This window comes from Bidens hawaiensis, unplaced genomic scaffold (assembly GCF_021521415.1).
Source record: "Bidens hawaiensis isolate Kalapana, Puna unplaced genomic scaffold, B.hawaiensis_p1.1 tig00004414_1, whole genome shotgun sequence".
Lineage (NCBI taxonomy): Eukaryota > Viridiplantae > Streptophyta > Magnoliopsida > Asterales > Asteraceae > Bidens > Bidens hawaiensis.
Window position 1 is genome coordinate 1,804,010 of NW_027491266.1, and position 72,089 is coordinate 1,876,098.

Genomic DNA, 72,089 nt, shown 5'->3' on the forward strand with positions numbered 1-72,089 from the left:
GCATGCCCCAAAGATTGTTATCCGTTACCCGAAATTGATCTTAAGGTGGATTCGTTAGCACCATTTCGCCTTAAATGCTTCCTGGATGCGTATAAGGGGTACCATCAAATCCACATGGCCGTTGATGATCAGGACAAAACCGCTTTTCGGACGCCCGATGGCACATTTTGTTATCAAATGATGCCATTTGGACTTAAGAATGCCGGGTCCACATACCAACGCCTGATGGACAACCAGTTTCATGCCCAAATTGGGAGGAACTTGGAAGTCTACATGGATGACTTGGTCATCAAAAGCCCTGACGCAGAAGCGATGTTGAAAGACATCGAAGAAACTTTCAACACGCTCAGGAAGATAAACATGAAGCTCAACCCGAGCAAGTGTGCCTTTGGAATGGAAGAAGGGAAGTTCTTGGGGGTCATCGTCACTAAAGATGGCTTCAGAGCGAACCCTAAAAAGGTCGAAGCCATTATCAAAATGGAATCACCTACTACCATCAAACAGGCTCAGACACTGAATGGACGACTAGTCGCACTTAATCGCTTTTTGGCAAACCACGCGGATAAGTCGTTTCCTTTCGTGTCAACGTTGAGAAACTGTTTAAAGAAAACGCACTTCCGCTGGACACCAGAAGCGGAAGCAGCTTTTCAGGAGATTCGGTCACGCTTGATCGAACTCCCAACGCTCACAGCACCAAAAGCGGGGGAAGAGTTAATCCTATACCTTTCCGCAACAGATAAAGCAACCGGGGCGGTCCTGCTAGTTGAACGGAAAGGCATCCAGATGCCAATCTATTATGTCAGCCGTATCCTAACAGACGTAGAAACCCGGTACTCTACCCTCGAAAAATTAGTCTTAGCACTTATACACGCTTCACGCAGGTTAAGACGATATTTCCAGGGTCACCCAATCACCATTCTCTCAAACTTCAAACTTGCAAACGTTCTACGCAAACCAGAGTTATCGGGATGCCTAGCCAAATGGGCAATTGAGTTGGGGGAATACGCGATAAAGTATAAGCCAAGACCAGCCATAAAAGGCCAGGTTTTGGCCGACTTTATTGCGGAAGTGCCTGCATCGCGGGAAAAAGAGTGCCAGGAAGAGGCTCAACCCTCTCCAGCACAGGACATTAATGATGTCTGGCGACTCTACACTGATGGAGCAGCCAGTAACGAGGGTTCAGGCGCAGGGCTGAAACTAACTAACCCAGCAGGCCAAGAATACACTTACGCTATTCGACAGGATTTTCCAAGTACGAATAGCGAAGCCGAGTATGAAGCATTCTTGGCCGGGCTGAGAATTGCGCGTAAGATGGGAGTGAAACACTTGGAAGCCCACGTGGATTCCATGTTAGTAGCCAACCAAATCAACGGGACGTACACGGCCGTGAACGACACAATGGCCCTGTACCTCGCACAAGCAAAAACCCTTATGCGCGATTTTAACGATTGCAAAGTCATACACGTCAAGCGTAGTGAAAACAAATCTGCGGATGCGTTAAGCAAGCTTGCATCATTAGCCTTCACCCACTTGGGAAAGGACATCCGCATTGAACTCCTCGAGGCACCTTCAGTCCCGCACAAGGAAATTTGTGTCATCCAAACCGGCACAGAAACGTGGATGACACCAATAATAAAATACCTTGCGGCAGGTACACTACCAGAGTAAAAAACACAGGCAAGAAAACTACGCTGTAAAGCACTGAATTATCAACTCATCGATGACATCCTTTACAGACGTAACTTTCTTGGCCCACTCTTAAGATGTGTGGACAACCAAGATGCTGACTACCTCCTAAGGGAAGTACACGAAGGCATCTGTGGAGTACACGCAGGTCCACGCGCTGTTTTAGCTAAGCTAAACAACGCGGGATACTTTTGGCCGGGGATGCATACGGATGCGCTGGCATACATCAGAAAGTGCAGGTCTTGTCAGCTCTACGCACCCAACACGCATCGCCCGAAGAATGAACTTGTTCCAGTCACCTCTTCATGGCCATTTCAGAAGTGGGCCATCGATGTGACAGGCCCATTTCCTACAGCAGCAGGAAATGTTCAGTTCCTAGTGGTAGCCATCGACTACTTCACCAAGTGGATAGAAGCAAAACCCTTAGCCCAAACAACCGCGAAATATATCAAAAAATTTATTTGGGAATTTATTATTTGTCGTTTTGGACTTCCACAGAATTTGGTGAGCGATAACGGCACCAACTTTGCTGACAAGAAGCTACAAAAGTGGCTGGAAGAACTTCAAATCACCCACACTTTTACCTCAGTGGCGCACCCGCAGGGTAATGGTGAGGTAGAAAGAGCAAATAAGAGCATTGTCGAAGGCATAAAGAAAAGACTCTTGGAACACAGATCCGGCTGGGTGGACGAGCTTCCGCACGTCCTTTGGGCAAACAGAACGCTGAAAAAGGCCAGTACGGGAGAAACCCCGTTCAGTCTCACTTATGGCACTGAAGCCATGGTCCCGGTCGAAATTGGTTTACCCTCACCAAGGGTCTTGATTCAGCCAGAAGACAATGATGCGGAAAGACGGTTAGACCTTATGCTAACCGAGGAACGCAGAGACTTAGCCGCAGTGCGTGAAGAGAACTACAAGCGACAAATGCAAAAGTACTACAACACGCGGGTAAAACTCTGCAACTTCAATGTAGGAGACTACATACTGCGTAACAACGAGGCTTCGAACCAACAACGCCCAGGAAAACTGGCCCCGGTCTGGGAAGGGCCATACATTATCAAAGAAGTTCTGGGAAAGGGCGCATACCGGCTCGAAAGGCTCGATGGCACTCCCATCCCAAGAACATGGAATGGAGCTCAATTACGCAAATGTTATATGTAGATCAATTCCAAACTTGTAAAGAAAAGGCCTAGAGCCACTTCTAATGGAAATGATTCTCCTTTCACAATGTGTTGATAGCCTTACCTTTATACTTATGAACTTCCCAAACTGATGTGCCGGTATCCAACGCATAAATATGGGAAGAAGTAAGTCGTTACGTGTGGAAGGCGGCAAAACCCGCATAAACACAAAACAGTAAAAATTTCAAAAGGAAAACCTTCACGCAGGTCAGTCATAGGTAAACTTTGGTCATCCCACTAAATGAAAGTGACGGTCCTAACCGCACAAATCATGATAGAGGAAACTGAACTAACCTATTGACAACCGCGCGCCGAACGGTTAACTAATTCAAAATGCTTAGAAAATTTCTAACAAAAGAATGAGGAAAACCTCCACGCAGGTCAGATGTAGGCAAAGTTTAGCCATCCTACTAAGTGCAAGTGACGGTCTTACCCGCACAATCACGAATGAGGAAGCAAAACTTCAACCTATTATCTACCACGTTCAAAGGTTAACTTATTCTAAACACTTAGAAAATTTCAAAGGAAAAGATGAGGAAAACTTCCACGCAGGTCAGATATAAGTAAAGCCATCCTAAGTGTAAGTGACGGTCATACCCGCACAATCATGAAAGAGGAAGCATAAACTTATAATCTGCCACGTTAAAAAGTTAACTTATCTAAGTACTAAAGAAATTGCTAAGTTAAATCAAAACATGCGTAAAATAAACAAGGCAAGGAATTAACACATAATCTTTATTCCATCAAAATTCAAATATTACAGACTGCTGGGTGCATACCCGCATATAAAAGAAGCTATACAAAAATAAAAATCTACTTTAATGGTGGAAAGGGATCTTCAGGATCAAGCTTCAAGACCACTTCCACTTGGACCCGCACCATCAGTAGAGCGTGGCGGTTCAAGGAAAGCTTTAAGGATAGCTAGCCCATCATCAGCAGCAGCAACTTCGTTCACCTTCTCCACCACCGGATGCGGGAAGGCGGCATACTGGTTCACTGCTTGGTCATAAACAGCTTCAGTATCCACATCATACAAAGGGAAGTTGGAAGGCGGGATGCCTTTCTCAATGAACCCTAGACCAAGCAGGAAGCCGGCCTTTTCCCCATCCTCATGAGAAGCGTTGAGGGTTGCGCTCATGGCATCGTCGTATGATGTGTCCGTGAAGACTCGATGCACAACCTACAAAGTGTAAAGATATGAAATTACGCATACCTGAGACAACGCTTCTCGAAGAAGCCATTCCTTGGTAACCAGAGCTTCCTGGAGGGCATCTTGAGCTTGGTTACGGGCGCGTTCGGCTTCACTTTTGTTGAGGTTGGCAAGCAACACTTCTTTAGCCGCAGCCTCTTCAACGCCCTTTAGCTTCCGCTCAGTGTGGTCAAGCACCCCCCTCTGGTCCAGGATCTATTGGAGCTTCTTGGCGTCTTCCATCGCCAAGGCATCATGAGCCTGTTGGAGCGCCTCTAGTTTGGCTTTAAGTTCCTCATTCTCGAGGCGTAGAGGCTCAGCAACAGCTTCAGCCTTGGTGGCCCTTTCAGTTGCGTTTCGAGCAGTTTCCTTAGCCAGCCGAAGCTGTTCGTTAACAGCTTGGGCAGCCTTGGAACGGGCCTCGAGACGGGCCTAAACTTCAACTTCAAGGGCCTTGAAGGCCTTCTCCTTCTCCGCAGCAACGGCGGAGAGCCTCCTATTCTCCTCCCGGACAGCTCGCGCCTGAGCTACTTCTTGGATACGAGCTGCTTTTAACTTGTCGTTTTCACAACAAAGCAGCTCGACGCGCGGCTGCATCCGGGCCAGGAGAACCCGAAGCTCATTGGTTAGCCTACCCTCCTGGTAGCTAGCCATGGCTTCCCCCAACGCACCACTGGGAGCTGCGTGACGAGCCCACTCCACGCACTCCACAGGCGTGCGAAGGGTTGTTCCTCGGCGGATGTTCCATCGTGGAACATACACTTCATTGGAATCCGACACTGCAAAAAACAAAAAGCAGTTAGGAAAAGATGATAAAAAAAAGGCCAAAAGAACCCTACGCACCTGTAGGGTCGACAACAGGCTGATAGCCGCCAAACCCATCACCTGAACCCAAGGGAAATCCGTCCAAGAGGTCAGGCAGATGGGAAGGAGGCAGAGGTTGGCGAGAAGCCCCAAGCATACCTGAAGGATCGGCCGTCGTTGCCGATGACGGAGGAGGCATGGTGAAGGCCGCCGCGGTAGTAGAAACCAACGGAGGTGAACTCACCGTAGGTGAACTCACAACCGTGGTCGCCGCTGCGGAGGAGTCCGCAGAAAAAGTCACCGCCGGCTCAGTGAAAGATTCAGTAAATATGGCACTGACAGCCGGCGGTGATGTCATCACAGTTGGAACAGTTGGCTCAACTGGGTGAGCAACTGAACCAACTGAAGCAGGCGCAGCCGTCTGGGTCGTTGCCTCAGGTAGGCTGACCAAGCCTACCGTCATGGGTCCGGAGGTACTCCTCCCCGCTCCACCCTGGAATGCGGTAGCATCCACGCCTGCACAAAGAAGATAAGTATTAATGATGGAAAGCTATGAAGTTAAAAATAAAGGAAGTTTGTACTTACAGGTTTTCTTGAGCCTAAAAGTGCGAACAGGCGGGGACGAACCCGATGGAGCCGGCCTCTTTACGCCGCTCACCGTCGTCATCCTGGGCTCTCCGGAGGTGACAGTCGTCGCAGCCTCCGGAGCGGTGGTCTTATCACCACCAGGGTTCCCCGCCACCTCCTCGCTCTCGATCTCTGAATCAGACCGAGGCACCGGATCGGCAGTGGAGGCCACCTTCGCCTTCCCCTTCCCGCCGGCAGCCTTCTTTTTCCGCACCAACGGAGGACCATCTGCGGATTCCTCATCAGAACACAAGATTAGAGGAATTCCAGCAGAGGTTTCAGCATTGAGGGGTCGAGGGTTGAATAACTCCTTACCTGGCCGCCTGGCGCTCAGGATCTCGAGGCCTGGCGGGTAGACCTCCACGAACTGATCGGCCGTCTGTTCAAGGATGGGCAACTCGTTCTCATCTAGAGCACGAGTACCCATCCGAGCGGGACTATCAGCCTCCCGCGGATGCAGGAGCGACTGCAAGTCGTTCCCCTCTGAAATAAAAGAAACAAACAATTAGAAGACAAACCTATATAAACAAAGAAGAAAGAGCATACCGTAAGGAACATAGTTCAAACCGTATTCGAGGACGATGGAACTTGTGACGCCTCCTTCCACACCCGGCTCATCCCAAGCATCACCATCCCAGACTCCGCAAAGCGGTATACCGGAGTCTGGACCCGGGAGATCTTAGCGAACCACTCCGCCTCCTGGTAGTTGACGGCGTGAAGGGCGGGGAGTGCTCTCCCATTCTTAAAGGTCATCGCAAGGGGGATGACGCGAGCGGAGATATAAAAAAACTCACGCTTCCACGACCGAAGACTGCGCTCGGTAGCGCAGATCTTCAACCCCTTGATCCGATTGACCAAGGTGTACCACCCCTGGATGCACCTCCAAGAGTAGAAGGTCATCAACCGGTCAGCATGGGGCTCCACGCCCAGAATGAGGCACACCCACTCAAAGTGGCGGATCTTGGCGATCGCCATCGGGTATACCTCCGTCAGATGCACGCCGTGCCTCTCCAAGACACGGTATACAAACTTCGTCAATGGGAACCTGAGATTCCCATAAACGAAGAATGCAGCGTACACCCCTATCTTGCCCTGGGGGGCATCGTACACCGTCTGGTGTGGCTCCGGAAACTCAGGCTCGAACGACTCGAGCATGAACTTCCGGACGACGTACCGATACAGGTCGGCCGGAAGAGCACACTGGCACTCGCCAGCTGTACTCTTATCGTCCTTATCAGAAGTGGACGAAGGATTCTCGACGAACACGTCAGACTCCTCGGCAAAAGAAGACATGTTTGGATGTACAGAAAAACGATTTCAGAAGAATGCTCGAAGGAATAGTGAGTATTCGCCGGAAATCGTTTAGAAGATGAAGAGAAGTGAAAGTGTGGATTGCAAATGACCTTCTCCCCCTTTATATACTAATCGCAATTAATGCGATGAATTTAATGCGGAAGAGAGAGAAATCGCAGGTGCAATGAAACTATGACACGTGGCAATAAGCAAGCTGGCAACAGCTGTTGAAAGGACGCGTGCCATTAATTTCGCGGCCACGCGCCCGAAAATTCGCGCCCACGCGCCTGAAAAAGCGCCTGGAATGACCATATACTGTCACGTCGCCATAACTTCCTGCACGTCCTGACACTGTCAGAAGAAACCGTCGGACGACGTTTCAACAGTTTGGACTGTTCTTATTCTTTCACCAACTCTTCGAATTCCAAAATTTCAAAAAGATTCAAAAGTAAGCGGGAAAATACCCCTTACTTTGGCAACCAAGTAACTATAAGACAGGTGCGAGTACAGTGTTAAGGCAAAACCCTTCACATACTTAGCACCCGCAGGGAATTGACGCCAGGAATACCTTGGAAGTAAAGTAATCGTAAGACGAGTGCGGGTACAGTGTCAAGGCAAAACCCTTCACATACTTAGCGCCCCGCAGGGAATTCAAACCAAGAAGGATCTTCTGGGCCATGCTTGCGGAAACGGGAATAACATCCCCGCATAGCGGGAACGTCGAGAACTATATTGTTTGAAACTCCAAGATGGAATTGGTGGTTTTAACATAATTGATCACTATGTTCAAAACTACCAAAACCCCATGGAGAATCCACACAAGTGGGACTCAACGCTCCTGACTTGCGAGGAGGTTACAGACCTACCCGCTTCATACCCAAAGATCAAGCAGAAAAGTCGGGAATTTCTGCGTGACATTAGGAAAACCGCGGGAAGAATCCCCACGGAAAACCTTAAAACTAAAAACCCTTTTCAAAACCCCTTGCTGTCCAAAAGTTCACCTCACTTATTAATAATTCATGAGAAGAACATTGGACTGGGGGGACTTGAAGAGGTAGGTCCCAGCAGAGCCCAGTTGGACCCGCAAGACTCACCTTGAAGAGGGACGTCTGCGCAACGACCAACTGCTTCCGCAGGACCCACCATGCTCAGAGATGAAGACCTTAAGCGCAGTACGCCAGTTGTTCCTGCAGGGAAAGCCTCCCAATGGTGAAGTACCCCGCTTGTTCCCGCAGTTGCGGATACAAGCCATCAGGGAAGGCTACCCGCACTGATAGCAAGGCTACACGCACAAGGCACTAACTCTTGATACTTCAGTAATGTCACATGAAGGAATGAGCAAGGCGGGAATACTCCCGCCCAAATGAGCCAGTCCGTATGCTTCTGGAAGATCTTTTGTACTATACCTGCCAAGGTATGGGCAAAACAGACGATCTGACCAAAACAGCCCATGAACCAATCACAGGGTGACAGCTCACCGACAACAGTACGAGGAGGAGCACCCTCTAGTACTGTTTGTCACTATTAGCCGCTGCCTACTCACCAACCCTTACTATGGGACGTGCGTAGCCTACAGTTGGTGGAACAGTGCATAGCCGGCAGTAAAGGAACAGTATACAGCCGGCCTTGTCACTATCGGCCGCAGCCTATCCACCAACCAGCATGGCTTGTGCGTAGCCCACTGTTGGTAGAACAGGAATACTATTCAGCCGGCTGTACCTTCTTGGAAACCTACCTTCGGCTATAAATACTCCAACACCTTGGAATGGTAAGGACATCATCTGATATCTCATTATCTTATCTTCTCTAGCAATCTCTTAATATACACTTATATTCAGAGCAATCTAGTCTGATTCTCACGCCGGAGGGTGGTCACAAGGAGGAACCCCCCTTCTCAGTGACGAGCTTACGGTGTCTGTTTTGTAGGTCACCTGAAGAACAACTTTCTTTGCTGGACCTCATCCTCGTGGGAAACATCTATATAACCCCCAGATTATCCGTAATCTGCCCGGGGTCACTTTGTGTTTCTTCACAAAAACAAACAAGGTTATTTCTATACAGATCTGAACAATGCTATTAGGTCGGGTGATCTCACCACGCGGTATCCAAATAACAAAACAAGTTTAAAAATGTAAGGAGCGCCGAGAGAGTGACAAGTGGCACAGTAAAAGTAGATATGCCACACATTTTGTTTTGGCTCGGCACGGGTCTAGTTCACGACGTTATTTGGGCCGGAACAGGTTTCATGTTTAATCGGGTTTGGGGCCGACCCGAAACATGTTGGTATGCTAACGATGTAACTCTTTTTTTCTTTTATGGATGCTTCCATTTCATTTCCAATTCATTCAAATTTGGAAACCTGAAATCGTGTTCTCAACGAAAGAAAGAAAGCAGTCTCTGGATCTTTGTAAGCTTTCTTTCATACCTCAATTTACTTTACTTTTAATTATTAAAATAATAATAATAATGTTTATAATATATTATATCATCATTGTTCGATTCTAAAACCTCCTTGCTTGGATGAACTAATTAATCATAATTGAGTCGACATTGATTTGCTTTGCTGTTGTTGGTTACTTCCTTGAAGAAAAAACCCTAATTAATTAATATCCAATTTGGAATTAATATATCATCGTTTAAATTCTATTTGTATAATAAATATATAAACATAAAGGGGCTCATTTAAATTCTAAATATTTATATATTTACTTGCTTATTTTTTTATTGACAAAATATACATCATCCACTAAAATTTGTATTTAAGTTTGTTTCTTTACGTTCGTGAACTGTTTGTTTAGGTTTTAAACGAACATGCCCAATGAACGAACATCAATAAAACAATTTGTTCGATTATAAGTTTGTGTTTGGTAAAATGGTTAAGTGAACGAACACAAACTAACCCGCTTTCGTTTTAGTTCGGTCTGTTTACAGGAGCCATGGATGGGAGCAATTTAGCTTCTGATCTAGTGATTGCGGAACTGATAAGCATGGGATTCGAGATCTCAGAGGCGACGAAAGCCATACTAGAAGTGGGTCCATCGTTAAACAATGCAATCGATTTCATTTTGAACAGAAACAACAAAGTTTCAAAAAAACGAGCCTTACTCAATCACGCTGTAAAACAGCCGGTTAAAGCAATGAGACAATCAAGCATCATGGATCATCTGCACTCTAGCAAGAAGACGACTCCCTCGGTCTCAATATCATACTCTAACGAAGACTGGGAAGTAAAAGCTGATATGCTGCTGCAAAAGCGTTTCGGTTATCAGTCGTTAAAAAGATTCCAAAAGGAAGCTTTGGGAGCTTGGGTAGCACAAAAAGACTGTCTTGTCCTTGCTGCAACGGGATCGGGAAAATCTTTATGTTTTCAAATTCCAGCATTGTTAACCGGGAAAGTTGTGGTGGTGATTTCGCCTTTGATTAGTTTGATGCATGATCAATGTTTGAAACTAGCAAAACATGGTGTGTCTGCGTGTTTTCTTGGATCGGGACAGATTGATCAGAGTGTTCAGCAGAAAGCTATGAGAGGGATGTATGACGTCATCTATGTGTGCCCCGAGACAATCTTGAGGTTTAATCATTTGTTTTTTTTTCTGTTTCTTAAGTTTGTAACTTTTATATGAGGTAATGTAGTATAATAGTATACTAACCAAGTTTTCCTACTGTCTTAATAAAGTCACTCAACTTTCATTTTTAGTTTAGAAATGTGCGCATCATGAGCGCATAATGCGTGCTGCGCTGATAAGATCGCATCAGGTGGAGCGATGCAATGCGATTTTATGATGTGCTCTAAATCGCATAATGCGTAATGCATTCTGATGTTCACTTTTTTGAGTTAAAGTGAGTTTTTGCACTTGTACCTTATGCACAGACTAGCTGTACAGATAGAGTTAAAAGACTTATTTTGGTTATACATAAAACTTCTTGGTGGTATTATGTTTATTTTTATTTTTTATTTTTAATTAATTTATTTTAATCTTTTATCATAGTGTTTAAAAATTATCAAGTTAATCTATAAATATTTTTTAGTGTTTTTTGAATAACTGATTCATCACATACGTGATGTGTGCACATCACGCATCAGTTTTTTAGATCAAGGCCCATCAGAGCACATGTGCTTAAAACCAAACTTTCATTAGGTGTTCTAGTTTTATGTAATTTCTTTATAAATGTTAAAGAAGGTCCAAAAATCTACAATTAACTGAGGCAAATGAAATATACATGAATATTAATTACTGTTTAGTGATTATTCTTTCTCTTTTGACTTGAATTTAACAATTATGAAACTTGGTTATATTTAACTAAATTTTTTTTCTTTCACTATTGCCTCCTACTTCAAGTTAACTGGAAAACAATTATCACTTAGATTCACATATGTTTCATTTCCCTCACTTGATTTTTAAAAGTTCAAATATTTATAAAATTTACATATGATTGGTGTATCAGTTTTTTGTTTTCAAAATTTTATTGTCTTTGCAGATTGATAAAACCACTTGAAAGCCTTGCTGAAAATCGTGGAATTGCTTTATTTGCAGTTGATGAAGTTCACTGTGTCTCCAAGTGGGGTCATGATTTTCGACCCGATTACAGGTTTGGATTTCTAAATGTTTTTTTAGATGAATCTTTTGTGTTGATACTAATGATATTATGGCTTTCAGGCGATTGTCTGCACTGAGAGACAACTTCAATGCAAAAAAGTTGCCATTTTTGAAGTTTGATATACCCATAATGGCATTGACCGCTACTGCCACAACACGTGTTCGTGAAGATATTCTTAAATCATTGCGTATGTCAGAGGATCCAATCATTGTTCTCACCTCGTTTTTCCGTCCAAATCTTCGGTTTTCAGTTACTTCATTTCATTTTAGGCCTTACATATTATGTTTATTATTTTTTGTTTTTAAGCATTGTTTGTTTATTATCCGACCACCAACTGTACACTTTGTAACCTGCAAGTGAATTTACTTTGACTAAAACTAGTGGTGTAAACGGGCCAAGTTGCTCTTGAGCTACTCAAGATCGGCTCAAGAGCAACTTACCGAGCTTGAGCTGGCTCGCGAGCCCCTATATTTTATAAAATTTTTATTTAATGTATCAAGTATACATTTTTATAATTATTATTATTGTATAAAAAGTTTATAATGAAAACAACTAAATAATAATCAATATGTGTATAACAAATAATTATAACATAATTAATAAAATAATAATCATATAGAGACTGAACCAAAAACCAAAAGTTTGGTTTTTGAAAACCGTTCAGTTTCTGTGCTTTTGGTATTTGGTTTTCACATTGGGTTTGATTCAGTTTTAGTCTTTTCGGTTTTACCATCTGGGCTTGAAAATTATGTGCTGGAAAAAAAACGCTTAACATAATGAATTTGGTCCTGAAGCTTTGGATCAAATTTTTTTGTTTATTAATGTTTAATTGATTATTGCACATTTGGACTTGAAATGTTTTTCTGATTTGATTTCTGTTATTTGTAGGTGAAGCATAGTAGAACACGTTCATCCTCATATGAGAAGGACTTTTCTGAGCTGATTGAAGCATACAACAAAACTAGACTCCTAAAGTACAGTAAAAAGACTAACATGCCGCTGGAAAACATTTCAGTTAGTACATCGAGTCGAGATGAAATATGCAACTTGGAGGAAAGGGCTTCTGAAAGTGACGAAGACGACGACAATGATGATGATGATGTAACTTCACTGAAGAGAAAAAAATTGTCGGTTGAATATCTTGAAGATGATAATGATTTGTTGTTAGATGTTGATGACTTTGATGGTAACTTTTGTTTCTAACATGTCAAAACCTATATGTTGTTTGTGATTACAATCTTACATAAACGTCATTAATGCAGTTACGTGTGGAGAATTTGATGGGCGATTATTCACAAAGGATTTGGATGTTTGTGAAGAGAATACAGAAGAAGGGGTAACAATCATTTATATTCCAACAAGGAAAGAAACGTTAAGCATTGCAAAGTATCTTTGTAGATGTGGTGTAAAAGCTGCTGCTTACCATGCAAAGGTATGTATCTACTACAGAGAAAGTCAACGTGGTCAAATGTACTGCCATGTCATCATTCTTATGAAAGCTCATATGTGTTGTTTTCTACTTATTAGCTGCCCAAATCACAACTTAGGCAGGTGCACAAGGAATTTCATGAGAATGCATTACAGGTATGGATCATGTATATAACTTAATGAACAAAAGTTATTAGAGTTTCTAGTTTGGTTAATGGTTATATTATGATCATTATTATTAGTTTTTAAAAAAACATTCGACCTCTTTATGTTACATCATACAGTTTAAAATAGATTATGTAGATCAGGATCACTTCAGAGCTAGTTGGGCGGTGGGGTACCGACTAGGGATTAATCGGACTGGAATTTTCGTATGTAATTTTTCAAATTTTTTTATGTGTGTGTGTGTATATATGATGATAATTATATATTTATATATATAATGATGAAAAATTACATATAAAATATCACATAAATACTTCAAAGTTCAAGCAATTGCCTTTCAAAATATAAATAAAAAAACATTAAAAATAATAAAAAAAAGTCCAATTAGAGCTGAATTTTTGACTCAGTTTGACCAACTATTGATTAATGGGTCCAAATAGGTGAAAATCATGTCGGTAGAGTACCGATTAATCCCGATTTTTACGACACTTACTAGATGACCAAAATATTATATAAACTTAATATCAGTTACTTTGTTATCATTTTTTCTTTTGAGCACACTTCATGTAGTGTATTCTTACTTAGTAATAAACCAAAAGTATCGATCCTTAGTTCAATTTCATGATGGATTTAGTACGCATTTAACAAATGACAAAAATGTATGTATATCATGTCCGTCAGGTGGTTGTTGCAACAATTGCTTTTGGTATGGGTATTGACAAGTTAAATGTTAGAAGGATCATTCACTATGGTTGGCCACAGGTATAATATGTTCATGAAACCGGTTTGCTCCAATTTACTTATTTAGATGTAATAAAATTTTTAGCACATTTATATGAAAATAGGTCAACTCCGGTTTATGTTTTGTTTACAGAGTTTGGAAGCATATTATCAAGAAGCAGGTAGAGCTGGAAGAGATGGAAAATTGGCAGATTGTGGTGAGGGATTTTTCATAAATTAAAGAGGATTTTTCATAAATTGAAGATTTTCTGTAATTATTAATAAACGTGTTAAAACATGATTATAATTATATATGCACACATGTATACTGACTTTATGTGTTTAATTTATAGTTTTATATGCAAATTTATCAAGAATGCCATCGCTTCTTCCAAACCGAAGAAATGAAGAACATACTAAACTAGCATATAAGATGTTATCCGATTGCTTCAGGTTTAGATATAATTATCCTTTCAAGTTTTTATTTTTTAATATTTATTAAGATTTTAGTACACGATTCCATTTTTATGCTCTGCAGATATGCCATGCGTACTTCTAGATGTCGAGCCCAAATGCTAGTACAATATTTTGGGGAGGATTTTAGCGACGATAGTTGTCATTTGTATGTCAGATTCTTTCCTTTCAAGTTGTTAATCACTTAATCATGCTATTTTCATTTTTAAGTTTGTTTTTTAGTTTCGTTATAATATATTTATTTTATTTGTCAGGTGCGATGTTTGCGTTAAGGGGCCTACCGAACAGAAGAATTTGAAGGATGAAGCTCGAATTATTATGCAGATGATTGCCGCTCATTATGTGAGTATTTTAATGTAAAACTATAAGTTAACTTTTTGTCGACGCTTTTCTCTTTTATAAAATGCAAATGCAAAGTGAATATAGGGTACAATGATGGGTATGGCTGTAAACGAATTGATCAAGGCCTGTTCATGTTTGTCTGTTAAGCTTTTATCGGACAAGCAAACTGTTCACGAATATGTAACCGAACTAATTTTTCGTTCATTAAGGAAATGAACTTGTTCGCAAGCGGTTCACGAAATCAAATGAATGGACACTATAAAAACAAACAAGTTTTGTTTGATTTGGCTAATAGAGAATGGTTAGTGTCAACGGTTTGGTCCGGCTACTTAGTACGTGTTGTTTTTTTTGTGACATTCATGTTCATATGTTGATATACATATAAAATTCATCACATAGTTGATAATACTCATATAATTTTGTTTTATATTTAAAACTTTTGCTTAAATCTACAGTAGAAACTCGATAAATTAATACTCGATTATTTAATAAACTCTCTAAGAAAATATTTTTTGCCGGTCCCGACTCGGGGATAGGGTGCTAAACTAATAATTCGCTAAAATTATAAGATAATACATTTTTGATAATTTCTTTAGACCCCATATAAAATATAAATTAATAATTCCTTATATATAGCATATTACTCTTAGCAGCCGATAATATTTCTATATTTTAGGAATAGATAGTGTTTGTTATTTAGAGATAATCATTATATAATTATGTGTATATCTTTTCCTTCTTTCACGGTTGTATTCTTCCCTATATATAGGGCCTTTAATTGTGAATAATGACAGAAGAGATTACAACCTTCAATTGCTTTTATGGTATCATAGCCATAATCGATTCTTAATCCCCCCCCCCCTTTTTTTTTCGTTTCAATACCCACCGGATTCGTTCGGTTTCTGTCATCATGACAAAAGATGCTGATGCTGCTGAATTGTCAAACAAACCCGCCCCCCTTCACCCTGCCTACTCTGTGACGAATATTCAATCCAAAATCCGGACTTTGGACGGAACTAAGGTTACGTATTCGCAATGGGTTAAGCTTTTTCGCCTTCATGCTGTCGCCTACAAGGTCGAAAACCACATAGACGATTCAGCCCCTCCAGCCGCTAACTCCCCAGAATACGACCAATGGAAAGAATTCGACGCCTTGGTCTTGCAATGGATCTACAGTACTGTTTCAGACGATATTATGAAACGCCTATGGACACTACTGTAGCCAGAGCGGCTTGGTTAAAAATCGAGAAGAAATTCTTGAGTAATAAAAAGGCTCGCGCTGCGGCGCTCGAGACAAGGTTTTGTAACCTCACATTGACAGCTTGTTCCTCGGTTGATGATTATTGCCAACAACTGTCCGATTTAGCTAACCAATTGGCCGACGTGGATCAGCCCGTCTCTGAATCAAGACTCGTCCTTCAGCTTGTTCGTGGTCTTCCGGCCGAATACAACACCACTGCCTCCTTGATTAATCAGCAGGGTGTTGATTGGGACCAGGCCATAACAATGCTAAACGATGAAGTTATCAGGATTGAAGCCCAAAAAGGAATCCAAAACACCGTCTTGGCTGCAACTGCACCATCGCCGCCGCCTCCTACTGGTCATCAGCAGCACCCAATCAGCAGCAACAGGACTATTCGTATTCATCTTCCAATCGTAGAGGCAGTCGGGGACGTGGTGGCTCGTATAATCGAAGGGGCCGTGGCAGGGGCCGCTCACAGCAGTCGGCTTGGAACTCGTACCAGGAAACACCGCCGTCTTTCCCACACTGGGCTTGGTGGACAACCCCACCATGCCCTTATCCTACTCAGCAACCATAGCATGAAGCACAAGCCCACTATTCAGCTTTTCCTTCGGCCCGGTTCAGCCCATACCCATCTGGATTTCAGCAGCCCAACTATAACCCCATGTGTCCAAATGATTTAGCTGCTGCTATGGCCAATCTACAGGTTAACTCTCCAAACACGGGCTGGACTTCGGATGTTATGGACACAGGCGCCGAAACCCATGTCACCAACGAAAAAGGTAAAATCCACATCCCTGATACTTTTCCTGTTTGTCGTAATATTTTGGTAGGTAACGGCATGACTTTACCAATTAAAGGATCAGGTACGGGCTTTCACCCCTTACCTAACCGCACCTATATTCTCCCACATATCCTTTACAGCCCCCAAATAATTAAAAATCTTATTTCCGTTAGACGTTTCACTCGTGATAACCTAGTGTCCGTCGAATTTGACCCGTTTGGTTTTTCTTTGAAGGATCTCAAAACTAAGAAGACACTCTCGCCATAATAGCACCGGGACTCTCTATACGTTCACGCCTCCTCAACTACCGCCTCAAGACACCTTCATTGCTTCCCACCACTTACCATGACATGATCGTCTCGGACATCCCGGGCCGCAAGTTCTAGATATTTTAAATTGTAATTTTAATTTTCAATGTAATAAGGACAAAGGTCACCTTTGCAATTCTTGTCAACTTTCGAATAGTAAAAGATTGCCTTTTCATTTATCTAATACATTTACTTTTGCTCCTTTTGACATTATTCATTGCGATTTATGGACTTCGCCAATCACGAGCAAAACAGGATATAAGTATTACATGGTGCTAATTGACAACTTCTCACACTTCGTGTGGGTTTACCCCCTAAAATATAAGTCCGAAACCTTTCCCACATTTGCAAAATTCCATCAATTAATTTTCACCCAATTTAACCGTAAAATAAAAACTTTTCAGTGTGACTTGGGGGGTGAATGTGACAATTTAGCATTTAAAAATTTTGCTCATCAAAACGGTTTACTTTTCCGTTTCTCATGCCCCCAAACATCATCACAAAACGGTAGGGTAGAACGCATGATACGACGCCTTAATGATATTATTAGGGCCCTTTTAATTCATGCGAATCTCCCTCCTTCGTTTTGGGTTGAGGCTTTACACACTGCCACCTACCTTCACAACATCCTACCAACCAAAAGGCTTAATTTTTATACACCTACCTTTGCCCTTTACCTTCGTCACCCGGATTACGAACACTTACGAGTGTTCGGCTGTGCCTGTTATCCTAACACCTCAGCCACACAGCCTCATAAACTACACTATAGGTCCGTGCGCTATATTTTTCTCGGGTATCCACCCGACTTTCGTGGCTACCGTTGCTTTGACCCTACTACAGGCAAGGTCCACATTTCACGCCACGTGACGTTTGATGAGCATGTGTTTCCCTACACTATTCCTCACTCACCCTCATCCTATAATTTTTTGGATGACCCTACACCACCCGGATTCACTTTCCATAGACCGTCCCCCCAAGCCCAACAGGCCCAACCTAACCAACCGGTCCAAACACCCATCTCCGACCTATCAGTCCACCAGGCCCACCCTGCTACTGCCCCGTACACGTTCACCTATTCCCGCAGACCCCGTCCGGTACCAATACCACAGCCCATTCCATCCCCTGGCCCATTACCTCACACTGTTCCTACCCCGGCCCATTCCACTACCCTACCTACCACTTTAAACCAACACCCGATGACAACAAGATCCAAATCCCGTGCCAACCTTTCCTCCATACACCACACCACCTCTCTCTCACCTGTTCCCACTTCTTATGCCAAAGCTCTAACTGATCCAAATTGGTTGCATGCTATGCAAACCGAGTATTCGTTCCCCGACCACACGATCACCCTGTTATCCGATGCATGTGGTTATTTAGGCACAAATTTAAATCAGTTGGGACATTGGAACGTTATAAAGCACGGTTAGTGGTTAATGGTAATACTCAAACGGTCGGTGTGGATTGTGATGAAACTTTTAGTCCGGTGGTCAAACCTGCCACTATTCGTACAGTTTTGTCCTTGGCTGTGTCACGGGCTTAGTCTATTCATCAACTTGATGTCAAGAATGCTTTTCTACACGGGGAACTAAATGAGACGGTCTTTATGCATCAACCACCGGGTTTCTATGATAAACGGTTTCCTAATCATGTTTGCCGCCTTAATAAATCGTTGTATGGTCTAAAACAGGCTCCACGGGCTTGGTACACCTGTTTTGCAAATTTTATCACATCCAAAGGGTTTCGTAGTAGCACATGCGACCAGTCTCTATTCGTTTATCATCAGGATGCTTCGAATATTGCTTATTTATTGTTATATGTCGATGATATTGTTCTTACAACATCTAATGATCGTCTTTTGAATGACATTGTTGGCACACTCTCACGAGAGTTCGCCATGACGGATTTAGGCCGTTTACATCATTTTTTGGGGATCAAGGTTACTCAGCAGAAACACGGTATATTCTTGTCTCACGCCCAGTATGCTAAGGACATAATTGCTCGCGCGTCTATGTCATCTTGTAAACCATGTGCTACACCTGTTGATCTCTCTTCTAAGCTTAGTGCAACTGATGGTCCCTTGTTCTCTGACCCGACTTTGTATCGCAGTCTTGCGGGTGCTTTGCAGTACTTAACTTTCACTCGGCCAGATTTGTCATATGCAGTTCAACAGGTTTGCCTCTTGATGCATGAGCCTCGAGAGCCTCACATTGCGTTTATGAAGCGCATAATCCGTTATTTACAAGGCACCATCGACTATGGTTTACGCATTGTTAAGTCAGGCTCACATGATTTAGTTGCTTATTCTGATGCTGATTGGGGTGGATGTCCGGATTCAAGACGTTCTACATCGGGTTATTGTGTTTTCCTTGGTGCCAATCTTATTTCATGGTCTGCTAAAAGACAACCTACAGTCTCACGATCCAGTGCAGAGGCCGAGTAACGAGGTGTCGCTAATGCAGTTGCTGAAACGTCGTGGATTGTAAATTTACTCCTCGAACTTCATAATCCATTGCAGCGTGCATCTATAGTGTTTTGTGACAATGTTTCAGCAGTTTATTTGTCCAATAATCCGGTTCAACATCAACGAACAAAACACATAGAGATAGATATACACTTCGTTCAAGAGAAGGTTCGACTTGGACATATCAGAGTTCTTCATGTCCCTTCCGCTTTGCAGTATGCAGATATTTTCACCAAAGGATTATCTCGGGAACTATTCCAGTTATTTCGGTCCAGCTTGAGCGTCTGTCCTCCGCCCGCTCAAACTGAGGGGGTGTCTTAGCAGCCGATAATATTTCTATATTTTAGGAATAGATAGTGTTTGTTATTTAGAGATAATCATTATATAATTATGTGTATATCTTTTCCTTCTTTCACGGTTGTATTCTTCCCTGTATATAGGGCCTTTAATTGTGAATAATGACAGAAGAGATTACAACCTTCAATTGCTTTTAATTACATGAATGATTTATGAAGGTTTCTTGAAAAATGACTCAATTGTCTTTTGTTTTTTGTTGAAATCAATTTTCCCTTGAGTCTCGTCTCTAATTTCCTTAGCATGGTAAGAACTTCTGGTGTTGTTTTCTCATAGCTCAACAAGAAATTGTTCAATGTTGTTTTTTTTCACATCTTTAAGATGGGAAGCCATGTTGTGTGTATGATTTGTTTGTGTTAACCTATTTTGATCTTGTATTTATATAGAAAATATTTTTAATGTCCATAAAGTGATACATTGAACACAAGAAGCATAATAAGGTGGGAGATTGAAGGTTTCTTTCAAATTGGGCTGTTCATTTGATATACATGCATTGTATACAATAATTAAGTGGATGCTTGAAAGGTGTTTGTAAACTAAGTATTCTACTATAAATTAATAAAATATTAATTAATATATAAATTAATAATTATTAATTTATCGATTAATTAATAACTCTTTTAATTAATAAATTTTGGTGGTCCCAAGTGTATTATTTTATAGAGTTTCTACTGTATATGATAAGATTAGAAAAGTCATTAAAATATATTATAACCTTTAATGAAAAAACATCAATAAACAACATTAACTAACGTAAACGAACACATTATCGAACGTTCATGACACAATTGAACGAACATGGCCTTTGTTCGTGTTCGTTCAATTAGTTAATTGAGCGAAATTTATTGTTCGTGTTCGGGTCATTTGCAGCCCTAATGGTGGGTCATGAGCCAATATAATATAGAAACTCTAAAATTGGATTTCCATTGTTTTATAACTAATGCTGCACATGCTAACATCCAGAATAAAATAAACAATTTGGAAGGCTGTTATGATGATGATGATAACTATAATCATAATATACGCATGGAGAAGCCAAATGTGAAGATGTTTGTTTGTAGAATTCGGGAACAGGTATTGTTTCTGAAAACTTGATTTGTCATTTATTTATACCCTCAAGCTGTGTGCAACTGTGCATATATATACATTCTGTTTTTGGACTTTTTATAATATTGTGAATCATGTGGGGATAAGATACTAGTACTTTGACCGTGGTCAACCAAAATCTGAAACATGTCAACAGCTATATTGTTGTTACCTGTGGTTTTGTATGCACAGGATCAACGATTTTCTTCCACTGATCTGTTATGGTGGCGAGGTCTCGTACGTATCTTGGAAGACAGAGGGCTTCTTAGAGAGGGAGATAACAAGGTAAATTTTATGGCTGATGCTATTGTCATAACGTTTGATGATAATACTCTTTTATGCTTGATCTATTGATTTCGGATTGACATGTTTAAACGGTTTAGTTAAACAGGTTGACCAAATAACCCGTTTATGACCTGTTTAACCCTTTTGTTTCTACAACCCACCAACTCGCTTGACATATTACAGTGTCTTGGTTTTCACTCGCCAACCTATTTGACACTTTTAGATAAACAGGTAAGATGGCTCGTGTTCGGGATACACGATTTTACTTGTGTGCGGGTTAGGGTCAATGTTTTTAACACAAATAATCATATGGTCCATACTCGAGTCCATCAATTCAGCCGGCTAACTTGTCACTTATTACTGCTTTTTTTATGGTGGCATTTTTTTTACTAATTGGGGAGACTTAGCATAGTACTCGTATATTTTAAATGGTTATAATTATCTATAGCTTGTATACAGCTAGTTTCCTTTTTTTAAACCGAAAGTTTTTAATGGTTTTTGAAAACTTTGATTGTGGTAGATGATTTATATGCGGACTATATTAGCTTTTTTTAATGATTATTATGATATTTAGGGACTAAAATTTAATGGACCTGTATATATACATGTTTAATATGTAGGGGTGTTAATCGTGTCGGGATGGGTTGAATTCTTCAACCCTAAGCTGACCCATATACTTGTGTCGTGCCGAGCCCACTTAATATCATGTCGTGTTAGTGATTTAGTAATAGTTTAAACAATAAACTATTCCAAGTCATATGAAACCTTTTTGTAATTTATATTATTTTAAATGTTTTCTGTGTATTAACAAACTCCAGTTTATATCTTAAGCGAATGCGAATAGTTGGATAATGGGCAGCTATAACTAATAAAATAAAATTCCTGGAAGTGAAGAGTAGAGAAAAAGGTTCAAACGGTAAACTAATTTCATTTTTAAAACTTAATAGTTATATGAAAACTTAAAAATCAGAATATTTACTTTGAAGTTTAAACGTTTTATATCTCTAAAATCAAACTATTAACTTCTTTAAAAATTCTTAAATGGGTTAACAAGTTAACCCACTTCTTAACGGGTCATGTTTAGGTTGACCCATTTTTAAACGGGTTGTGTTTCGGGCCGTCCCAGCAATTTGCGCCCTTAATGTATAGGATAAGGATTATTTTAGAACTTACTAATAATTTGAGAACTCATAACAACCAATCATTTTGTTAATTTGTTTTATTCTTTAATATTAGTTGAGGGTGGTTATGATATTTTATTTATCTGGTATGCTTGGTGGGGCCCACATTTCTTGATGTTATTCGACTGAAAATAAGTGCATGTTTGCAGGCTCATGTTCAGATAAAATATCCTGAACCAACGAAACTCGGGTTGGAGTTTGTATCTGAGGAAACAGAGATGGAGCAAGAGTTTAATGTTTGGCTCGAAGCAGATATGTTGCTTGCTGAAAGCAGACCCAAATCTTATTCCTCTTTTTCCGAATGGGGAAGAGGCTGGGCTGATCCCAAAATTCGTAAGCGGAGGTTGTCAAGAAATCGACCATGGAAACAACCACGCCGAACGAACAAGCAAACAGTTAGAGGGAGATTAGCTGCTAAGCTTTCAAAATAATTATACTATTCTTTTTCAAACAGCTTAAATATAATTTTTGAGAAGTAATCAAATTTCATTTTCATTAAAATTATGATACACTCATGATGGCTCATATAGTGTTTCTACATACATGCACTTTGTATATTAACAAATGTTCAAAGTGTAATGTTTTATTCAAGTGTGAAGATGAGGGAGGCGTAGCATTTGAACAAGTCTAGCATCTTGTTCACTGCTGAATTTATGATCGTTTAGAAATTCAAACTAGCAAGACGATAAAATCCACTTCTAAGTATGTTTGCTAATCAATGACCTAAAGTTCATAGATGTTTGTAAGAATAGCCTGAGAAAAATCTGTCTTCAGATTTACGTTCTTGAGCAAACTAATCTTGTCTTTAGAGAGTTCAAGTGCTAATGGGGCAGCCTTTTGCCTTTTATATCGATGTAAACACTGGAATTCAGGTGACAATTAAATAAAACCTATCACTTTACATCACACCGAGTTTCTGCTTGTAACTTAAGTGATTAGCTTAAACATAAAAGAAAACCTTGTAGCAACTTAGAAACGGTGTAGTGACAATAAATTATTTCTTGCATTTTCATGAAGTTTTCTATCATTATTGTTTTTTATAATCTCAAACAGTTGTCTCTACAAACAACACGGTTTCGTGGTTCAAGCATGAGCGATTGATCTAGTTCTCCACGTTAGGTCATAGTGAGAAGAGGCACAATCGATGCGGCAAACGTAAAAAGTAGAAAGGTTGTGTGGTGTCAAAAGGTAGCGATCGATCTAAGGCTGATGACAACATTGAGTAGAGCTATGGTGACAGATAGTCGGGGGCATATGATACATGTCTATTTTAGTAGTAAAATTTAGTTAGTTAAGTCGGTTAGTTAGTTAACTAAATCAAATGTTAGCTATAAGTAGATGGGCCAAAGCACAAATAAGCTCGCGGCCATATTGATGATAAAGTAGTTTCATTTTCTCTCTCGTTTCATTTAAACTGCGTGTTAGTGTGTGTGATTAGCAATCCTCAAGAACTATTCTCTAATCTTTGGTTTTTTCTAGTTGTTAATTGGCTGTTTGACCACTACGAGAGGGATACAAAGAGAAAGAAAGTTGTCACAAAAGGGAGCGATGGGGGAAGTGGGCTGAGAACCAGCCACTATCTTGTAGGGTTATTAGTGCACGCACGCGCACACACACACACACACACGGGCTTGTTTTTTGCAGTAGGCAAGTTTTGTTGGCTTGTCGGTTTATGATGGCATCTTTATCGACCCATCAACAAAACCAATCTTGTTTTTCGCAGTATGGACGTGAATCATAGATTTTCTTCAGGATTGATGATTTACCCCTATTCAGTTTTATCGAGACAGACATATGTCCTGGTTGATCTTGATCTGAATGGTGTACATAGTAGATGGATCCGTGTTTACATATTTGAGATTAGAGTTTTGGTTTTGTTTGTCATGGAGAGAAGAACAAGGGGCAAAGAAGAGGTAGCATCAGATCAATGCTTTGATACCATGTAAAGAAACAGTAATTGTAAAAGCATGATATGAACGTGAAAAATTATATTCGAGCATATAGAAATACAGAGAATATCTATACACAATTAGGGCTAATCAACTGTAAATCAATGCTTAAGTTACTCTCCATCTACAGCTATTACCAGCTATACAATAATTAACACAATCTTAATATTATTATTATTATTATTATTATTATTATTATTATTATTATTATTAATAAGCTTACTATTTAAAGGAAGTTATTTAAACCCATTTGAGAATAATATTATGTAGCTCAACTACTGTTTTTGTCGAATCATTGCTACTGTGAAAAACCAGTTTATATCGCCACAAAAATGGGGCCCCAATTTTTCAATGGTGAAAAGGTAAAATATGGGAAGCAAATCATATTCACTTTTAACTCAAGTCCACATCCAATCACAGTTGACACGACTATTCAGAAGTCAACCCTAATCAATCAACAATTCAAGGCCCCCCTCCCTTTGAAATCTCACGTGCCACGTCACGTAATGAGGAAACACACGATTTGATTTGTATTTTACATAAACCTTTTCAACCATTTTACAAAACAGTCTTGTATCTTTTATACTTTGTATTCCCGAATTAATTCATATGCATTCTTTTTTCTTTTACAAATTGCCACCCAAACTAGCATCTTTTCTTTTCTTCTCATGACTAGATATTAGTGAGGCTTTTAGGTTTTCAACTTCCAAACTCGCCCTCATGTGCTTCTTTCAATTATCACCAACGTGTTTTATGTGTAACGGTTGTAGATGAGAGAAGAATTACACAGTCAAGTGTGCTCGAGTGAGACTAGTACGTTAGGTGACGTCCTTAGAAGTCTCCGGTCTGAGAGTTTGATGTTACAACAGAACAGTGATTTATGCATAGTAACTAATTGACCATATCACAACCAAAGCCAAGTTATGAGCCAAAAAAAAGAAAAATCCAAATCCATGTTCACTTTTTACAATCTACAAATAAACATATCAACAATCACACTCATATCCTCTATTGAAAGGGTGCAACAGAGTTGGGGTGACCAAAAGCTTTTGATCTCCTCAACTCTCTACACACAAGATCTAACATCGCCAAAAAATCCCTAACGGTCACGAAAATCCGAAGTGGATTCGCGTCATCTTTACTCATATTCCCATGAAAGTATTCGGTAATCTCCTTCACGAGTTCTAACACTTTGCGTTCGTCTTCCTCCAACTCCTTGAGATGTTTTACCGCATAGTTCATGAAAGATTTCATAGACTCCCCAAAACTACAAGTGTTTTCTTTTTGCAACAAATCTTGGTTCACCAATCTTTGCAATCTGTCCATCCCTTGAGATAGACTAGAAACCGAGCTCACGATCACATCAAAGTCTATGGTGGCGGTTTTCTTCACATTGCATAGCTCGGTACCCAGGCCGGCCACAAGTTCCAACCCCATGTTTCTATAGTCCTCTTCTCGTTCTTGGATGTTTCTTTGCTGACCCTTTTGATTGATCTTTCCTATAATGCTCTCGGCCACTCTCACACCTTCTGAGCGAACGATTTCTTGGACTACAAAGTGGAGTAATGTCGTTTTTCCATCCGTTCCTTTCACATCAGCAAGCTTAAGAAGCGCGTCGAGCTTGAATGCTTTTGCTCCTCCCCTTATTGTGCCAACATTCATCCTGTTTCCGGTTTTCAACACAGCCTCTAGTAGTTTTAAGAATAGCCTACTCGACCGCAGTTCTTTGCATGCTTCCTGATAAAAGATATATTAGCTCTAGTCATGTAAATATATATGGGATGTCTTGAAATGGAATGCTAACAACTAGGTATTTTATGGTTGAGTTTGAAAAATGGTTTAGTCGCTAACTTAGATAGCGACTTTAGTGTCTTGAATTTTACAAACCGATCAAATTAGACAAGTTTTGTCACTTAACTGTTGAAGTCGCTATTTAAAATCATAGCGACTTCACTTTGTAGAGAATCTAGTATAGTTAGTCAAGATAACAACTTGAGGTAAATTGTTGTCATGACTAACGGCTTACAACTAAATGACAAAACACTTACTCGTCCGTTCTGGCTAGTGTAGTGTACGTTTAAATATCAACGACACTATTGAGTATTGACTAATCCATTTTTTCAAGACCAACCAAAAACACCTAGATATAATCCTAATCCACTTCTTTAAAAAGTTTTTAGAAAATGAGATTGCACCTCTAGAACCGAGAATGTTTTACGGAGATGAGTGACTTCATCTTCAAACGTTTCTCGGTAAAGCAATGCTTCGATTCTTGGAAACGCATGTGGTATCGTAAGGATTTTGGCAACGAATGTCTCGGCTGAACTCATGTCACCTTGGTACCCGGTTAGTTTACCTTCTTCTTCTTTTGTGGGTTCCATCTTTATCAGTACCTCTAGTTGTTGTAAATTCAGTCCATTTCCTAATCACACCAACACCAGATAAAATCATTTGGATTTCAAATTTAAAGAAATTCAAGACTATTGAAAAAAGTTAAATTTATAATGAAATTATCTGTAAAGAATTATAAGGTAATTGAAATATATCTGTGACTGTGACTGTGACTGTGACTGTGACCATCACCTACCGTTGCACCACAACCATCAATGGTGACAGAGATGGAGTTTGTGGGAACTAATTTCATTTTTTGATACATTTTCCAAACAGACACGTTAAGATTCACATTACGATTCTAACGAATTATGTGAACCAAACACATTAAGAAAACAAAATTCATATTCTAATTCTTTTAAATTTTATTAAACTTTGCAAACCAAACGCACCCTTAAATCTTAATTACCTCGTACTAGTGCACCACAAACTTGTTCGGCGGTGACATTGAGAGCCTTTAACAATATCGTTATGTTCTGGAGCCGTTTCGGCTCCAGAACATGTTTACTAGGAGAGGGGCTTTTGCTTTTCAACTCGTCATTAGAATTTTGTAAATTGTAACTGAAAAGGGACTCAATCATCTCCTCATCAAACCTGTGTTACGTTTCTCGTTAAATCTTGTCATAATAATATTAATCATTCAAACTATAACAACACACTTACTCAAATGAGCTTGATCTAAGCTTGTCCCACACCATGGATCGGTCCGATGCAGCTCGTACTTTATCCCAATGCAGCGGTTTTAGCTTCGGAAGAGGAGAGCCGTCTTTACCGATCTGTGGAGACAGTGATGGCGGTGGCGGTGGTGGTGGCAGAAATGGGCTTCCTTTAGGAACCACCGGTGGTGGCAATGGTGGTGGAGGAATCGGGCTTTCGCTTGATCCACAACAGTTATCAGTTTTCTTCTGAAAACTAACTGTTTTCGTTTTCGCTTTCGCTTTCATAAAGAATTTGGTGGGAGATGGAGAAGTAATACAAGGAGGTGGAGGTGGAGGTGGAGGTGGCGGTGGCGGTGGAGGAGGCGGCGGTGGTGGAGTTGATGCTTGTGGTTCTAATGTGTCACCGGTGATTGAAGCGTCGGAGATTCTTGGATTAGATGAATCTTGTGAGTTACAAAAGGAATGAAATGATTCATTATCTGATTCCACATGAATCATTTCTTCAGCAGTTGGAGAACTGAAAAACACTTGGTCTTCTTCAATAACATGCGAAAGTCTGGGTTCCTCTGCTGGTTCAATAGTTTGAACTGAACCAGCAGATAAACCCAGCTTTTCTGCATTCATAATAAAGTCTTTATGCTCTCTCTCATCATCATATTGCACATCCTCATGATCTTTGACTTCTTGTTCTTCGGGTTCATCTTGTTTCAAGCTATAAACCGAGGGCGGGTCTAACACAGTTCCCAATGATTCAAGGTAAAAGTTCTTTCGAACCGGATCAGAAATTACCATTTTCGCATTCTTCGACAAAGATCTCCTTTTCTTTTGTCTCCTTAATTTTCTAAACAATAAGAACAAAGCAATAAGACATATCGTACACGTGGCACAAACCGACACCAGAACGGCCACCAAAACCTTTCTTCTTTTTCTTCTTCTTATTCTTATGTCATCATTTACCTTAGGCGGAGGAACCGGTGGTAAATGGTGGTGACTCCGCCTATGGAAATAATGACGTGGAGGTAGAGAATGCAATGGCGACGGTGATGGTGAAGGTGATGGTGAAATATTATTATTAAATGGTTTCTTGGTGTGCTTAAACCCTATGAGAGTTCTATGAAACAACTTTGTTGAAGTTGAACCATGAATATTTGGGGTGGTGAATAATGTGAATACAATGAGTGTAGCAAGGAAGAAGAAGATGAAGATCTTTAAAACAAACTTCATTTTTGTTATCTTTTGTGATGAATAATAATAATGAGAAGACAGAATGAAATGATGGTATTGTATGTATGAATATAGCTTTCTGAAGCAATTATAACAATGGATGCCTGTTTCTGTTTGTTTGGTGGTAGGGATGAAACAATAGTCTTTAATGCTACTCCAAGGAATCCCTGCCTTAGGCAGTTGAGGTTTGTACAGGTCTCGTTTAATTTCTATCTTTTTTACTTTATCTTTTCAATATTATAAATGTTATAAATTTAAGGATAAACATTATAATATATATGTAGGTACAACTCTTTACTGGAAAATTTTAGGGCTCATGCTATAACTACCGTCACAGTTAAATTTTAAAAATTACTATTCAGAACGGCTGTTTGCATAATATTCGACGGTCATTCTGATCATAGAGGATCAACCTATGAAAATATTGGTCAAGCGATCATTTGATAAATAAACGGTTCTAAACATAGAGGGTCAAACTTTAAAACTATTTGGTTAAGACGATCGTCTGATTTCTATCTAGACGGTCGTTTAAAAATATAAGATTAGAAATCAAATAGTGTGTGTATAAAGGTCCCAAAATTAAATATACAAATCCTTTAGTATACTTGATAATATAATTGTTTATACTTTATAAGGGACTTTTAAATATCAAATTCAAATGTAATAATTTCAAATTTATCCATATAGTTTTGTATAGGAAACATTTAAATATCAAAAGTATTAAATACAACTGTAAACCCATGTAATATATTTATATTCATTGAATGTGTAAAAATTAAAATATCAAAAGTTAAAGAGTAATATATTTGTCTATATAATTCTGTATAGAGGTTTTTTTTTATTTATCAAATATAATTGATATAGCAAGAAACTCTTGTAATAATATCGTCCAGAATTGTGTGAATATATAACAAATGGTTTTATACAGTTTGTGTTGGGTTTTAAGTTCATCTTTGTCCAAAGATATACTTAAAACATACTCACAAAATCCTGGTTGTTAAAAAATATAGTTAAAAAATCAAACAACCAAAAATGCTTGATCGACTCTTCTTGTCATATAAAAATATTTGACAAAAAAACATAGAATTTGAAAAATATGTTTATGATGATGTGATTGTCATGAGATTTGTTGGACTTTTAGAGGTCAAAATCAGATTCATGGGATGATTACAATTTTTTTTCAAACACAAATCTCTACTTCCTTTTCAAACTTCTTTAGACTTTGCTTATGGTGGTCCCTGTAGGTTGGACATAGCTTTAGGTGTTTCTCACCATCCATCCATATTTTGTAGCAATAATTCTTTGTGATTAAAAGAAAAGAAACTTTTGGTCAAAATTGTTATTAATTATTCATCAAGTTTAAAAGTAGATTTTATGAGCTTATTATTTGAATAATATGTGTTCTCTAATCACATTTATTTTTTAATTATTCATGAAGATAATAAAACTATAAAAGTGTATTTAGGGTCCAAATCAAACTTCAAAGATACATACATACAAATAAGGTTCAAATAAAAAGAAAGAATTTCCTAAGTATGGTAAGAACCAATAGATTTTTGACAAGTGGCATTACAACATTTGGTGAAAGAACAATTCTAAGAAACTATGTCGGTTATAGTGGTGAAAGAGTAATTCTAGGAAATTATGACGGTTTTTAGTAATTTTAAATCTCAACCATTCATTGATATTATCCAAGGGCTATGAATTATTCCTAGTCTTCATAGGAAACTACTTTTTTTAGTATAACTCTCCCCTATATATATATATAACTTTGACACATTAGTCTATTGTGGGTTGAAATATTACACAATTCATGTTGCATATATAATATTAGTACTGTACAACTACATACATACAATCTGATGATATACTGCATATATGTAGTCGTGTAACAAGATGAAGATTTCTTGCAATTGCTTCTTGTATAAGACGTTCATAAAGTTTAAAGGCAACTTTAAGAGTTTTCCTGTTTCGATTTTTCAGCTTATTGTCTGGAATTAGTTCACTCAAATATTTTGTATATATATTATTTCGGTGTGACATGAACCTACAAGTGAAAGATGGATGGAAAATTCGGTGTATGTATATGAAAAAGTTTTCTTGTAATTTTTCTTCTTGTGTATAATCTAATCTATAGCATGTGGGGAAAAAAGAAAAATCTAACCGACAGCAAAATCAAAATATATAAATTGGTATTGTTGATTTGTTTGGCTTGGCTTTGCCGTTACTTGGGATCCCATGCTAGAACATACCCCACCTCATGTCGTTGTTGAGTTTAAGATTTCTGTTTTAATGTGTGGGGCTGAGGTAAATTTGGTAATAAATAATTAATCTCATTTTGGTTGATATGTTAACATTTCATTTTCCTTACAATTTATGAAAAAATGAGTTGACCTCAAACAATAGCAAGCCTGAATTTGAACCGAGGCTCATCTCTGATAAACAAGCACAAACTAAGCCTTCACATACTATTATAACATCCATAGTTTATTTAAGTTTTTCTTATTGCTATAATATAACATTGAAAAATGGTCACAAAACTTTCTTTTGAAATAGGTATGCAGAAGTTCATTCAGATTATGCAACTTACTTACAAAACATAACTGTTAAACAAAAGAAAAGATATATTGTTTGTTCTTGTTGACGTTTATAGGTTTGTATATTGTATTATGTGAGGGTTTAAATTCTAATTTGCTTGTTAGGTACATTGTTTTTTATACTAGACGTTGCGATGATTGAGAAGCACCGATTCATTTGGGTCAGCATATAAACAAATTGAAAGCAATGATATATGACTATCAAAATTGCGAGTTAATTCTTTGTTCTTGTTAAATCCAATTTTGCATCTTGTTTCCAACAACTTTTTAATCAATCCTTCCATCGAGATCCTTTCAAACGGCCTATACTTTTTCACGTCAAGGAAGTATGATCGCATGCCTCGATAAGTTAAAAGGAAACTCCGAAATTCTTTGATGTCAATGCCATATGCGATAATGTGTATAACTAACATAATAGTACCTATATCTTTAAACCCTTTTTATAATATAATTTTCTAATTATTACATAACTAAATTAATATCCCAGAACTAAAATATAACAACTCAGGTAGCATAACATAAATGAGGAATTTTAATATATAACCTTTATTTATAAACATACATTAATTGAGGTTTGAATTGCATACAAAAGTGTGTTACTTTTGATAAACAAATAGAGCATGATTACTCATTCTAGTCATGATGGGCTCTACATATTTGCTTCTTTATTATACACTACCTGCACGTTAGGGAACTATAGTAACAACCATAGGGTTAATTATTAATAACAATGAAAACCCAAAAAATAACATTTAAAAAGTAAATAGAAAACCAAAGGTTGTGGAAGTCCAATATGAAAATGCGTGTATTATATAAAATATAATAATCTATAACAAGTAATACTTGCATAAGCACAACCACAAGCAATTCGTATGTTATATAAAGTCATTTACATAACGTGGCAACTAGTGTACATCAAACTTGACAATTTCATTATGTAATTAATTTTTTTTAAAGGCCAATATAATAAAAGATGAAAAAGGGCGACTTGTAAGTTACAAGGGTCAATACAAACAAAGAGACAACAAGAATAAGAAGAAACAAGCAAAACAACCAAACAATTACAAAGGAAAGTTAACAAAATTGAACATGCACCAATCTTCCCAATCGACACTTGATCTTCGACTCCGATTCACGACCCATAAGAAAGAGGTTGCTTTGATATCCATCGCCACCTTGTCCACTAATATTGGTATATTTTTGAATGTAATTAATTCGAAGGTTATATAATGAAAGATTTCAGACATAGCGGGATGACTCACGATCACGTTATAAGAAAACTGAGGTTTAATATCCCCAACCAACATAACCACTGACCCCCTTTCCTTCAAGTTCAAACACCAAATTATATCTTGTTTTCCACAAAGACCAAAACGAAACGATCGAGTCAAATAGCATGAAACATCTTTGACTTTTTTGAGTTTTTCTTAGTTACACATTATACCCGCGCGCCTTTAATCACCTGTTTAAAGAGCTTACCTAATTTAATCCCCACTAGATCAATTTATTCATTACCTGTTTCCATGGGCCCGTACCGTTAGTGACAACTTTACCGGTATCAGTTGCCAACCTCGAGTGATGAATTGACCAAATTACCCTCTGCCACAAGTTCCATAACCTGTCCTTTTTCACTTTAATCGCCACCACCACTTTGCAAGCATTGCGAAGTTTGCCTCCCCAAGTGACCCGATGCCTAAACCGCCATACTCTTTCGGAGCGGTTATTTGTTTCCACGCGACCCAGTATCTTCGTCTTATCATTTGCCCCGCCTCAGAAGAAATAAGGAAAAGTAGTAAGTCGGCAATGAACTTAGCAGCTATTTTGTTACCGTTACCCAGCCACCAAATGACATCTTTCGCTTTCCAAATCAACAAACATTTCGTAAACACATCTACCACCGGGTCCCATGCCTTATTAACATTCATGTTGCCGCCTATCTGGATTCCAAGATGTTTAAACGGAAATACACATCGGAAAGTTTCAGCCATAGCTCGTTGTTTGGCCAGGTCAACCCGCGTACCAAAGATCTGACACTCAGACAAATTAAAATTTAAGCCCAAAACTAAGTAAGAATACGGCATATATTTTCAGCATTATTCACCTCCCAATCACCCAAAAATACAATACTATCGGTGTAAATAGAAAAGGCGACAACGGGTCACCTTGTCGGAGCACGTGAACTACCGAGTGGGCGACCCATTTACCAAAACCTAAGCCTGACCTGCCACTAAAATCACAGCAACCCACTTCCTCCAGAGTAAAGGGAAATTCATTTGGCTCATAATATAATCCAAAAAAGTCCCAAATCAACGAGCAGTACATCTCACGTTTCTTAGACTCTCTCAGCCAAGGCACGATCTCATTCAACATCAGAGGCCCACCCAAGACACTCCTGTTAGCTAAGAAAGCCAACTGCTCCACAGATATCAACTTCCGATCACCCCTTTTAGTCTCGCCACCAACACCTTCGAGCCAACCTTATTAATGTATTCAATAAGATTGTTTAAGAAAAAGCGTCCGGAGTTAAAATTTAAAAGAAAGATTGAAAGCAGCCCCAACATCATTTGAAGAACGTGAAATTAAACCCGTCTGGGCCCAGCGCCCTATCTCCATCACACTCCCACACGGCTGGCCGCCTAAATTTCTGAGACTGATAAAGATCTAACAAGTGAAGAAGCCCCCCCCCCCCTCTTTCTTTTCCTTCTCATCCAGCACGGACAGATCTGGACATTTCAAAAATGGTCTAGAGCCGATCGGTTCTTTGAACTTCTATGCAAAATATTCAAAAACCGTTTCTGTGACAATCGTCAATTTCAGGTTAACTCCGTTAACTCCGTTAACTCAACTCCGTCAATTCAAACTTTAGATCACTGAATCTATAACGCACACCTCATTACATTTAAACTAGGGTTTAAATGACGCTTAACACTTACTACATGTGTAGTCTTTCGGGAATTGCACCGAAACGCAAACGAGTTGACGCAAACGATTGGTGAATAAACGAGAAACGTCAAAACAATAATTATGTGATAATTATGTGTTATGTGATAACATGTTATATAATGTTAACTCAATGTGCAAAACTTAGTTAATTAAGCTAGAGATGTAACATTTGGAAGTTTAGGGACTAAAGTGTAACATGTTATTATTATATAATATTATCAAACCCTAGCTCTCTCTCTCACTTCTCCCAAACCCGACGGCAACTCTAGACCCTAGAGGTGGTCAAAAAAACCGGTTACGGAACCGGTTTGGCCGGTTTAACCGAAAACCGGTTTTTTAAAAACCGGTTTTTTTAAAAACCGGTTTGACCGGTTTACGTAACCGGTTTACGTATCGGTTATAAGTTTTGGACCCAAAACCGGTTTTATAACCGGTTATAAAAAAAACCGGTTTTTTTTAATAACCGGTTATTAAAAAACCGGTTAACCGGTTTTTAAAATAACCGGTTATTACCGTTATAAAAAAAAACCGGTTAACCGGTTTTTTAATAACCGGTTAACCGGTTTAACCGGTTTTCGAACGTTACCAAACGGCCTTATAGCCGTTTTTTTTGTGTTTTTGACCGTTTTTTAGCCGTTTTTTTTTTGGTTTTTTTACCATTTTACCCCCACAAACATCTATATATAGTTTAGGTTGGGTATTGGTTAGATCACACTTGATTATACAACTCCAAAAGCTCTAAACGTTTATTTCATACGCGATTATACAACTCCAAACGCTCTTCTTTCGTAGTCGTTTATTTCATACTCGAGTATACCACTCTTAATTCGTAGTCGATTATCATGGCCTCCCAAAGTGCTGCTTCATCGGTCAACATGGGTGCCTCGAACACGGGAGAAACCGTCGTTCGGGTCATCCCCACGAAACGAAGCCAAGATATTTGGCAACATTTCGACCTATGCGAAATGTCTAACGGAACCCAAAAAGCTAGATGCAAACATTGTTTGAAGTTTTATAACAAAGAAGCAAACTCCAGTTTAAGAGCTCATGTAGAAAAGCCCTCTTGCAAGGTCTTGAAGGACGAATCCGGAAGTAGTTCGCAGCCGGAGATGACGAATCAAGGAACGGTGTTTACGTACGACCTTGAAGCGGTACGTCAACAGTTTGGCAACTTTGTGATTCAACAATCACTTCCTTTCAACCACTTCGACAACCCTCAATTCACGCAGATGATGCAAACGTATGTTCAACCACGCTACCAACACGTAAGTCGTTCGACCCTTAGAAGAGATATGCTTAAAGCATGGAAAAACGCTAAATCCGAACTAATTTCATACTTTTCAAACTTACAAACTGGTGTGAACTTAACCACGGATGTGTGGTCGGTACCTAATGGTTCGCCCGACTCATACATTTGTGTGACGGCTCATTGGGTTGACCCCCGGTCGTGGCAAATGATGAAACGAACCGTTGCGTTTCAATTGTTTGATTACCCGCACACGGGTAGAAATATTTTTAAACTCTTGGATAAAGTCATTCGACAATACAAGATTGAAGATAAAATCTTTTCAATATCGTTTGATAACGCGTCCAACAATACGGCCGCGGTTGGCCATTTAAAATTAAAGTATAAACCTATCTGTGATGGAGCGTTTTTTCATAGCCGATGCATTGCACATATTATCAACTTGGCCGTGCAAGATGGGTTAAACGTGATCGAAACGCAAAGAAACAATTTTAAAAGAATGTTACGAGATGTTTTTAGCAACAATTCAACATTTTCAAGATACAAAAAATTTTGTGAAGAAGCTAACTGTCAATGGTTGGGGCCTAACTGGGATTGTCCAACAAGATGGAACTCGACTTGTGAAATGTTTGAGAAAGCCATCCAACAAAAACAATCGTTAATTGCGTTTCATCAAATTTTGTCAAATAGGGGTAAATGTGCACCGTACGATCCTAGAAACTGGTTATTGATTGAGATCGTTACGGAGGTTCTTCAAATTTTTAAATCTTGCACAAGTAGTTTATCCGGGGTTTACTATCCAACAAGCCCCATTGCTTTACCAAAAATTGCTGTCATGTGCACAAAGTCGAGTGACCTTCATTGTAGGGGTGCACCTTATTTTGATATGGGTGTAAAAATGAAAGAAAAATTTAAAAAATATTTTCAAGAACTACCCGCTGTTTTGACCTGTGCTGCTGCGTTAAACCCTTGCATCAATGTTGGTGGTGTTGAAGCTTTAATAGAAAAAATTTGTGATGAGCTAGGGTTAAATGACGATCAAAACCCCTATTATAGCCAAACTTTAAAGAATGATTTCAACACCACCTTGGCAAACATGTATGATGTTTACCTTACAAGATACGGGTCGTCTTCCCAAATTCATGACTCGTTAAGAGCTGTTGCCCAATCCCAATCCCAAACCGACCTTGAAATGGGGATGTACTACATGATTTGGGAAGACGCCGGTAAACGTCAAAGGGTAAACACCCCAAGCAGTGAACTTGGAAGGTATGGTGGTACCAACTTTGTGAAACACATGACTCCGGATGAATTTAGAAGTCTTGATTTGCTGGCTTGGTGGAGAGGTAAGGAGGATGAGTTTCCGATCCTCGCCGCCATGGCCAAAGATTTACTAACGGTCCAAGCTTCCACGGTAGCTTCGGAGTCTGCTTTTTCTGTTTCTGGCAGGGTTATATCGATTAGGAGGACTCGACTCACTCCACCAGCTGTAGAGATGTCGATTTGCTACAAGGATTACTTGGACTCTTTAGACAGGGCACAACATCAACGCTCACTCGAGGGGGAAATGGACTATGAGGCGGCCTTGTATGAAGACGAGGTCAATCAAGGACACACTCAACCAATGACCGATGAAGAAGCCGCGTACGACGATTACCTAAGGAATAGCTCGGGATCGGGTAGCGAAGAAAATGAGTAACAAACATCAACTTGTTAATGTAATCGTGTCTAAACATTCTTTAATGTTTGTATTTTTGAGTTACGAATATGCGATAACGATTTAATGTTTGTATTTTTAATGTAAAAGCTATAAATGAAAGTTATGTGTTTTTAATCTTCCAAGCAAAGAATGCTAACAACGAAACCCTAAACCCTAAAGCAAAAAAAAAAAAAAAAAAAAAAAAAAAAAAAAAAAAAAAAAAAAAAAAAAAAAAAAAAAAAACCGGTTAACCGGTTAGACCGGTTTTTAAAAACCGGTTATAAAAAAACCGGTTTAATAACCGGTTCTAACCGGTTTCTAAACCGGTCCAAACCGGTTTGGCCGGTTTGAGTTTTCAGCAATAATAACCGGTTAATAACCGGTCCGGTTATTAACCGAACCGGTTTTTTTCTGGATAAAAAAAACCGGTCCGGTTAAAAACCGAACCGGTTTTTTCAAAAAAAACCGATTTGTGCACCTCTACTAGACCCCCCCCCCCTTGTGATCGGCCTCATATACACACATACAATCAATTATTCAAGCTTTTGATTGGAGATTAAGGTGCTAGGAAGGTATAAACGACTATCCCTTGCATCCTTTATACTTAATTTCGATTTTTAATGGGTTAATTGAAAACCCTAGGGGCCGATTTTTGTATGTATGGTGTTCATATGATTGTTGTTGATTTGATGATGTATTGATGATGATTTGATAACTAGTTTTGATATTATTGCATGTTAATTGTTGTGTCTTTGAGTTTGAGATCAAATAAAACCCTAACTATGTAGGTATGGTGTAATTGATATGCATGGATAGCAGTTATGGTATCTAGAATGTTATATGAATGATTTGTGGTCCATAGATAGTTAAATTGTTGAGTTTGGATGCAAACAGTTTCTGGACAGATTGTGTTGTTGATGTTTGATTGACTGTAACGGGGTGTAAAAGTGAAAATTGATTGAGATAATTGATACTATAGTAAACTAGGTTGAGTCTAGTTTCTAAAGAATATAAATTTGCAATTTTTGGACGTGTAAAAGTTAACTTTTATGATTTTACAAAAACGTTGTGCAAAGCTGAGTTGTTAGACCTGCTGTTAGGTTGTTTTGTAAATGTTATATCTCATGAGCTACGAGACCAATTGGGTTGGTTCCACTTCTGAAAGTTGACTTGTTGAGTTAGGAACCTAACCCAAATGGTCTTGCATTTATTGGATTTTTCGTTTAACGGGAATTTCAAATAACATTCTGTTGCGCATGAATTTGACTGTTATGAGTTTGCTGTAATGATTTGATTATTGTGAGAAACCTATGTGGAATAAAAATATAATAAAATATGTTCTGGAAACCTAGGACATATATGCTTTTGTGATGATTTTTGGTAAATTAATTGTGATGCTATGATCGGTGGGCTAGACTAGTTTTTCAAGTAGAAATTCTGTCGTTAAGAAATTAGTTGCTGAATTTTGTGAAAGTTGCATGAAACAACGTGATTGCTAATTTATTATCGTGTTTTGACCAAATTGCCCTTGAGGGGAATGATTGCTAATTAATTGTCGTGTTTTGACCAAAATGCCCTTGCGAGGAATAATTGCTAATTGATTGTCATGATTTGACCAAATTGCCCTCGTGGGGAATAATTGCTAGTTAATTGTTATGTGTTGACCAAATTGCCCTTACGGGGAGTAATTGCTAGTGATGTACATTATGAATACATGACACGTAAATAATTGCTCACACATGTAACGTATCACAAATACACTTGTTAAAGTCACACACGATTCACAAACGAAACACTAAACATGTTGTGTGCATAGGTATTATGTGCCGGGTCTAGAGACTCGATAATATTCCGACACTTAGAAAAATCTCTTTGTTGTTTTAGAACGCTAGAGAGAGTTTTTCTGTGACGCGCATCTTGGTGAATTATTTTGGGAATACTTCGCAAACAGTGAGTTTCACTTACCCCTTTAAACTGTTTTAAACGCTTTTCACTTGGGGGAGATAACATACTCCGATAAAAGCATTTAAGATTTTGTTAGTAAATTATATATCACTTGTAAAGGCTAAGTGGCAAACGAAACATTTGAAGTCCTACACATCGAACCGGTCAATATTTGGAATAGCGAGTCACTGTTGAGTAGTACTACCGGGTTTGACAAACCCCACCCAACGCTAAACTCGACTGGAGGTCGAGCGGGTGTAATTTTGGCTAACACGTACCATGGTCTGGATGACCTGGTGACAAGGCACTTGATAAACAGTCAGCTTCGGTGTCGAACACTTAGTAATACTTGTTGTATAGGCTAGCTACCTATCGATATATAATTGATTTAACACTATCTGGTAACGCTTAACGCAAAACGCTGAACGCAAACGCTAACGCTTTATTTTATTTGAACTCGTGAACTCATCAACCCTGTGTTGACACTTTTAGTATGTTATTCTCAGGTAGCCAAGGCGGGCGCGCGGTTTAGGATCATGCATTGCTTGAAACACTTTTAATTATGCAAACTTATTTTAAACTGTTATCTTTGGGTTTTAAGTCGTCCTGCGTGACGCAACATTGGTTTTTTATGGTTTTTACGCTTCCGCATTTATTTACTCGTAAACATTTTCATGGTTTTGAAACTTTGTTTTATGGTTTGATTATAACTAATGATTCCGATCCTGTTAGTTCACACCCTCTGACGGTAAAACTCCGTTAGTGGATTTTGAGGGTGTGACAGTTTCCTTCACCGCCAACGGAGTATTCACCCAAATGCCATCAATTGATAACCTATGTAACCGATTATTACTTAGATTAGCGTTTAAAATGCCCTGAAAATAGCTCGTGTTTTCATCCCCATCGACCGTGCTGAATATCTTTCTGCTTAAGGGCTTCATATTCCGACACATACGCCCTACATCAGGCTCTTTCGTCCAGCTCCGACTGCGAGAGCTGGGGCGTCTCCGCCTCTATCTCCAATGCCCAGATAGTCTTGTTATTTGTCTCGTACACCGCGTCTCGGCTCTTGTTATTCTCTGCTAGCCAAGACTTGATTCTAGTTTTAACCCACTTAAGTTTAGTTGCCAAAGCCAAATCTACAGGCCTCGAAAACACAAATCTCAAACACTGTCCTACCACAAAATCCAAAAACCCGTGACGTTCTAACCATGAGTTAAAAAATCATGAACGAAGTCCGCATCTACGGGAGATAACAATATAGGTGTATGGTCCGAACTCTGAGCAGCCTTTGGATAACACCATTACGGATATAGACGGCCAACCGTTCATAAACTCCCGGCAAACAAGAGCCCGATCTAATTTACTTAATTTATACCCACAATACAAGACATAAGTAAATAACCCCTGCCCATATCGTATTCCAACAACTCCACCCTATTAATAAACCCATGTCTTCTTAAAAAGATTAGGACCCCTAAACTCCACAGCCCACCTGATCTTCCACTGACACCAACAAAATCGAAATCCCTAGAAGTTCAGCCCCAGAAACGAGAGTAATCCAATTCGTAGCAGCAGAACGTAGTTTAGACACCTGAATTGCAATGAAGTGAACTCTATGACAAGTTTTCAAACCGCGTATCCAATCTGCCTTTTTGGACTCACCCGTCCTTAATAGACAGAATATTCATGATCAACTCTAACCTTAACAGTGACCATAAGTTGTTATTTCATCAGTTACCACCATTGGTGAAAATGAGTAAAAAGCACCCCATTTACTTAAGTTACAAGTTTTTCTTAATTCCTAAATGTGCTAATATGGACCTATAGTGTGTTTTTAATAACATAATCAAAACCTAAAACTAATATGTTTTTACATATAATATAACAAAGCTTATACGAAAAAACTATATAGCATAATATAACGGGTTAACTGAAAATGATGCGAGTCAATCAAGTTTAACTGTAAAGAAAGCACATTTATAATAAGAAAAGAAAACAGATGGTGACATGAATCAAACTTTTGCATCAAATATAATAACTAGTGCTTATTACTTGATAATTTCATACTCAAGGTGATTAATAAGCTGTCTAAGATTACAACAATCATAATTCGTTACAAATTCAATTTACAAATGTTATAACAAAAAAGTTAAAACTTTATTCCTAATTTCGCATTGTTCATTATCTCATAAATAACCAATGTTTTATAAGAAATTTATATTTTGAAATAAAAATGAACCTTCATGAGCAGAAAAGTCTTGAAAACAGGTAACTGTGGCAACCCTGCACGGTATCAAGCAACGGGCTCGTTTGACAGGCTTCATCCACCCCTCGGTTCTTCCACTTGTTCAACAACTCCTCAGCCACAAACGACACCCGATGCTGCAGCACAGCCGCAGCGAGCGGTCCCACCAGGTTCAGTCGGGTTGCAGCGGATATAATATCCCTCACCATTACAAACATAAACGCCCTCTGACACGTTTCACTATCCAACCCAACGAGCCCACAAACGAGCCCAAAAACAGGCGCGTTGTGAAAACACACATCCCCACTGCTCAAGCACGCGGTTCTAATCGTTTTTAATAACGGGATCTCTGAGAAAATTGAAGAAGATACCCTCATTAAGGCGGATCCTTGTGAAAGTGACGCCTTGCGGGCTGTTTCGTTTGTTAGTGTTGCGTTTAGAATGGTGTCGAGGCGTTGCAGTGTTTGATGATCAGGTGACGTGGCGGCTGAGTAGACGAAAGGAAGAAGGAGGCTTCCGGTGTTGTCTAAGGTGTGGACGATGAAGGATTGAAGGTGTTGAGGGTTAGAAACTATGTGTGCTTGCATTGTGGATTCTAACCCCAAGGAATGAGCAAATCCACCGGTTGGAAGAATGGAATCCACTAACTGCCATTTGCTCCATTGAAGGAGAGAATCTGATTCTTCCGGTGATGATAATCCATTGGTCATGTCCATCTGGTGTTATGGCAAATGATATTAAATGATCTGCATCAAGTGAAAGGCAAACGAACTAAACGTTCAGTAAACCTAATAAACGAAAGCTTCTCGTTCATATAGTTAAACGAACGAAAGTGATTCGTTTGGCGGGAAGTTCGTTTATTCATCTGTGTTTGTTCGTTTACATTTGTGAACCGTTCCTTTATACTATTAACGAACGAACAAGAACAAGAAAACCTCATTCGTTTGATTGTGTGAAACTAAACAAACGAACACGAACATTCCCCCGTTTTGTGTTTGTCTACAAGCATAGTGAAAATGTGGTCCAAGTATTTTAGTTTGTTGAAAATGAATCATAAAATGTTTACAATTTGATGTAAAGTGGTATTGGAGTAGTAGTATATCACCAGTTTTGCAAATTACAGTACAAATATGATGCATCGTCTTCCACTAAAAAAAAAAAATAATAATAATAAAAAAATCCCTGAATCAAATAGATGAAAAATAAGGGGTGGTATGCATGATAATAGCAGCATGTATTTGGTACCTTGATAGATTAAGATAGAGGGCAGAATGCAGCGCCGATGACCGGGATGGATATGGAATATGTGAAATCAGGAGGATAATTAAACTTGCTTAACCACTTAAAAAAAAAAAAACTATAGCAACTATTACAATTTAGGATTAGGGAAATGAAATGATGGAAAGGATATGGTGTGTTTCTGAACTAAATTTTATATTTTAAAGATGACGAGGTCTTGATGGATAGGTAGAGAATGCTATTACATCAACGGCTTGAAACCCAACACAATTTGGGCGAGCTAAACCCGTTCCATTAGGGATTGAGATTAGTTTTGTAACTTTTAACGGGGTTGGAACGAGTTTGAGATTTATAAAATACACGATAACATTAACCCATATACTCGATTATACACCCGATGTACACGACACAATAACCTATACATCGATAAACTTGTTTATGGAAAATATTTGAGACTTTTATGGTAATCATTGCTCATTTGTTTGTAATTTATTAGTTATAATTTGTTAAAACCCGAAAGAAACCTAACATGTAATTTCCTGTACCAAACCTGATGGGTTGGGACGAATTTTACTAATCGGGTATGAGTTTGAGAATGTCTAAACCCATCCAAGTGCCTTCCCTAGTTCGGCGTGCTTTAGACCACTCTCATTGACAACCCAATTATGGGGTGTCCACTATTTGAAAAAGAAAAAAAAAATAAAAAAACTAAGAAAATATAGCAAATTGTTTAGTAGAGCAAACTAGTTTTCAACTCATATTGGTGTCACATGTTAGCATATGAGTGACATGTTTTTAATTTGTTTTTCTTTAATTTTTTCGCATCAGTTATTAATTAATTTTAGGTCTAATATTGATTTCATTTCCATTAACTTTTAATAATTAAGTTTTATAAAAATTAAAACACAATCTTATTTAGTTTTGTTTAATATACCACTATGAATTTTATTAAAAAGTTCTTTAGTTTAAAAAAGTATTTTTAATATAAAATAAATATTATAGTTAAGTGTCATTTTAATACCCTATGGTTTGTTCAATTTAGTATCGTTTTTGAATTCATTGCAAATGACTACCTCACTTTTCTAAAACTTGTCATGTTAGTACTTTTTCTAACACCGTCTATTTTTTCCATTAAGTTATGGGTAAATCGGTAATGTCGTTTATTTTATTTATTTTCTCTTTTGAGCTAAATGTTAGTTTCATACCTGTAGTTTGTAGTTTATTCAATTACGTAACTTTGGTACCTTTTTTTAAATTTGTTGCAACTGGATACTTTGATTACTTTTTGGATACATAGGTAAACCAAAAGAGACATTACATATAACATATTACCAGTAAGGGGATGGATCTTGCGAGAAGTGATATTACAGCGAGAAGTGCGAGAAGTGAATGTATAACTCCATTAATCCCTAATTTCACTCCCTTTCATATGATGTTATATACATATATGTAGGTTGATTGTATTTATGTTTTAATTACACATTCAAACCAACCTATAAACATATAAATGTACCGAGCCACATTCAAACCTATGTACCTACACACATACAAACATACATACACATATACAAACATAGGTACACATATACAAACATACGTACCTACACACATACATATGCACTTACACAACGCACCTACACATAAGAAATGGAGTGAAATTAAGGATTAATGGAGTTACACTTTCACTTCTCGCACTTCTCGCTATAAAAAAAACTTCTGAAATGATCCAATACCTTACCAGTAAAAGGGTAACTAAAATACATGATAAAAGATGAAAAACAACCGTGAAATGTATAACATATTTTTTAGCCTTTTGTTCTTGATTGTCAATTTACTTCTAGTCGCTCATGAGTTCATCTTAGCCATTTTTATTGTGTTTTCTCCATGTTCATTGATTTGTTTTTCAAACATTCGTGTATGATAAAAATATCTCTTTGACACATTGAAGGATTAAGCCAAATAACAATCCCATAGCTTCGCAACTCTCAGTATAACATAAATTGAACATGTAGATGAACAACGGTTGACGAACCACATGAGAAAAACACCATATCGTAATTCATCTTCTTTAAGATGAACAATGGTTAAGGTCTGGAGGATCGATAAGAGGACGTGCGCGGGTGGGGGGTGGGGGGGGGGGGTTGATCTGTTCATTTAGGGTTAGAGATTATCTTTTAATTTTAATATGTAATGTCTCTCTTGGTTTATCTATGTATCTAAAACTAATCCAAGTATCTAGTTGCAATAAATTTAAAAAATGTATTAAAGTTGTGTAATTGAACAAACCACAAGCATAAAAATGACGCCTAGTTCAAAAGAGAAAATAAATAAAACAAACAAAATTACCAATTTATCCCTGAATTAAATAGATAAAATAAACGGGTTTAAAAAAACTAAAATGACAAGTTTTAGAAAAATGAGATAGCCATTTGCGATAAATTCAAAAACAGTACTAAAGTTATGTAATTAGAGCATTCTCAATTGGTTCTCTATCTCAATTATTAAAATTTAACTAAAAAACACAATTTCTTTAATTTATACATTATTTTTTAAAAACCACCCCCCAACTCATTCTCCATTCTCATCTCTATATTCTTTTTTTAGTATTTTTCTCTTTCTTCCATTTATAATCTTTACTACTAACTATTTTGTCTTATTATCATTTTTACTATAAATTAATTTCTAATATATATTTATAGAAGGATAGTTGGAAATGGAGTGTTGTGCCAACACTCTAAATTTGAAGAATTCTTATACCATTTCGCTAAAATTTAGAAATGGGGTTTGAAGATAGGAAATGGATTTGAGTGCTTATTTATATGGTTTTTCTAGATTATAGAAATGGATATAGGTATAGAGAACTCATTAAGAATGCTCTTAGACAAACCACAAATGTTAAAGTGGCACTTAACTCTAAATATTAATCCCTTAAGTATGTATGATGGATAATTTTTTTTAATAATTTAAATAAATATTTATTTTATTTTGAAATAAAATTTTATATTTTCTTTCTATTCAGTTTATAAAAACAACGGTTATTAAATTATATAAAAAATAGTCAAGGTTGAATTATTAATGGATGTGAAAAGTTGGTTAGCTTAAGTTGAGTTAGGTTAGTGGAATTATTGAAACAAGAATTAATTTTATAATAAAATGTTTTGTTGAGTTGTGTTGGTTCAGTTGTGAATGAGTTAGGGCCACTACACTGCTTTTTTAATTTGTTGTTGTTTACAATATTGTATTTAGACCATCACTAATAGAAGATGTTTACATAAGTGTTTTTTCATGACTACATGGCATTTGGGCCCACAAAACACCTCCTTTATCCTCCTTTCTCTCTTCTCTCTCATCCATTTCTCTCACAAACACATTACGCATTCATTATTCATTTAGAATCTTCATTCACATTCTCTTCTCTACATCATCATTTTTCTCTTAAAAACATCTCAAAAATCTCCTATTTCCTATTGTGGATGCTCTTAGAGGCTGTTTGACAAGTGCTGAATTATTAAGTGATGAATGAATAAGATGTATGAATGGTTAAGAGACTCTGAATCAGTAAAGCAATGTGTAGTGGGTGTGGGTTAGGGCGATTTTTGGGCGCGAAGGGGCGCGAACACTGCCCCCGGGCAATTTTTGAGCGAAAAGGGACGGGGGCAGGGTTCTTTTATCGCCTGGAAGAAGAATAAATAATAATATTATATTAATTAGACCAAAAGTAAAAAAAATAATTAATTAATTAAAACTATATATATATATATATATATAAACATACACCATTCTTCTCCATTTTATACACAATTCATACCCAAATTCTTACAAAAAATTAGCAAAATGAATCCAAGAAATAACCCGAAGCAACCGAACCACCCAATCCCTGCTTTTGGTCAACTCCATGGTTTGCAAAACCAACCGAACGTGAACTTACAATGGACCCCGATGAATCCGATAAACCAACCCAAATTCTTTTTTTTAGTTATGTATTTTTTTATTTTTAGTTACGTGTTTTTTATAGTTATGTATTTTTTAATTTTTAGTTATGTATTTTTTTTAGTTATTTTTAATTTTATTGCCTTTTTATTTAATTATTTAAATAAATTGGTTTTTATTTGTTTAGTTTAATTATAAAAAGAAAATAATAAAAAAAGATACTATGGGCCCAGTTGTATCCCGTACACCATTACACCCCAAAAACAAATTTCGACTCCTTGCTGACTGGGCGCCACGTGTCACAATTCGCCCTCATTTGTAGCCCCTCCACTACTCATAGCCTAAGTACTGAACCAGTTAAGTGTGTTTGGTTGGACCTCTAAATAACTGTGCAAAATGACTATTTTACCCCTCTGAACTATGAACTATTTTCTGCTGAATGAAATGTATCTGTTTGTTTAGAACTCTGAATGATAAATAATTATAAAAGCAAACAATAAAGCATGAGAGAGCATCCAAAATACACATTGCTTCAAAATTCATGGAATCATACTAAAGTCTAAACATAAATTTATAGTTTACGTACAAGTTGAATTTTTTTCATGGAAACATGCAATTCAAATAAAAAATAACAGAAACTATCATTAAGAATATATAAATAGAAGCTATAACAATTAATCACTGGCACGATGTAGTAGGCAGAGTTGGTTCCATGTTCTCTGCACATTAGAGAGTGTATCCTTTGCTAATTTTGAACCACAAATCTTGTTTTTTAGTATTCTTGTTGTATGGTTTTTTTGTTGTTTTACCTCTTAGCATTTTTGGGTCTTCCATTCTTTGTCTCAACTCCTTGACGGTTGCAAATAATCATACGTCATCGCTGACAGCTAAATACTACAAAACATATATATTGATGCCATTTGGTTATCATATAAATCCAGTTGCAGTAAAATATAAAACCACTAATTCACCTAATATAAACACAAATTTGAGGATCTCAATGAATAACCACACAAATTACTACGAGATTCAACTTTATAAGATCTAAATCCTTTGATATAACCAACAAAATTGATAATTATAATTTTGTTGAACTGGATTAATATAATAATTTAGTGTTATGGAGATTATACTTCTGTTATTGATTTCATAAGTTACCCCAAGTGAGCAAAAACGGACCATAACTGAAAACTGAAACTAACCGAACATTACATGCATGTAAGTTTTAAGGGAAATGGTGCATTATAGGCATGTAATTTTTTAGGGAAATGGTGGGCTAGTAATGATACCATAGCAAGAAAATTCATATTTCCTAACCATTTATTCTTTTGTTAAAAATCCAACTCCAGATAAATCCAAGCAACATTCGACAACCAAGTAAACAAAGGGGCAAATATTTATAAAACTTATAATATTCATAAAACTTGAACCAACATTCATCTAAGACATTTGACTTTGTGGCATACCTTGTCATAGATATGAGACTTCCATAAACAAAGCTCATTTTTTTGCTACACACAAATACTAACTGGATACACCTTGCCATTCAAACCAACTGGCCTGCAAGATTATAGAACGTTAAAGTCAAACCAACTGGGCTACAAGATTTCTAGCTTTATGTTAACATAAGAAGTATATTTATGTGGGTGACCCACCATAGCCCAAATGACAAAATTGTAAAATCAACACAAGTCTTCTAATATGTAAAAGTTATAGATAGTTACAAGTTATAATGTTATATATTTAAAATTATATAAGTTGGGTTAATATATTGGTAATTTCTTACCAGCCTTGGTCATTCCAATTGCGGAGTCAACGATTTCAACGTGTTGTTAGTCTTATCGGGAATGATGTACATTTAAATCTCGGACTATGCATCTAGCTTGCTCTTACCGGTTAACCTTTCAAAATGGATATTATCCAGAGCCAAAAATGATATAATAGTCATTACTTTTGATACAATACGCATTATATGATGATAAAATGCAAACACAAGAATATTAATGTTAATCAAATAGCAAGACACGATGACGTTAACTAGCATAAATGATCTAATGCATAAACTTTGCTATGAATACAGTCACAAAGTAGTTTGATACTTAACTCTCCGGATCTTTTTGCATATGTTTACTTACAAGTTTGTTAACGACTAAAAATCATTTGTGAATTGAATTCCAATAAAAAAAAACAATATGTAATCTGAAGGACACGACATGATGTTATTTTAAGTTGTTATAGAAAAATAAGGATATGTTTATGCTATACAAAACGACTTGGCTCGTATAAAAACTGTGGCAACTGTGTTTACAGTTTCAACAATATGTGTTTCAACCTAATTTTATTACAACATTCGATATCCTACCAAACATTAACAAAGTGATCCAAGAGAAGCGATAGAAAGAAATAAAAAGCACCAAATGTGCAATCACTAAAGCCATCAGGTGGGTTTCTTAAAAGTTTGATTATATGTTCGACTGAATCTTAGATGCCCTAAATCTCAGAAAAGTTTCACCAAGATTCATGATTTGGAGATCAAATACTTAATTGGCTTTATACATTAATTAGAAACTTTTATGATAAAAAAATCTTGAAAGTCCCATCAAATGGAATCCAACAACGTATTAGGCATTATACAAATGCAATTTTTTACACAAATCAGTAACATTATAAATGCAATAAAAGAAACACAACAATTTTATTATACATCCATAAAAGAATCTTAGGGTAACAGTTGCTATTATTGATCTAGGGCAAAAAAAATAAAAAATTTAATCAATTTTCTATTGGATCAAACCCCTGATGAGATACCTGTAATCGACAAGAGCAGGAAGACGAAGGGCGAACTGTAATCGAAGGAAGACGACGAGTAGTTGTAGAGGCGGTGTCGCTAACGGTGACTGGTGGTTGATTTCGGTAGGGTGTGCGACGGTGGTGGATGTATTGTGTTAGTACACGGTTTTGCGTCTCGAGTCTTTGTATTTATCGTTTTGTATTTATCGTTTACTTAATGTAAAAGTTATTTATATTTAAGCTAGTTCGTTAGAGGACATGTCTAGTTCGTTAAAGATGTTTAACGAACTAGACCTTAAGTTAAGTTCCTCCTAATTCGTTAAGGATGTTTAACGAATCAGGGGGTGTTTCGTTAAGTTTATTTGTTAAATGTAATGTAACGAAGTGGGTGGCTAGTTCGTTACGAAATGTGTAACGAACTAGACCCATCTTCTACATATAGTGGGTTCGTCCACTGTTTAATTTAAGTTTTGAGTTAAGATTAACGAACCTCTGCCCAATTGTTCTCTCAAACTTCATCTTAATTATTCAATATATAATACACATCTATACAAACTAATACTAATATATACAACATATAATCTATAAGAGAAACTATGAACTAGATCCATAATTGTTATTAGACCTTAGATCTGAGATAGATAAGAGGGTTCCACAAGTGGTATAAGAGATTTCGGTGTTTGATTGCTCTTGATTTAGTAGTTAATTCGTTAATTAAGGACTATTAATTTTTAATTTGGTTTTAATTTTGTGTTCCGGTTGATTTTAATTGAATTCAGTGTGAATTTGATTGGAGTATGGATTTATTGGATTGGAATTGTGATTTGGATTGGTTTGTGTTATTGTGTGGTTTGGATCTGGTTTTGGCCGAAACAGGGGATCATTTTGGTTCAATTGGATTCAAAATAAGTGTTAATCGGTTACGGAATGGTTTGGTTTTGATTCGCGATGATGTTACGAGTGTTTTGATAGGTTGAGTGAACGATTTGGTGTAATATTGGAAGAGTATTACAACTCTGGGTTTTAGTTTGGTGTTCTTATTTTGTCCAAAATCTGGAAATTCCAGATGAAGATTTGAAGATCTTCATATAACTTTAAAGATTCGTTAAATCCTTGCCAGTTCGTTAACCATTGTTCATCAATTCGTTACTTAATTCGTTATCTTTTCTCATTTGTGTCTTCTAGTTCGTGAGACACGTGTCCTACTTCGTTAACTTTAATTCCAACAACTTTTGCCACGTGGTAATAGTTGTCAGAGTTTGTTACAACCGTTTTAACAACCTACTTCGCTATAGTTGATTCGTTATCAACTGTAGCTAATTCGTCATCTTGATTCGCCACCTAATTCATTAACAATGACTTAGTGATTCGTTAAGGAAACTCTACAGTTCGTTACCTTAATTCACTAAGCTTACACTTACTTGATTCGTTAAGGAAACCACCTGATTCGTTAACCTATTTCATCAACCTATTTCGTTATTTTGACTTGATTCGTTGACCCAGTTCGTTATAATCTATTTCATGTGACACTGTTCCAGATTCGTTAAAGCTATTCCTGATTCGTTACTGTTCACAATTCGTCAAAGTTACTGTTCTCAGTTCATTAAGATATTTTCAAATTTAACCCTTGAAATTTGATTGTCTTGTCATTTTCAAAATGGCTGGTATGTATGCTTTAGCTTCCTAAAATATGTTAATGCAACAAATGTTGCAACTGGACACCGAGATCGGTTCACATTCAAAATGTCCACGTTTAATGAAATTTAGCGATTTTGCTCAGTGGGAACCCCGTTTCCGTGCTCATATAGGGTCGGTTCACCCTGATTGTTCGTATTGCCTGGATGAGGTATATACCGTTCCAATAATTGGAGATGAGACTATCTACTTCACACCTAAAGCTATCTCTCAATACTCTTAAGAAGAAAAGAAAGCGTTAGAGATTGAAACAAAAGCCTACTTTACTCTTACAATGGCTTTACCCGAAAACATCTTTCACCAAGTTGGTAGCATAAAGATTTGTGCTTCGTTATTCCAACATATTCGTATGAGAAGTATGGGTAACACCGCTGAAAGCAATAAGGTAATGCTTAAGTTTCAATTTAGAAACTTTAACTTACTTAAGGGTGAGACTGTAGAGGAGATGACAACAAGGTTTAATCATTTGATAGCCGAGATGGACAAGATGAAGTTGGAAACTTCTGAAGTTGATAAGATTGATACCATCAAGAGTGCTTTATCGAGTTCTTATTCTACGTTTTTAATGGTTCTGAAAGAGAACAATTACTTCAACAATGAAGACTTGACAACATCCGAATTCATGCAAAAGATCGAAGCAAGAGAATACGATCTCAAATGTCAAAAGTCTTCAAAGGATAATCAAGATCCTGCTTTTTATGGTGGTAGTATGCCCTAGAGTTCAACCATCTCTCCAATCACTGCATTTCTTACACAAAATGCAAGTGAGAATGCAACAACTATCTATAGTGATCCAAGAGCATGTTTCTACACTGCTGGAAGTTTTGGATTACCTGGTGCTTCTGGTGGATATGGAAATTCATCTACTACAAATAAATTTTCACTTCCGCCGAGCGTAAACATGAAGGAAGCTGAACAAAACTTTGCTTTCTTATCAGCCTTCATGACCTCATATGAAAATTTGGTTAGTAGCAAGATTGCTACTAGTGATTTTACTGATGAAGACTATGATCAGATTGATCTGGATGACTTAGAGATTATGGATTTGAAATGGAACATGGTGATGATTGTTCGAAAGTTTAAAAGGTTTATGCAACGAACCGGCAAAGATCTTCCTGCTTTGAACAAGAAGGTTGGATTTGATAAACTAAAGGTTAAATGTTACAATTTCCAAGAGTTCGGCCATTTTTCAAAAGAATGTGATAAGCCGAAGAAGGAGTATACTGGTCCTAGAACTCAAGATCGAAGTTTATCGAGTAAAAATGGGAATGATGCTTTTAAGACTTCTGGAACAACATCTTCTTCTGGATCACAAGCTATGCTGACTAATTTGGATGGAACTGATTGGTCACAACGGCTGCTGTGTAATGAAAATCAAGCCAATTTGGTTATGTTCAAGACGAATGATGTTTTTCAAGATGCAAGCGGAAGTGAGCTATCGTCTGATAATGACACTGAATCGGATTCTGATGATTCATGTGATAAATTTCCAACCACGTTTGCTTGCATGGCTAAGATCAATGAGGTTAGTTCTTCTATCTCTGCTAATTTGTTTGCTAAAGTAACTTGTGTTGATGTGAGATTACCAAACCTAAGTTAGTGTCTTTGAAAAATCACAATGATAGTTTAGTGAGAGAAATTGCTTCACTTAAGGATACTTATCGACAATATCTTGAATCTCAAATAAGATCTCGAGAGAAGATTAAAGCTTTGTCGACAAGTAACCACGATCTCAAGGCTGAGTTATCTGTTAAAATGACAATCAATGATCCAAAGTTTCAAGAAATATTGAAACATCGTTCGAAGATAACCGAGCTTGAGAATGAGGTTCTTGAGTTGAAGAATAAGTTGGGAAAATTTAGAAACTCTTCCTTTTTGCTAAACGAAATAATCGAAGTATCTGGTAAGCAAAAAGATTCTAAAAAGGGTATAGGTTTTGTTGAAATTCCACCACCTTTTAAAAATGATTATAAAGCAAATCCTTTTGCTAGAAGAGAAGAGGATGTGATTGTTAAAGAACCTGTGATTTCTGAAAAATTAAAACCAACTGATACTGTTAAAGCCCAACCGACAACTCAAAAACCTCATGTTGAAAGCAACAAAATATTTGTTGAAAATGTGGATAAAGTGATTATTGAGGATGTGTTTGAACCTGAGGTTATACACAAAAACCAGAACATTTCAAGTTCTAATCACATTCTTTGTGAACCTCAAGAATTTGAGGAGACCTTGTATGGTTCACACACAACTCATGTGAGAAAAGAAGACCAACTTAAGGCTAAACCTGTAAAGGCTAAGAAACCAGAAAAGCCTATTTGATGCGTTTTGTCAATCCTACTGTTTCCAAGTCGACAACCGGTCATGTATTTAAGTTGAAAGGAATTGACACGATGTTCACTGAGAAAGACATTCCGATTAGCATTATCAAACCTGAGCTAATTGAAAGCGTTTTTCACAATGAAACTTCTATGATACATGATCTTGAACGTCAATATATTGGTGCCAAAACATCAAACACATCAGACCCATTGATTAAAGCTAAGCAATTTTTAAAACATGCTAAAAAGGTTCATTTTGTGAAATCAACTGGAACTGACACATTTCAAAGTTTCTCCATCTGTTCTAATCTTGACTTCTATATGAAAAAAAAGTCTGTGTCGTCTGATGATTTGGCCAAGAGTTTTACTAAAAATGTGAGTTATCAACCTTCTATTGCATCTGTTTTTGCCAAATCTCAACATGATCATGTGGACATGTGAAGTTGCTTTTTGTGTGGACAACAAGGTCATGTGGTGAGAAACTGTGGCCAGAAGAAATCTCAGATGCTTCATCCGTTTGTCAAGTACCAATCAAAACCGGTTCCTGTGATAAAGGAGATTCTGAAACGACCTTTGTCGTGTGATGATGATAATCACATTATGTTTTCAAACGTGAATCCACGTAAGGTAATTCATGTGAATGAAACATATGGTCAAGTAAAACCAAAATTTGTTCCAACTGAGCCAATATGCAAGAATGTGAACTCAAATGTCGTTCAAGCTGCTTATTTAAGACGAAAGTCTAAGAAGCCTGTAACTTATTCTCAAGCTGCTGAACAAAAATTGAACTCTGTTCAAGTTAATCTTCTAAGAGAAACTTAAAAGGTGCCCAAGACTAAGGCCTGGCCTACCTTTTTGAACTAATCACTTTTATTTTGTGTGTAGGGTACATCCAAGACCGTGTCTGGTGAAAACTGGATAATGTATAATGGATGTTCTCGTCATATCACTGGAAATCTCGACCTCTTAACAAATTTGAGAAATATTCAAGGAGGTTATGTGGCGTTTCTTGGGAATTCTGGGGGCATGATAACACAAGAAGGTGAAGTTTCAAATGGTCACATTACGTTTGAAAAAGTCAATTACTGTGACAAGGTGGACCATAATTTATTGAGTGTGTCGCAAATTTGTGACAAGAAGTACACAACTATATTTACTGATAAAGAATGTATGATTTTGAAACCGGGATACGTCATTCCAAAGGACATGGTTGTCATGCGATCACCTCGATCAAATGATATTTATGTCTTGAATATGTCTTCTAAGGCGTCAACTTCCGTAGAATTGTGTTTCGTTTCAAAAGCAACTGAAAAAGACTATTCTATGGCATCGTAGGATGGGTCATATTCATGTGAGGAAGATGAATTATTTAATTGCTAATGACTTAGTTGAAGGTGTTTCTTTGAAGAACTTTAAATTATCTGATCACTGTGTTGCTTGCAAGAAAGGCAAACAAAAGAAAAAGTCACATCCATCTAAGTTATTGAATTCCATTGATACTCCTCTTGAACGACTTCATATGGATCTTTTTGGTCCTGTGAATCGTGCTAGTATCTCTGGATACTGGTATTGTCTTGTAGTTACCAATGATTATTCAAGATACTTATGGATTTATTTATGAGTTCAAAAGATCAAACACCTGTTCTGGTACAAAACCTAATCACTAAGATCGAATCACTATACAAGCAAAAAGTGAGGAGAATTCGAATTGATAATGGTACTGAATTTAAAAACACTGTATTGGATTTCTTTTGCATTCAAAAAGGAATTTACCAAGAATATAGTGCACCTTATGTACCACAACAGAACGATGTTGCTGAAAGGAAGAATAGAACTTTGATTGAAGCTGTCAGAACTATGCTTGCTGATTCTAAACTTCCTGTCCAATTCTGGAACGAGGCGGTGAATACAGCTTGCTGTAACACCCTTGGCAAACACAACATCGTCCCACTCTTCGGCTAACCCACATTCGTCGTGGACAAGAGAGATCCTTGGTTCATAAGTAAATGCCCTGCCTCTTCAATCACCAACGCGTTTTGGGTTTAGTTGGATGTGGAGCACATGAAAACTCCACGGTTAAGCGTGCTTAGGTGGAAGTAGTACTAGGATGGGTGACCTCCAGGGAAGTCTCCATCTGGGAAACTAAAAACAAATCCGTGAGCTCTTCGTGGGCAGAGCGGACAATATTGGTGGTGCGAGAGGCCGGGATGTTACAGGTGGTATCAGATCCACTCTTGTGCCGTTCGGGATGATGGGACATGCCTCATCGAGGACGATTAGTCCGAAGGGGGGTTTTTTGTAACACCCTTGGCAAACATAACATCGTCCCACTCTTAGGCTATCCCACATCGGCCGTGGACGAGAGAGATCCTTGGTTCATAAGTAAATACCCTGCCTCTTCAATCACCAACGCGTTTTGGGCTTAGTTGGCTGTGGAGCACATGAAAACTCCACGATTAAGCGTGCTTAGGTGGAAGTAGAACTAGGATGGGTGACCTCCTGGGAAGTCTCCATCTGGGCAACCAAAAACAAATCTGTGAGCTCTTCGTGGGCAGAGCGGACAATATTGGTGGTGCCAGGGGCCGGGGTGTTACACTTGCTATACGCTTAATCGGGTTCTAACAGTTAAGAGACTCAAAAAGATAAGTTATGAGCTTTTGAACAACCGAAATCCTAACTTAAAGTACTTGGAACCGTTTGGATGTCCTTGTACGATGTTAAAGAAGAATGTGGGTAAGTTTGAAAAAGAAGCCATCGAGGGGTATTTCCTGGGGTATGCTTCTCCAAAGAAAAGGGTTTTTAATTTTACTTCTGGTTGTGTTGAGGAATGGTATCATGTGGACTGTCAAAAGTACACCACACCTCCTCAAGGGAAAGGTCCCGACTAGATGTTTGATTATGATGGTTTATTTAATTCATTTACTCCATCAACTGAGCAACCAGATGAAGACTTGGTCCGTGCATACTTTGAAGATCAATTGGTCATTCCAAGATTTTCAAGTTCTAATGATGTTGTAGCTCCAACTGTTGCTCCAATTGAAGATCCATGTGATGATCCTCCAGCTTCTTCTGATAATGTTTCTACTTCTTCTAATGATACTCCTGATGTTGCTGATACAGTTGAAAGTGATTATTCATCTCCTGAGCTTGGAGAACATTACACTAACTTATTTCACAATGTTGTTGTTCCTGAGAATCCCACTCTTCGGATTCATAATTATCATCCACAGGAAAACATCATTGGAGAACTTGATGTGGGCGTTCAAACACGTCATCAAGTTGCTTCGTCGAATGAGAATAATGTATTGTGTGCTTATGCAAATTTACATTCATCTGGAATCGTAAATCTTGCCAAATTCACTTGCTTTATATCCCAAGTTGAGCTGACGACGACTCATAAGGCACTCGAAGATCCTTCCTGGGTAGAAGCTATGCAAGAAGAATTGCAGCAGTTTGCACGTTTGGGAGCTTATTGATAAACCTGCTAGAGTCAAGAAAGCTATTCCGACTAAGTGGGTATTTAAATGTAAGAAAGACGACTGTGGTGTGATCGTGAGAAACAAGGAACGATTAGTGGTGCAAGGTTTCCGTCAGCAATAGGGTATTGACTACACTGAAGTATATGCTTTGGTTGCAAGATTGGAGTCTATACGAATCTTTCTGGCTTATGCAGCTTACAAGAATACCAAGGCCTATCAAATGGATGTTAAAAGTGCTTTTCTCAATGGTAACTTACACGAGGAAGTGTTTGTTTTACAGCCTCCTAGCTTTGAAGATCCTGATTATCAGGACCGAGTTTACCGATTAAACAAGGCCATGTATGGTCTACATCAAGCCCCGAGAGCTTGGTATGGAACGCTCGCCGACCATCTGACTGATAACGGCTTCAAGAGAGGGACTGTCGACTGCACTTTATTTTATAAGACTGTTGGTGATGATCTTCTCCTCGTTCAGATATATGTCGACGACATTATCTTTGGGTCTACAAACGACATGTTATGTAAGGAGTTCGAGAAGTGAATGCAAACAAAGTTCGATATGAGCTCGATGGGAGAGATGAATTTCTTTCTAGGGTTGCAAGTTCACCAGTCTGCGAAAGTAATCTTTATTCACCAGACCAAGTATATGAACGATGTCTTGAGAAGATATCTGCAAGAAAAACCCCTTCAACTCCTCTCCCCGTGGGTCACAATATATCACCGGATGAATTAGAGGACACCGTTGATCCTACTCTCTGTCGTGCTATGATCGGATCTTTAATGTATCTAACAGCTTCTCGCCATGACATTATGTTTGCTGTTTGTCTTTCTGCTAGGTTTCAAGCAAGTCCACGAGTGACTCACCTAGCAGCGGTCAAGCGAATTCTTCAGTATCTGAGGGGAAATCCAGACATCGGGTTATGGTACCCCAAGGACGATAACTTTGAACTTACCACCTTTTCAGACTCGGACTACGGAGGTTGCAAGATTAACTTCAAATCAACTACGGCAGGGTGTCAATTCTTAGGAAACCGGCTTGTTTCCTGGCAGTGTAAGAAGCAGACAATAGTCTCTACTTTAACCGCTGAGGCAGAATATGTTGCAGCCTCGAGTTGCTGTTCCCAGGTTTTGTGGATTCAACTACATCTGCGCGACTACGATTTGAAGTTTCTTACTACTCCTATTTTGATTGATAACTCTGCTGCCATAATTATCACCAAAAATCCCGTACAACATCTAAAATGAAACATATCGAAATTCGATATCATTTCATACGGGATTGTTTTAAAAAGAAATTAATCGACCTTGAGAAAGTACATACTGATTTTCAAAAAGCCGATCTATTTACCAAAGCCTTTGATATAACTCGATTTCAATTTTTGCTTGGTTTAAATGGGTTGAAGACCCCTTGTTGATATCCTGAAACAAGGATAACTATCTTTATTTTCTGCTTCGTTTTCTTTTAAATTTTATTTTGGTTTTGGTTTTTAGGGGGTGAAAAATAGAAAATACAAAAATATTGTGCTTTTTGTTTGTATAGATAAAACCCAAACATTGAAAAATTTAAAATCCATAAACATTTAAAATTAAAAAAAAATTCAAAAATATTGTGTTTTCTGGTTCTTAATGTTTTTCCTTTAAATATTTTGAAAATCCAAAAAAAATTTAAAATCCGAAAATTCAAAAAGATTGTGAAGTTCTTGTTTATAAGAAAATCAAAAAAGAAAAAAAGATTGTGTTTTTATGTATGTATAGAGAAAAACCATAAAGATTTTTGCATACGTTCGCTGAAAAGTATGTCAATTACTCATATTTGAAGGACATGTACTTGTATATGTTTGGTCCTGATATTTACTTGTAAATATTCAAGATAACCATTTACCTGATAATGGAAAGCAGTTGGGGCGTTCATTATGCGTTTTAGTTTATTTTCTCGCTAAAAATTATGTCGGTGATTTAAGTTTGTGGAGCATGCTTGCATATTTTGGTCCTATTATCACTTGTGAATTGATAGGTTAGCCATTAATGTATAGACTTAATGTAACTGGGGCGATTAAATTCATTTTGTTTTATGCTTCTCAAAATTTTGAGTTTTTGAAGCAAAAAGAGAAAATGATAGTACATTAATTGTTTTGACCCCATATCCAGCAAGAAATAAGCTTAATCGACTATGTGCCTAATTGCATTGGTGCATTGGTAGGTCTTAAACTAACTATTAGAGTAAAGTATGTGATATAAACATAAAAAAATGCCAAATTGAAAGAGGTGTTAGTCTCTAGCAAAAATCTCGGTGAGGATGGCAGAAATGTAATAACCTGTCATACTTAAGCCTTATATTTGTTTAATCACCCAAAAATAAAATAAAGCAAATAACAAGCGTTGAGGTTCTGGACACTGTGAGTCTTTATGCGACTTAATCATCTGGGTATTCATATGCATGGATATTTCACTCGCTTTTAGAGTAAACCCAAAGTCATTAAACTTGATCACTGCTGTACCTCGTACAATCTAAATTACTGACTTGATCAAAATCCGTTGTTAGTCATACATTTGTTCTCCCCTTGCGCGCGTCTCGATACCATTAAGAAACGGACCCCAGGGGATACAATGTATGTAAGCCGACAGATGGACTCGTGCATACTCACTCATAATAAAAGAAACTCAATGCATTGCTCATAAATTTCTATAAAATTCAAATTTTGATCAACAATATAATGGTATAAGTCATGTTGGGGTGATATGGCAAAAATCAAATTAAGCTTGAACCGAGATTAGAGGTTCATAGTTCTGATATTATGTGCTTTAACTGAATCATTAATCATATCACAAAAATGCTTGAAAATTTGTTATAAGATTTAAGTGGACAACAATATCAACGACCGACTTAACGCTAGTCACAATATCACTGAAATATAAAACTGTGATGGAAGGGCAATCTGGTCAATATGATTCTCTGCTCAAACTCGCCAAAAATTCAAAAATATGTACTGCTTTTGAAAAATCCATACAAAAACACAAAAACATTTTCTATTCTATGTTTTCTTTTCGGATGTTTCTTTTGTAAATATTTTACGTAAATAGTTTAAAAAAAATCCAAAAATATTTTTCCTTTTTCATTTTACATAGTATTTAATTTTCTTTAAGTTAAGTGTTTCAAAACGTAAACACGTTAAGGTATTCGATCATCGAGATATGGGTTCACGGTGATTCTTTTAAGTTATTTGGTTTTATTATTTAATTAATATTTAATTTTATTTTATTTATTTAATTATTTAATTTAAAATTACATAAAGTAATTCGTTAAATGTGATTCGTTAAATATTAACAACGAATTGATCTCCAATTCGTTAACTTTAATTCGCTTCTGCCACTCTGTAACGAATGGCTTTTAATTAGTTAAGATTTTCACAAATTACTTGTAATTCATTATGCCACGTGTTAATTTAAGATAACGAATCGTCTAATTCGTTATTTCAAAATTCAAACGAATCAGATGATTCGTTACATTGAAAAACGTGCCGTGTCAGACTATATAGGGTTTCGTGAAGATGTTTCGTCTCACTATTCACCTTTCATCATTTCCATACATACTGTTACTCTGGCCAAAATTTCCAGAGTCTTTGATCATCGTTTTTCATTGTTTTGCTTATATCTTCGTATTCCTAAGGTATAGACGATCATACCGTGACGATTTTCGTCAAAATTAATGATGGTTTGATGGCTTAATTTGTTTTTTAAGCTATCGGGTTTTTTAGTATTTTGATAAACCTTAATTTAACCACTTTATACTATGTTTTGGGACAACAAATCAGTACCATTATACTCGCGATATGATTCCGAGATCCATTGTGATCATTGATTTGGTTTTATATCGTTGATTGTAGGTGTATTGATCCCCGATTGCTAATTTGACTTTTTAGTGTTCTTGGTGATTTTGACCTTGACCAAATTAGCCAAACATTAAGCTTAATTGGCCATTCGTTAACTGTTTAATGAATTGAACTCATTCGTGTCCAATTCATTATAAATATCACACCAATCAGGATAACGAATCGTATATTATAACGAATCAGATTCTCTTTCGTTATTTATAACGAATTAGCATTAATTTGTTAACATTTATTAGTGATTCGTTAAGCCTAATTCGTTAACTATTTACCTGATAGCGAAGTAGCTGATTCGCTTTAACGAAATACCATTTCGTTATAACGAATCAGAATATCTAACGAATGACATGTTAATTATTTTAAAATTAAAAAGTTTTATAAATTGGTTTATTTTAAAACTTTTAATTATATATTAATTATATTAGTATTATTATTATTCACTATCACTGATTCTTGAGTTGTTTATACAGTTCCATGGCTGATAACATGGAACAAGATCCTCCCGTTGATGCACCTCAACAACCACAAGATAATCCCATGCTTCCATATGACAAACAACACAATGTTTGTGCCTTTGCTGGTACGAACTTTGCTGACGAGAATGTGTTCGGGGAGATGATAGCATTCATACGTCGATCACGCATTCATTATGCTGTCACTGCAAATCCAGATGTTCGTTTCAGCATCGTTCGCGAATTCTGGAATACTGCTCGTTATGTGGAAACAGAGAATAATATTGCAGCTGAAGTTAATGCAAGACCAGTTGTGGTATCAACTGAGACGGTTCGACAGGTGCTAAGGTTCAATGACACTATTGATGACCCGAGCGAGTACCACAAGGAGCTGATCAACGGGTTGTTTGGACAGATATTTTATTATGGTAATCTTGATGAGTCCATGTATAACAAGGCATACGTGTGTCCCGCTTACAAGTATTTACTACACGTTCTTATACACTGCCTTGGTGGACGGAAGGAAGGGTTTGATGAATGTCGTATAATGCTTCAATCGACATTCGTTGCTTTAGTATTGAATAAGCCTTTCAACTTCTCTGAAATGATCTTTGATCATCTCAAAGAAAATTGTCTTACCGTGAAGAGACGCACGAAGTTTTTAATGTATCCTCGATTCATTCAATTGTTTGTTCATGATGCAATCCGTGATCTGGTGCTCGATCCAACTCAAGTTAAAGATAAGTTTACGTTGGATCACACGAAAGCAGATACAATGAGAAGGATGAAGCAGTACCGTCAAGATCCTCCTCCACGTTTCAAATGGTTGATCGGTCATCTGGTGAATCCAGATTATGTATATCCTCCCAATGATCGCTGGATCCACGATGATTCGGATTCCGAGCGTGAGGAAGGAGAAGGTGGGAACGAGGGTGATGATGATGGTGGTAATGGTGGCAATGGTGGTAATGGTAGTGCTGGTGATGCCCATGCTCAACAACAAGCTACGGTTGAGGCTGCTTTAGCTGCTACTATAGCTGCTCAACGCAAAAGGAAAGGAAAAGAGTTGGTGGGTGAAGGGTCGTCTAAGCGACGAGTGTCGGCTGGTGCTGGCATCTCATTTGGAGTTCAACCTCCAAGGTCGTCTGCTCCTCAAAGACCGGCGGTGCCGCTTACTACCAGCACTCCGTAATTAACTTTGACGACCACGCTTTCTACGGATCCCAGGCTTGGTATGATTCCTCAATCAGTTTTTTCTACATTACCAAGGCCTTCAACTGCTACTTCGGTGGTCTCTCCTACACCGATGATGATGCCTCCACCACCTATGAATTTTTCATATCTGAGGCTTAACCGACCTCAAGGACCGTTCAACCAATCCCTTCTTCGTTTCTTGCTATGTCTCATGATCAACAGATGAACATGGTCTTGAGTCTACTACATTTGTATGAAAATCAAATGTCTGCTAATCGAGTGACTCAAGAACGCATGATGGAAAACCAAAAGAAACTGGTAAGTTATGTATCCTTCAACCAAAAGGAGAAGAAAGCCCTTTGTGAGATTGTTGAGCCTCAGGGGGTGAATATAAAACAGCAAGAGGATCTTATCTTACAGCTTACATGCAAGGACGATGAACTAAAGAAGCTTATAAACGATGAAGAAGATTGATATAATGCTAAATATATATGTTTCCCTTGTATATTTTAATTAATATTTTAATAGTTTTTGTTCGTTTTTACTCGAGATTTGTATACTACTAACGTTTTTATGTTTCGTAGGTTCCGGGGTTTGATCGTGATGAAAAAGGGCGAAAAACGAGCTAAAACGAGCCGAAACGGAGATCCGGAACGCATCAGGAAGGAACCGGGGAGAGAACCGGTCAGATCGGGCCGGTCTGACAGGCCCCCATGGAGGAGCACGCCGCGCCGCGCGAAGGCAGAAGGCTAAAAGCCCTTGGCGCGGCACCTAGGCACAGCTGGGCTAGATTATTTTCGTTTTTGCTTCTTGTCGGGCCTTGTTTTGGGTATTTAAACACCTTTAACTTAATCCTGACAAAAACCTTAAGCAGCCAGCCGATTTTGGAGTTCTTGGAAGGATATTTTCGAGTCTTGTGGTGATTTTGAAGGAAAGAGAACATCCGGTGAAGAGCTAGACATTTAAGATCGAAGAATACGGGTTTTATCGCCTTTAATCTTTCGTTCTTTATTATTTCACCATGTTTTCGTTATTATTTACTTTGTTTGAGTTAGACTTTTTGATGCTAGGCTAAACTTTATAAGCTACCTAGGTCGTGATGAACCTTAGTTCGGTTTGATTTTATTTGGATTTTCGTTTTCGTTATGGATATTATGTTCTAAGTAAACAGTTGAGTTTTATTTAGTTGATGCGTATGATTGCTTGGTTTTGTTTACTTGAATTTATTGTTTCACATTGCCCTTGTTGATTGTTTCATAGGATAGGGTTTTGTTAGGTCATTTTCTGTGTGTTCTTGACTAGTTTATGATTGATTTATAATAAGATCATAGAAACAATATTATTAATTAAACAAATAAAAGTGAGCTGCTAGTCTAAAAAGCTGTAAAGTGATAGGCTATTAATAGATCTTTGCTTGTCGGGATTGCTAGATTTAGTTCTTCGTAAGGAGTCCGTCTAGGTTTGATTGTCAGCTTAGTCTATTATATTAATTGGGTTTGCTTTGCTATCTTTTGAATTCCGCGCTGTAAGGTAGGTTTTCGTCATAAAAGATACTTAGACATAAGCGATTAAATAACCGTATGGAAGTTTAATATAAAACTGGTGAATCTTAAAACTTGTTAGAAATCCATAGGCGTCTTTTTGTAGTTCAAGGGTCCTGTTCGGGTTTTCTGTCAAGGGTCTATCTTATGATCCCGGTTCCATAACTTGCGTTTTTCCATTTAAATTAATAATCGTAACTTTGGGGATTCCGGCCTGGGTAGTTAATCTAATCATCTGAATCAATCCAAGTTTTCTAAATTGTTTATTAGATAAATTAAATTTGTTTAAGTTTAATTAATAAATTAATAAGTAATAATTATGTTTTATTATTATTATTATTATTATAATAATTAGGGTTTGTTTTATTATTATATTAATTAGTTTATTAATAGTTTAATTAAAGTAATCATTAGTTAATTATTATTAGAGTTTTAATTAATTAGTTTTAAAATCCCCCTCAAATATTATTAATAAATAGTCGTGTCTTGTAGTTGAGTCTAATTTGCTAGTTTCGTAATTTAAAGAGTCTCGTGGGTTCGATATCTGGACTTACTTAGCTGTACTAGAGTCGACCGGTACACTTGCCGGTTATTAGTTTAAGTTAAGTTTAAGAGTCTAGAATTATAACTTAGTGTCTAGATTAGCTTATTTTTAGTTAATAATTATTTGACTACTTTAAGCACATCAAGTTTTTGGCGCCGTTGCCGGGGACTTTTGGCGATTGCGTTATTTGCTTTATTTGGACTTAATTGCTACATACGTGCTATTTGATTTATTTTCGTTTGATTCGTAGGAGTCTAAGTTAATTTTAGTTTACTTTCGTTTTTTTAGCTTTTAAATTTTATTTTTAGTCTACTTACTTGGTCTGTTGCGATTTCAGGTTTATGTCACATCTTCGTTCTCAAGGACCACCGCTGGTTAATCTAGATTTTTCTTCATTCAAGACCGAAACCAGCTCGTCAGCAGAGAAACCACCGTCAGAAGCTATTTCTACACAAAAATCGTCACCACACAGTTCACCACCCGAAAGTCCGAGAATTCAACCAAACATTCAAATGGCCAACGATAGGACAATTTCTGCTCAAGCCTTCGATGGCTTAACCGGAAACCAGTCATGCATCATTGTCGCCGCGATCGACAACCCAAACTCGTGGCAGATTCCGTCATACGTCATGAACAACATCGTTCAAACTAATCAGTTTCATGGGAACGATGACGAGGATGCGCCGGCTCATATTAACCGACTTTACCGCGTTTTGAAAACTTTTAAATTGCAAGGTGCTACTGAAGATGCAATTTTCTTACATCTTTTCCCTTTTTCACGTACAGGTAAAGCAGCTATTTGGCTTGACACGCAGCCACCTGGCACGCTCACCACTTGGGAAGCACTACGTTCTGCATTTATCAAGAGATACTTCCCACTGGCGAAAGCGGCTGTTCTTCGCGATCAGATTCACTCGTTTCACATGGAGCCGTATGAGCAATATTGTCATGCTTGGGAGCGTTTTCAGAGCTTGTTATCTCGATGCTCATATAATGGTCTCACACCATGGGCTCTCGTGGAGAAATTCTACAATGGGTTGAACTACGAAACCCAAGTTCGGTTCGACACGTCCGCGGGAGGAAGTCTACTGGCTAGGAAGAATGTCGCCGAATGTAACGAGTTGTTTGAGAGCTTCGCTCAATCGGACCTCGCAAAAGGGCCACGATGCGGGAATTCCACTCACATTAACAGTACATCCTCATCTTCTCGAGGTGTACACCAGGTTAATCTAGATATTACTGTGGCTTCTGCTTTGGAATCATTGACCCGAGAGGTGAAGGAACTTAAGACAAAGGTGGACAAGTGTGAGTTTTGTAGTGGTGGACACAGCACTTTGGAGTGCCCGATGATGAATCAACAAGTCGATTATGTTGGTGCTCAGAATAGGTTTCCCAACAACAACTTCAACAACAATTAGAATTGGAACACCTACAAGAACCCGAATTAGAATAACTCCAACTGGCGTCCGTCTGGCGCACCACCCGACTATCAAAATTCTTACAATCAAGGACAAGTTCAGTACAATAATAATAATAATAATAATAATAATAATAATAATAATAATAATAATAATAATAATAATAATAATAATAATAATAATGGTACTAATGTTCAAAATAATGTGCAGGATCCTAATGGAAGCATGGGACGTCTAGAGGAGATGATGAAGCAAATCTTGGAGAGAGATCAAGTCACACAGAAAAAGTTGACCGAACACGATATGCTCATCAAGAATCAACAATCTTCTATTCTCGATATTCAAAGAACCGTTGGTGATATTGCTCGTCGTCTCGAAGAAAGGCCTCAAGGACAGTTTTCGGGTTCTACTCAGACTAATCCGGCCGCTCAATTGAAAGCGATTGCTACTCGTAGCGGAAGGGTTTTGGGTCCCGAGGTAGTTAAGGAAACGGGTGGAGTTGAAGAAGAGGAAGCGGTTGATGAAGAGATCAAGTTGGAGGCTCCGGGTAAGTCACAAATTAAAACACCAATTATCGAGCCAAAAGTTGAGATAGAGCCGGTTGTATTTCGGCCACCACCCGAAATTAATATTGCCCATGTTCCATATCCCGCTCATCTCAAGAATCAAAAATAAGGGAATACGGGCATTTTCTAGATATGTTCCGACAATTGAAAATTAATCTTCCGTTTGTTGAAGCCCTCCAACACATGCCAAAGTATGCGAAATTTGTGAAAGATTCACTCAAGAGAAAAGATCGGTTGGGGGAGATTTCGTCTATTCCACTTAGCGAGGATTGTTCGGCGGTAGTGTTGAACCGGGTTCCGGAAAAGTTATCCGATCCGGGTGTGTTTACAATCCCGTGCACGTTCGGAAGTGATATGATGAGTCAAGCGTTGGCGGATTTGGGTGCGAGTTTTAATCTTATGCCCTATTCGTTGTTTGAGATGTTGGAGTAGGGTGAGCTTACACCGACTCGTATGTTGTTGTCGTTGGTGGATTGTTCGGTTAAGTATCCGCGAGGTATTATTGAAAATTTATTAGTAAAAGTTGACAAGTTTGTATTTCCGGTTGATTTTGTGGTACTTGACATGGAGGCCGACGAGAAAGTCCCCATTATTCTCGGTCGGCCATTTTTGAAAACGGCTAAGGCTCTTATTGATGTGTATGAGGGGCGGATTACACTTCGGGTTGGTGACGAGAATGTTACTTATGATATTGCAAAGTCGATGAAGCACCGGGATGATAGTGACGATGTTAGTGGTCCATGTCATTCGGTATATTTTCTAAACTCTTTTATTCCGGGTTTTGATAAGTGTCTTGATTATATTTGTGGTACCGATTTGGTTGGGATGGAGATGGATGACGAGTTGACGGAAATTATGGAGGATGGTGAGAAAATATTGGTAGATGATGTTTCTTGTTCGGCGGAGATTATGGAGGTTAGTGAAATTATTTGTGGAAAAGAGGTTGGAAAACCCGCTCCGTTAGAATTAATGGCTCTTCCGTCACATTTAGAGTATGCTTATCTTGAAGAGGGCTCCGAGTTGCCCGTTATTGTTTCGTCTAAAGTTGAGTGAGGAAGATAAGTCAAAACTGATAGAAGTGTTGAAGATGAATAAAGGGGCGATTGCATGGAGACTCTCAGATATTCAAGGTATTAGCCCCGCTTATTGTACCCACTGGATTTTGATGGAAGATGAATATAAGCTGGTGGTTCAACCCCAAAGGCGTTTGAATCCAAATATGCAAGAAGTTGTCAAGAAAGAGGTTCTTAAGTTGTTGGATGCCGGGGTGATCTATCCAATTTCGGACTCTCCATGGGTGAGTCCGACTCAAGTTGTTCCAAAGAAAGGGGGGATGACGGTTGTCATGAACGCGAAGAATGAACTTATCCCTTCACGTACGGTTACCGGTTGGCGGGTTTGTATTGACTACCGGAGGTTGAATGATGCTACTCGCAAAGACCACTTCTTGTTTCCGTTTATTGATCAAATGTTGGAGCGTCACACGGGTCAACAGTTTTATTGTTTTCTTGACGGTTTTTCAGGTTACTTTCAGATTCCAATCGCACCAGAAGACCAAGAGAAGACGACTTTTACGTGTCCTTATGGTACATATGCGTATCGTCGCATGCCATTTGGGTTGTGTAATGCTCCGGCTACCTTTCAGCGTTGTATGGTGGCAATTTTTCAGGATATGATAGAGACGTCCATGGAGGTTTTTATGGATGATTTTTCGGTGTACGGTAACTCTATTGATAATTGTTTAGTTAATCTTGATAAAATGTTGAAGAGGTGTATCGAGACGAAATTGATGTTATATTGGGAAAAGTGTCACTTTATGGTGACGGAAGGGATAGTTCTGGGTCATAAAATTTCAAGAGATGGTATAGAGGTGGATCGGGCGAAGATTGACACGATTAGCAGGCTTCCTCCACCGACGAATGCCAAAGCCATAAGAAGTTTTCTGGGTCATGTGGGTTTCTACCGGCGGTTTATTAAAGACTTTTCAAAGATTACCCGCCTGATGACCCGTTTATTAGAGAAAGATGTCCCTTTTGTGTTCGATGAAGTCTGTTTGAAGGCGTTCAAGTTTCTGAAAGATCAACTTGTAAGTGCTCCTATTCTCTTGTCACCGGATTGGAATTTACCTTTTGAGCTCATGTGTGATGCGAGCGATTATGCGGTTGGAGCGGTTTTGGGGCAAAGGCGTGAGAAACATTTTCACCCTATTTATTATGCAAGCAAGAGGTTGAATGATGCCCAGGAGAACTACACCACCACCGAGAAGGAACTTTTAGCCATGGTGTTTGCATTTGACAAGTTCCGGTCTTATCTCGTACTTTCTAAGACCACCGTTTTTACCGATCATGCGGCGTTGCGTTTTCTCTTTCACAAGAAAGACGCGAAGACCCGCCTCATACGGTGGATTCTTTTACTTTCCGAGTTTGATATAGAGATTAAAGACAAGAAGGGGCAGAAAACGTTGCGGCGGATCATCTTTCCCGTTTAGAAGATCCGAAGAGAGAAGAGATTCGCGAAGAAGAAATTGGTGATAGATTCCCGCACGAGTCGATTGATTTTGTTACGGCCGAAAAGCAAGGTTTGCCATGGTTCACCGATTTTGCTAATTTTTTATCTACGGGCCTTGTGTTGAATGGGATGACTACTCAACAAAAGAAGAAGTTTCTCCGGGATGTTAATCGGTATGTTTGGGACGATCCTTATCTGTTCAAGATTGGTGGTGACGGAATTCTTAGAAGATGCGTGTCGAAAGAAGAAGGGTTAAATATTTTAAAGCATGTTCATGAAGGTTTAACGGGCGGTCATCATGGAGCGCATGCCACAGCTCAGAAGGTATCTGATTGTGGTTTTTATTGGCCATCGGTTGTAAAAGACGCGGTGGAGTTTGTTAAGACATGTGATGCATGTCAACGCAACGGAAATATTTCATCAAAAAACGAGATGCCTCAAAACCCCATCCAAACTCTTGAAATTTTTGATGTTTGGGGCATCGATTTTATGGGACCGTTTCCCGTTTCCGGTGGTCACAAGTATATTTTGGTGGCAATAGATTATGTTTCAAAGTGGGTTGAAGCCCAAGCATTAGCCACAAATGATGCTTGAGTTGTTGTGAAGTTTTTAAAGAAGTTATTTACTCGGTTCGGAACTCCAAGAGAAATTATTAGTGATCCAGGTACCCATTTTTGCAATTCCGTCATGGAGAAAGCATTAGCTCGTTATGGAGTTACTCATTGCACCTCTACCTCTTACCATCCTCAAACGAATGGTCAAGTCGAGAATGCTAATAGAGGGGTGAAGAGAATTTTGAAGAAGATGGTCAGAGAAGTTGGAAGACGCGTTGTGGGCATTTAGAACCGCATATAAGACACCGTTGGGTACTACACTGTTTATGTTAGTTTACGGTAAAGCATGTCATCTTCTCGTGGAGATGGAACATCGAGCGTTTTGGGCGTTAAAGACGGTAAATGTTGATCTTACTGAGGCCGCTAGAAAGAGGTATTTTCAAATTCATGAGTTAGAGGAGCTTCGTGATGCGGCGTATTCTCGATTGTTGGATATTAAGGAAAAGATGAAAGTGTTGCACGATCGACATTTAAAGGGAGGTAAAGACTTCAAGAAAGGTGATAAAGTATTGTTATATAACTCTCGTTTGAAGTTATTTGCAGGTAAGCTAAGATCCAAGTGGACAGGACCGTATTTGGTGAAAGAAGTATTCCCGTATGGAGCGGTGGAGTTAGAGAATCCGGACAATGGAACTTCGTGGAAAGTGAACGGTCATCGTCTAAAGCATTATCTTGGAGGGCCAGAGGAGTCAACCGAGGTGGAGGAAAATCCCCTCGATCCATCGAACTGAATCATCAAATCGGGTTCTTGAGTGAAAACTCAAGTGTAGAGTTTGTATAATTCCTTTACTTTATTTTCGTTTCGTCGGGTCACTAACTTTCGTTTTTGTAGTATTGTAGCGTCGTTGGGTCATTGCAAGAAATCATCACCATCTTAACGAGAGGGTTTACGAGGATTTGAAAGATGCCAGGTAAGTTTTGCACGTAAAATTAACATAAAATGGGCATAAAAATGAGTAGGTAATTTTCTAAAATTATTTCTAAGGAAAAAAGAGGCTCCAAACATAAAAACTTTCTGTTAAAACACCCCGTCGCGCGCGCGACGGGGTTCTTATTCTACCTAGGCGCACGCAAAGGGAAAAGAAAAAAAATATAACTGCAGCTATGCCTAGGCGGCCCGCAAAGGGTCCTCCGCGCGGCACCACGCCCAACACACCCCTATCCGATTTTTTTTTTATTTTTAAACCATATTACTTCAGTTTGTCATCTTTTTCAAACATCCCTCTTTCACCCACTTAGAACCCTAACCGAAATACCCCCATTCTTCACCATAATCCATCAATTTTTCACCATTAAACCACCAAATTAAACCTTCTAATCACTTCCCTATCATCCAAACACCATAACCCACCATTAATTTCACCTAAAACTCACTAAATCTCTCACTTGCACACACTTTAGTTCTTCAATTTTTTCAAGTTTATCCGGGTTTACACTTCACCAAGGTATGATTTCTTGTAATTTTTGTACATTTTTAGTGTTAATTTTTAGCTTAGGTTTTGCAAACTTTGTTGTTAGGATTTGTTCAAGTAGGTTGTTTAAGTTAGTTGTTGGGTGTGGTTTGGTAAGAGCTGGCAATTTCGTTGGGATTTTTGGGTGCTGTTGGTTGGGTTGGACTTTGTTGAAACTTTAGTTTTGGTTGCGGTGGGGTTGTCGGTATGGGGTTTAAACGAGTTATTTAGTGTTGGTTGTTTGTTTGAGATGTTGAATTTTAGTGTTTTTAGTAGTTAAAACGAGCCGGAAAACAAGTTTTTTATGCAATATATAGTTTACCAAATTGTGGTTTTTCGCTCGTTTTCGACTCAATTTTGTGGGTTTTTGGCACTTGGGTTTAATTTGGACAATTAAAGTGCCGGGAGGAGGTGATGTTTGTTGAGATGGTGTGATCGTTTTCGGATTTATAAACTAGTAAAAGTCTATAACAAGTTGGTTTTCCGTTAGCTTTTAAGCAAATATTTAAACCACTCGCACCTACTTGTTTTTCATCTAAATGAGTTGGTTTAAAATATTTTGCAACCCGAACTTCCAAAGTTGATTTTATTTTCAATGTTTACTATAAAAAAAATCTGAAAATTAAAATAATATTTTGTCTTTTCTTTTTAGTTTTTATTTACTTACTCCCATGTTTGTTTGTTTGTTTAAATGTGTTTAGATGTCTAAAGAGGCGGGAATAAGGAAGCGAGGTCCGACCGCACGACCACGTGGTGATCCAGAACCGGTTATTTTCATAGACCCGAGGGCTCGGGTGATTGAATATCAGCCGGGGCCGGTTGTGTTAAGAAAAACTGCCAACCTCAAGAAAAATTCATTACTTAAGTTTGATGTTGATTCGGCCGAGTATGAGCAGTTATGTAAGTTGGTTAATTCGGATCTCCTTACATTCAAAATGATAAATTGGGATTTATTGGATTCGATTGGTCAAAGAGAGCGCATTGACGAGTTATTGGGCCCAAAATTTATGGCGATGTTGGATTTTAACGAACCGCAGTTTCACGAGCTGACACTTGAGTTCCTGAGCACGTTTATATACAAAGACGGCGCTTTTCGAACAAAAATCAAGAATCTGCCAAAAGTGCAAGAGCATGCTAAGAAAGTGCATGACCATGCTGAGCCGGTGCATGACCATGCTAAGGAAGTGTATGACCATGCTGACCAAACTGCACCTTCATGCGCTTTTAGTGCACGACCATGCACCTTTATTGGAACCCGTGCACATCTGATACCATGCCAAAAGTGCATGACCATGCTATGGAAGTGCATGACCATGCTGAGAAACTGCACCATCATGCGCTTTTAGTGCA

The 72,089-nt window shown here is 38.0% G+C and overlaps 2 protein-coding genes and 1 pseudogene across 2 annotated transcripts; 1 reads left to right on the forward strand and 2 right to left on the reverse strand.

Annotated features, from left to right (window-relative positions):
• Positions 1–9,622: 9,622 nt before the first annotated feature.
• LOC143626567 (ATP-dependent DNA helicase Q-like SIM) lies at positions 9,623–22,644 on the forward strand. The gene is made up of 14 exons (XM_077096622.1): positions 9,623–10,351; positions 11,260–11,370; positions 11,439–11,628; positions 12,268–12,565; positions 12,642–12,811; positions 12,907–12,963; positions 13,654–13,734; positions 13,847–13,910; positions 14,046–14,145; positions 14,231–14,314; positions 14,421–14,508; positions 20,625–20,735; positions 20,940–21,032; positions 22,363–22,644. The coding sequence occupies exons 1-14, from the start codon at positions 9,717–9,719 to the stop codon at positions 22,642–22,644; spliced, it is 2,364 nt and encodes a 787-aa protein (XP_076952737.1). The 5' UTR covers positions 9,623–9,716.
• Positions 22,645–24,760: 2,116 nt separating this feature from the next.
• Positions 24,761–28,650, reverse strand: LOC143626569 (formin-like protein 11). Its single transcript, XM_077096623.1, has 4 exons — positions 27,217–28,650; positions 26,963–27,147; positions 26,358–26,584; positions 24,761–25,899 (listed from the first exon to the last, which is right to left on the reverse strand). The coding sequence occupies exons 1-4, from the start codon at positions 28,434–28,436 to the stop codon at positions 25,171–25,173; spliced, it is 2,361 nt and encodes a 786-aa protein (XP_076952738.1). The 5' UTR covers positions 28,437–28,650; the 3' UTR covers positions 24,761–25,170.
• A 12,184-nt stretch (positions 28,651–40,834) lies between these two features.
• LOC143626561 (urease accessory protein F pseudogene) lies at positions 40,835–41,846 on the reverse strand (annotated as a pseudogene).
• Between the last annotated feature and the right edge of the window lie 30,243 nt (positions 41,847–72,089).

Coding starts and splice junctions, on each gene's coding strand:
- LOC143626569 (XM_077096623.1), bottom strand. CDS start 28,436: ATGAAGTTTGTTTTAAAGATCTTCATCTTCTTCTTCCTTGCTACACTC. Junction 27,148..27,216: donor CTTAGATCAAGCTCATTTGA/GTAAGTGTGTTG, acceptor AACGTAACACAG/GTTTGATGAGGAGATGATTG. Junction 25,900..26,357: donor AAACATTCTCGGTTCTAGAG/GTGCAATCTCAT, acceptor ATCTTTTATCAG/GAAGCATGCAAAGAACTGCG.
- LOC143626567 (XM_077096622.1), top strand. CDS start 9,717: ATGGATGGGAGCAATTTAGCTTCTGATCTAGTGATTGCGGAACTGATA. Junction 11,629..12,267: donor GTCCAAATCTTCGGTTTTCA/GTTACTTCATTT, acceptor TGTTATTTGTAG/GTGAAGCATAGTAGAACACG. Junction 21,033..22,362: donor TTAGAGAGGGAGATAACAAG/GTAAATTTTATG, acceptor GCATGTTTGCAG/GCTCATGTTCAGATAAAATA.